Source organism: Lynx canadensis, chromosome A2 (assembly GCF_007474595.2).
Source record: "Lynx canadensis isolate LIC74 chromosome A2, mLynCan4.pri.v2, whole genome shotgun sequence".
Classification (NCBI taxonomy): Eukaryota; Metazoa; Chordata; class Mammalia; order Carnivora; family Felidae; genus Lynx; species Lynx canadensis.
Window position 1 is genome coordinate 147,449,606 of NC_044304.2, and position 72,089 is coordinate 147,521,694.

Genomic DNA, 72,089 nt, shown 5'->3' on the forward strand with positions numbered 1-72,089 from the left:
TCACTGGGAAAATATATAAAAAATATAAAGTACACTGTGTTCACTACTAGTTTTCAATGAATTTGGAGTTAATCCATTAAAACACACTTGAAAATGGTGCATATATGTTTGAAATATACTTTTTCTATAGTTTATGCATATAGTTTGTGGCTGCTGATGACAATAACATACCTAATACTTTCTGAGCATTACTATGTCCCGGGTACCATTCTAAGCATTAAAAAAAAAAATTTTTTTTTTAACATTTATTCATTTTTGAGAGTGAGAGAGACAGAGCATGAGTGGGGGAGGGGCAGAGAGAGAGGGAGACACAGAATCAGAAGCAGGCTCCAGGCTCTGAGCTGTCAGCCCAGAGCCCGATGCGGGGCTCAGACACACGGACTATGAGATCATGACCTGAGCCGAAGTCGGACGCCCAACCGACTGAGCTACCCAGGCGCCCCAGCATTTTATTTTTTTTTAAAATTCTTTTTTTTTTTTTTTATATATTTTTTTTTTTTCACCGTTTATTTATTTTTGGGACAGAGAGAGACAGAGCATGAACGGGGGAGGGGCAGAGAGAGAGGGAGACACAGAATCGGAAACAGGCTCCAGGCTCCGAGCCATCAGCCCAGAGCCTGACGCGGGGCTCGAACTCACGGACCGCGAGATCGTGACCTGGCTGAAGTCGGACGCTTAACCGACTGCGCCACCCAGGCGCCCCGGCGCCCCAGCATTTTAAAGACACTATCTTACTTACTCCTCATGACAACTCTGTGAGATCAGTAACAATCACTCTTCCCATTTTATAGGTGAGGAAACTGAAGATCACAGATGTTAAGTGACTGCTAATGATCATTCAGCTGGTAAGTGATGGAATGAATGCTTGTTCCTGAGTTGTTTAGCACTGTTATCCATTATTGTGCCTTGATCAGCTGTGATCTGTGAGACTCTCCCAGTGCAGAGCTTTCCAACCAGCTAATGTGGAGGTGGGGGTTGTGGGGAAGAGCTCACATGCTCTGTTTAGCTGCTTTCGAAGTCTGCCTCCCAGGTGGGAGCAGGCGCCAACCTCTGTTGACGGCACCTCCCGCTTTATTCTCTTCTCCCCTGCCTTCTCCCTTTGTCTCTTCTGTTTGGCTTTTACAAGTACAGGTTCAGGAGAGAGTGAGCTGACTGGTCATAGTCGTGTGGCGGGGTGCGGAGAGTTGAAGGAGTGTCAGGGATTTGGATGGACTGTTTGGATGGAGTCATGTTCTTCACCATGCTTCCCTTTCAAGGCTCCTGATGGAGGAAGGGTATTTGCAAGGCACGCAGAGTCAGTTGGGAAAGCATATCACTTTCTTAGTGGCTTGGTAAGCCACTGATTACTCCAAAGGCAGGCCTTCTTTAGAAAAACCTGGTTTTGGGGCGCCTGGGTGGCTCAGTCGGTTGGGTGTCCGACTTCGGCTCAGGTCATGATCTCGCGATCCGTGAGTTCAAGCCCCACGTTGGGCTCTGTGCTGACCGCTCAGAGCCTGGAGCCTGCTTCTGCTTCTGTGTCTCCCTCTCTCTCTGCCCCTAACCCACTCGCATTCTGTCTCTGTCTCTCTCAAAAATAAATAAACGTTAAAAAAAATTAAAAAAAAAAAAAGAAAGAAAAATCTGGTTTTGAAAGCATGAATTGGGCCAGGAGGCCCAAGTTTGGCTTCCTACCTCCTATTCCTTGAACCTAGAATATAAAACATTGGGTAGAAAATTCTGAATCTGGTGTGTGGTTTTTTTTGGTTTGTTTTTAACCAATTCATGAAGCGAGAATTGCTAGGTTGTCTTTGTGTGTGTACATCTATTGCATTTGTCTCTGTTGTTTTCTGGCAATGGCACTGCTATTTCTTTTGGGAAATGGGTCTCTTTCATTTCTGGTTATTCTGCTGGATTCCAGTATCTACATCCGTCTCCCACCATAGACGCATTGACTGGGCAAGGAGTGTGGACGTGGCTCAAACAAGGCTCATCTACGGACTGGGAGAGGGGAGTCTTCTTCCTTTTTGCACGTCACTCTGGAAGCTGTGTGAGTTAGAGCCACTAACCATTTCATGGGAGAAGACCATATACAGTAGGAAAGAGGTTGAAGACAGCACATAGAAGCAGAGCTGATAGATGGAAGGGCTGGAGCGAGAGAGAGGGAGAGAGAGAGGGAGGGAGGGAAGGAGGGAGGGAGAGAGGGAAGCTGGACTGGGTGTTAGAAAATCTGAATTCTTGCTACTGACCAGCGTGTGACTCTCTGTAAGGCACTTAAAATTTTCCCGAAGCGTCAGTTTTCCCATGTGGGGAGTGAGAAAGTGGGATTCAGTAACCATCCCCTTCCCTCTGGCTGGTCACCGCAGCACCTGTCACCACCCTCAGCATTGGCTGCTTCTCTTGGAGTCTTTGGTCCCTTCTTCTCAGACACTTCCAACCTCATTGCCTCTCCTCTCCCTTCCTCTGCCAGCTGCTTAGATGAAAGAGCACCTGTGTGTTTCTGAAACAGGGGAATGAAAAGAAAAAGGGGTTTCTCTGCACACTATTTTTGCTGTCAGAACAAACACCAGGCTTGAGGCACCGTGGGCCCGAGAGCATTTGTTAGCTTCCGTACCATGCTGTCCTCTGTGCCCACTGTGGGACCACCTTGCCCTCAATTTGCCCAGGGCCTTTCCAGGCTGCCCTTGAAGAGTTCTAATGACCCTCCATCTACTGAAATTCACTTTCTTGCAGTCAACATAGAGCAGGGTCCCAGGCTTTGATGGCCACTGTTCTGAAAAGTACCTTATAGTTTAAACACATAAGCCGGGAGCTGAGTGGTTTGGTCTCTTTGGCCCCTGACCTCTTCTGTGATCAGGAAGCAAGCCAGATTTCCCAGGAAAGATCTTGAGCCTCTGCAGAAGTTGCAAAGGAATGAAGGGGTTTTTCTGGCTGAGGTGATCAAGCATGAGTTTAGAGGGTCCATGTTGGTGGTGACCTTCTGTGGACATCTGGCGAAATGAACACATCCTTGGGAGCTGGGCCACAGTCACAGACCGCGTTTTCCCTCCTGAGTGACGTTGGGCCAACCGTTCATTTAAACTCTGTGAGAGGCTCCTGGGCGGCTCAGTCAGTAAAAAGCATCCGACTCTTGATTTCGGCTCATGATCTTGTGTGCGGTTTGTGAGTTTGAGCCCCGCATTGGGCTTTGTGTTGACAGCTCGGAGCCTACTTGGGATTCTCTCTCTCTCTCTCTCTCTCTCTCTCTCTCTCTCTCTCTCTCTCTCCCTCCCCCCCCGCCCCTCCCCTGCTTGCACACTCTTTCTCAAAATAAATACATAAACTTAAAAAAGAAAGTTAGACTCTGTGCATCTCTGCTTCCTTGTTTGTAAATTGGAGCAATAATTCCCATTTCACGGGGCGGGGGGGGGGGGTTGTCGTGACGATTAAATGAGATAATACGTGTTTGTGCTATGTTGCTGGCACTCGTAGCTGTCGTAGAGATGCTGTGAAGACTGCGTGAGCTACTGACATGAAAGCCATTTGATGATCAAGAAGGCTAGGGCAGGACGGGGCTGACCGAGCAAACTCATGCACCTGGTGATCTAAGGACAGGACCTGGCTCCCCCTTCTCAGCCCTTCTCAGGCTCTGGAGGTTGGGGGTGCTGACCTTGCTGATGTTGGATCGGGTGGGTTTTGATGGAGATGTGCAGACCCCTGGGGTGGGGAGTTGTCCTCTCACTGCCTCCATCTCTCCTCATGTCCCAGGCAGGGAGTAGCTCAGCCTCAGTACCTCCTTTCTCATCGCTCAAAGTCAAGTGGTGTTTCATGACAAAGGCAGATGAGCATGTCTAAATATTTAACTGGCAGATCAATCTGTGGCGACAAGGAGCGGCATTAGAAAAAAAAAAGATGAGACATTCCAACGACGTCTTTATGACTGGCAGCACGCCATGGGGAGGCGGCCGGGCTCCGTCTAGGATATTTTGTTCTGTTGCGGCTCAGAAGGGGAGACAGGGGTGAGGTAAACAAACACTGGCCTAGAAGTCCTGCCTCTGGCTGATAATTGGAGCCAGCATGCTCAGAGCACTGGAGAATGGGCAGGCAGGAGATTAACGCCATGTAGCTCTAGAGCCTAGCCAGCTCCGTAGCGCGCAGAGCTCCTGTCATTGTTCCTGCCCTGGTGGAGCGTGCGTGGAGGGGTGATGTCAGATGGGAGGAATGAGGAATGACAAAGAGTAAATCCAAATGACTAACCGTGTTTTACATGCTTGATGGGAGGCAGTGCTGGGTTTGCCTGCAAGATGGTGGCTGTCTTCGGTTCCAGGGGAGGCTTGGTCGTGGCCTCCCCAGGACAGGATATAGTGGATCTTGCTGTGAAAGAGGCAGGTGGCAGCCCCAGGCTGCAGCAGGACGTGATGCTACGGAGAAGTGATTGGGAAGCTTTATTTTTGTATAACTGCAGGTGAAGATGTGTCCTGCAGAAATGCAATAGTGGACGATGCAGCACGGAGGAGGCAGGCTCGCCATCAACTCAGATTGTCATAATGAAGGCAGCAAGAGTAATGACACAGAATACTTACTGAGAGCCCACTGCGTGCTAGATCCTTTGCTAGGGAATTTACATATTTAGCCCTTGAAGTAACCCTGGGATAAACAAAACATGGCAGTGGATATAGGAATGCATGCACATATACACACACACATATAAACACAAACACACATACGTATACATCATACACACGTATAAACACACATATACATATTTATTATTTTTTTAAAAGTTTTTAATTTATTTTGAGAGAGCAAGTGTGTGTGCACATGCAAGTTTGGGAAGGACAGAGAGAGAGAGAGAGAGAGAGAGAGAGAGAGAGAGAGAATCCCAAGCAGGCTCTGTACTATCAGTGCAGAGCCTGATGGAGGGCTTGAACTTACAAACCAAGATCATGACCTGAGCTAAAGGTGGACGCTTAACCGACTGAGCCACCCAGGCGCCCTTACACATTTAGATGAATACACACACACACACACACACACACACACACACACACATTTTTGTAATTGCAAATCACTTATCCTCTCTTTATCTCTCTTTTTTAAAATTTGGAAATGCCTGTTTCTACTCATTTATATACTTAATTTTTTGTAATGCCCTGTAAACCTTCCTTCCTTTCTAATGACACAAAATGTATCCAATACTCAACTATCTGGAGCAGGGAGAAGCTGTGAAGAACAGACTCTTTAAAAAATGTTTTTTAATGTTTATTTTTGAGAGAGAGAGAGCGAGCGAGTGAGCAGGTGGGGGAGGGGCAGAGAGAGAGACGGAGACACAGAATCTGAATCAGGCTCCAGGCTCTGAGCTGTCAGTGCAGAGCCGGATGTGGGGCTTGAACCCACGAACTGTGAGGTCATGACCTGAGGTCTGGTGGTTAACCGACTGAGCCACCTAGGCACCCCAAGAACAGACTCTTGACCTGGAAGAGCTGCCTATTCAACTAGGGGAAACCCTAAGCCAACCTCATGAGGCAGCCCCCATGGACTGGTGGTCACTGATGTTCCTGCCATGATGCCTGGCATCTCTTGTGTTAAAGTTGTAACAGCATCCGCTGTGGCTCAGATGTGTTCAGACCCATTTCTACTTCCTTGTTCACCACCGTCTTCAAGGCTTCAAGCAATGCCTGGCATGGAGTAGACAATAAATGTTGGTTGATTGAATGAATGAGGAGAAGTGGGTGTTTCTGTATTACAGGTGAGGGAAGGGAGTGCAGGTTCAACAAATTCTACAAGGTCACAGAGTAGGTGTGTGGCCAAGTGAACCTGCTGCATCGCGTCCCTGGTGAATACCATTCGCTACCAGGCCTGGATCCAAAGAGCAGACAGTTTTTATCTGAGGCTGGTTAGGACTGTTAGGATTACAGCCCTTGTTTTCCGTGAAATGAAATTCTCCTCATCTGTGAAATTCTTAGAAATGCTCCCGAGATACAGGGATTTCCTTCGTGTGGTTTTCCTCTCTCCTTCTGAGCAACGTGCACAGTCAGCTTTTAAGCCGCGTCGGAGGAGAGGTGGATGCCGTTGTCCGGTGGCATCGTGTGTGCGCATGCGTGTGCGTGCGTGTGCGTGCCCACACCCAAGTTGCTGAGCGCCTTGGTCTTGTTTGCCCCCAAGCTTGTCGGCCCCACGATTGTGTAATTAGGGAGGATGCTAATGTTCCCTGATTGGAAAATGTCACCCTGCGTGACTAATTTGCCAGCAGGGCCTAATTGAAGTTCAGCGTCATCTGCGGCTCCCGTCAGTCTTTCTTCTGAGGTGTGGGGGCAGAGGCAGTGGCGGTGGCAGTGGTCCAGGGCCGGGCACGTGGATGCCGATTTATTGCCCCTCATCTCTCAACAGTGCCGAGGGTCAGATGGGAGATCAGCTGTGGTTGAAATGGGGTTGGCCGTAAAGGAGAAATCCAGGGCTGGATTAACCCATGTGGCAGGTGGCACTCAATAAGTAGCTGGGCTTTCTCCAGGGAAGACTTTTCTTTCTTTTTCTTTTTTTTTTTTTTGAGTGAGGGGATTCTTTTGTGTGGATGCAGATGCCCTAGCAGCAGGGCCCAGAGCAGGCTTAGGCCAAGTGCAAGAAGTCCCCGGAGTTTGTTGCCATGGCACTCTTGCCTTTCGCAGTGGCCGTGTTTGGATGTTCTGGGGACCCTAGGCTATGTTTGACAGCCGCCCTGTCCTGAAGGGCTCTGGCAGGGAACAGCAAGAGGCACGTGAATAAATGGTAATGCTATGTGTTAGCTGCTTAAGTGCAGAGTGGGCAGAAGGTACCTGTTACCTGGTCCTGTGCTATCATTAATCTAAACCCTGCTCAGATATCCCCTATGCTCCTGTGTCATCCGCAAGTGTTCAATGTTTTGTTTTAAGGTTTTGTTCTGTGTGCATCGCTTCCACTAGGCTGGGGATTCCTGGAGGCCAAGGGATGTGTGTAGATGAATCCTGTGTTCTCAGCAGGCATCATCATGCTGGGCACAGAGTGGGTCTCCAGTCATTGTTTCCTGCATGCTAAGGGGGGGGGGGATGATAACCTCTGTTCATCGAAGTCAGGGATGATTTTGTACTGGATTCTTGACCTGGATCTTAGGGAATGAGTAGGAGTAGGAGGAGGATAGCAGATAAGGTATCTGAGAGCTTCACTGATCCAATAAATATTTACTAGGCATCTTCTGTGTGTAAGACACTAACTAGATACAGGGTATACAGGGATCAACAAACTGTCATGCTTTCTGTTCTTGTGGAGGTTATATTCTAGTGGGAGAGTCAGACAGCCAATAAATGGACAAAGAAATAAGCCAACCCCCTGTATTACAAATTCAAAACAGTGTTATGATGCAAGATGACAGTGGGTTGAAGGAGGACAGTGAGTGTGTGTGCCAGTACGATCATGACCTAGGGATTAGGGAAGGCCTCTTGGAGGAGGTGGCATAAACTCACTCTTGAGCAGTGAGAAGGAGCTGCCCTGTGAGGAAGGAGGGAAGGGCATTCCAGGCAGGGAACAGTATGTGAGAAGAGTTTGCATCAGGAAAGAGGTTGACCTGTGTGAAGACATGAGAGAAGACCTGTGGTTTGGGTATTGACAGGGAGGAGGGACGCATAAGACTGAGAGGCAGGTGATGAGGACTAGTAGGGTCTGGGGAGGAATTTGAATTTTATTCCAAGTATAATAGAGATCCATTAATGAGTGGTAAGCAGGGGACACAATGTGATATATGCTACTTGGTATATGGAGGGTACACAGTTTTTGTCCTAGCTCTAGGGAATGGCTCATGGGGTGGGCAGGTCAAGATGGGACCAGGGACTCCAGTTAGGAAGCTGCTGGAGTAATCGGAGATGGTGGGTTTATGGGGGGATGCTGAGGAGTCTTTTTTCATAGGCAGTGGGGTACCAGTGAAGGGTTTTGACCAGCAGGGAATAACTTGGTGGGGCATATGTATTTTTTAATGATTGCCGTGGCGGCAGTGTGGAGGGTGGATTGGAGAGGGAGGAAGAAACACCAAATTTCTCATTAAGTTATAGGAACCATACTTTAAAGGGAACACAAACTGTAGTTGACCAGGGTGGCCAGAAATCAGGAAAACATGGTATATGAGTCCAGTTGGCTAAATGTTTGTGTCCTCCCCAAATCCATAGGTTGAAATCCTAACTCCCAATGTGATGATTGTAAGAGGTGGGGCCTTTGGGAGGACATTAGGTCATGAGGGTGGAGCTTTCATGAATGGGATTAGTGACCTTATTAGTGACCCAGAGAGCTGTCACTCCCCTTTCCACCATGTCAGGACACAGCAAGAAGATGTCAGTTTGCAACTTAGAAGAAGGTGCTGACCGTGATTTGGGACTTACAGCTTCCGGAACTATTAGAAATAGATTTCTGTTGTTTGTAAGCCACTCAGTCTATGGTACTTTGTTATAGCAGCCTGAGCTAAGACAGTGGCAAAGAGTCAAGGTACCCAGCTTTATTTATATGTAGAAGCATATAGGGCAATACACCCACCTTCCAGTATGTATGGGAGCAGCTGTCGTCTAGAAGGTGGAGTGGACATCCAGTGGGTGGCAATTATGGGGATCCTGGCTGGAGCTCAACATTGAGAAGGAATCATTGTCTTACACTTAGAGTGATTTGACAATGGGACAGGTCTTACATACATACATAAATGACTTCTCCCCTAGTCCCTTACCACATCATGAGGAAACAGCAAGGTGAGTTCTCACTGAATTTGGAGGGCATGTTTGGGATGTTGTGCCTTCAGATAGATGCTACGGGATATACTCAAGTCTCACTTTGAGGGGTCTCCAGAACATCCCAAAGAGCCTGTACTGCCCCCAACAGGGAGGAACAAAGGACACCCGTGGAATTAACACATGTAAATTGAAACTTTGGGAAGAGACTGTTCTCATGCCCTCCTCGTTTCCTAGATGGAAACCCAACCAAAACAAAAACCCCAAAACCAAAGAACTTGGCTTTTGTTTAATCTTTTAGTTCGGGAAATGGGGCAGAACAGCCCTAATCCGATTCTCAACTTTCTCTCGAGCCACACATGAGAGATTCTTTTTTCCTTTTTCCCTTTTTCCCTCTGCTTTTCCCCCTTTAACTTTTCATGCTTTGCCAACAAGCCCAAACTCTAGTGCTAAACTAGGAGAAACTAAAATAAAAAAGGAACACTCCTGGAAAACCCCATGGTCACCAGCACCCCCCCACCTGCCCCGGTCACTCCCCAGGTTAATTCAGGAGAGGAAGCCATGAGCTAATGTCACATGTAGTCTGAGGCATGATTATTGTGTTTCTGCCAATCCTTTCTTGCCTAAGCCGGCCCAGCTGTCACCCCACCCCCTCTACACCAACTCCTGTGTTACTTCCCGGTCAGTCTTTCCCAATGTGATTTCTCTACCTCCTAATATTTAATTTTAATCCAAACCCCCCCCCCCCCCCACCCTTGCAAATCCTCTGACTCTGCAGACCAAGCAGATTCTCCTCTCCCTTTTTCATTATCAGTGGGTCAGATTAGCATCTGACGAGAGTAGGATTGACTATCCCACCTTGGTTTCAAAACCTAAGGCGGATTATTGCCCCTGTTATAAACATAAAGGACATTGTAATTTGCTGGGAGCCAAGAACAAGCAAATCACCCAGAGTCAGGATTGAACAGGGGCTCTTCCAGGCCCTGCCACCTGTTTTCCGCAGCTCTGGGAAAGAGCACAATGGTGGCTTTGGAAGAGCCTCCCCTCTCCTCTCCTGTCCTCCCCCAAACCCTTCACCCCTCTCCCCACATCCACAGGAAGAAGCACTCCCCTCTGGGCCTACAGACACCACTTGGCCCCGGGCAGGCCAGGCAGACCTCCACGTGGTAATTCTGGCAGCAATACCGACCTCTGAAGGGCTCAGAGGCCAGGCCAAAATGCAGGCCCGGGGTATGTTAAGTTCAAAGTGGGGGTCATACCCAGCCTGGAGACCCCCTCCTCACAACTCCGAAAGGCCCTCCCACCCTTCCTCCCTGGCTCAGGATCAAGCAAAAGCCAGCTCCGAGGAGTGTTGAGTTTCCTCAGGGGCACTAAGGGCTGGGTGGTGGGGCAGGCCTCCAGCCTTTGGACACACAGCCTTGAAACCTGCATTTCCAGGCCTTAGGCAGCTACTGGCCCGAAGAAATGTCCATCTGGTAGGATACTGGGAGTGTGTCTGCCACCCCCTGGAGAGTCGGCTTCTCTTCAGAACCTGAGGGGTGTCCCTGCTCTGGAGAATAGGGCTGCCCTGTCTTCCTCTGGATGGAGCTGCAGTTCAGGAGGTCCTTTGATTTGGGGGCATTGGCAGCCTGGCCCGCCTTTGAAGCCCCGATAGTCCTGTCTTAGCATGGCCTTCTTTATTTCAGTCTTACAGAGTCCTCTTGAGGGCAGGGACCGTGTCTTGTATTGCTTTATATCTCAGAAACCCCAGGTCTGGCCTCTTCCCTGCGCAAAATGTCCACGTGATGCTTTTTCTCTAGATGACCAAGGCAGTGCGGTATAGTGGGGAGCCCGGGGCTGGCCAGCTGCAGACCTGCCCTGTAGGCTCCGGGCCGCTCCATGGTTTGCAGCGTGTGAGCGTGAGAAGGTGCTGTAACGAAGTGCCATGCAGTGGGTGACTTAAAACCCCAGAGATTTCTTCTCTCACACTTCTGGAGGCTAGAAGTTGAGGGGTTGATAGGATTGGTTCCTTCCGGAGGCTCTGAAAGAGAACTTGTTCCCTCCTGCCCTCCCGGCTTCCGGTGGCTGGTGCCCTTGGCTTCTTGCTTGCAGCTGCATTGCCCTGTCTCTGCTTGCACTGTCACGTGGCCTTCTTATTGTGTGTGTCCGTGTGTCTGTGTCTCCACATAGCCTTCTTTACAGATACCGGTGGCGGGATTTAGGGCCTGCCCTACTCCAGGATGACCTCATCTTAACTTAATTACATCTGCTAAACCCCCATTTCCAAATAAGGTCACGTCCACAGGGAAGAGGAGGGAGGTCGGTTAAGAGGTGGATAAATTATTTGGGGGGACACAATTCACCTCACAACAGAAAGCCACTCACCTTATGAAATTATGCCATACCTAATGAGAAGGCGTTTGATACAGTGGAAAGGGGACCGAATTTGGAGAGAGAGAGGAGATTGGACACCAGCCTAAGTGCTAGAAACCGTGTTATCCTGACCGAGTCCCTTCACTTTTATGTGCCTCAGTTTGTTTGCAAAGCGATTTCTGAGGCACTTCCCCGTTCAAACATTCCTTGATTTTAAAATTTATTTTTGATTGAGCTGTTTTTCTGCCTCATAGAGAAAGACAAAAGAAGGAATAATAAGAAAACCAAGACAGGACAGAAATAGAAAATAAAAGGGAAAAGAAAATAAACAGGATAAAGCATAATGAGCAGGAGGAAAGAAAGGACAAGGAGAAAAAAATGGAAGCAAGAGAAATAGTCAAAACAAAGGCAAAGGAGGAAATTTGAGGCAGCAGGTCGTGGAGTAGAAAATTGAGGCCTATTTGCCTGTGTGTGTGTGTGTTTGTGTGTGCATTTAACCTTGTTTGCTCATAATCTGCCTCCAAACAAAATATAGCTGTATAATAAGGAGCAGAACATTTTCCTTGGTTGCATACAAACTCCTGCTTTATAAACCATTATCTCCCTGAAGCTATTAATTTAGAGCATATTGTGTGAGGGACTGCTGAGGCACGACCACAGGAAGGTGCTCTGTGTGTGTGTGTGTGTGTGTGTGTGTGTGTGTGTGTAAAGAGAGCGCCTTCTTTTTCTCCTCCTCTAAATACAGCAGTTTTCCGGCAGAGATGAGGTCAGGGAGAGAACGATTTTTCAGGGTCTGTGGCATCAGCCTGTCCTCAGCTGCTCCCTTCACGTCCCACCTGGACAGACTGCACAGGGAGACGCCGTCCCTCACCAGAGTTGTGTGGCTCTGTCCATCTCTTTGCTGGTGATCCCAGCGCATGCCCAGAGCCCTGTGCCCCAACGTGGCCTCTGTCAGAGCCACCTCAGTATCTCTGTATCTCTGTGTGGCTTTCTCGAGGGTGGGGATCTGGTTGGTAGGAGCTGCAGCCCTGCCTCCTTCCACTGGTGCCCTCAGTTTCCTGCACACCAAGTCTGTGCCCCTCAATCCGTCTTTGCCCTCCAAACGGTACGGCTGCTGCCCTTCTCTTAATAGCTGCTCTGCAATGACTGCAGCACGCACGGTCGCCAGCCTGAGCAAATTCGAATCCACGATGCGCGTTCAATCAGAATTGCAGAGTGACAATGTGTTCGGTGCAAATGTGTCCCAAATATCTCATGGGACACACTTTTTTATACTGAACTAATTATTTGTTGTTTACTGGAAATTCAGATTTAACTGGGCATCTTGTTTCTTATCTGGTGATCCTAGAGGCAGAGGAACTGATCATGAAAAGCCCCCTTCCTCTTCTGGTTTTTATTCTCCTTGGGTCTTGAGCAGCTAAGTCACTCCACTATTGGCAACCTCCTCTTCCCCACCCCCTCTGACATTTTCATATGATATATTAGTTCTTCTTGTTCTAGGTCAGTCCCCTTTGGAAGAAGGGGTCAGGTAAATGCCAGGAATAAATAAATAGTCTTGCCTGTCACCCAGATTAGCCCATGGGAAGTGTCTCCTCTCTGCTCAGATCTGTAAGTCAGTGTTCACTTAGAGCTCCTTTTTTCCCCCACACGCGTCCTTTCATGGGCATTTATCTTTTGCCACTAGGACACCAGGCAGGGGGGAATAGTGCAACACAAAATCCATCAAAATGGCAAACATCCCAGCAATCACACTTCTAGGAATCTGCCCCAAGGAAATAATCAGAGATGTGCACAGAGATTTATGTGCAAGGATGTGCATTACAGTGCTATTTATAATAGTGAAATATTGGCAACTCCCTAAGTGTCCAACAAAAGGAGAATGGTAAATTATGGCACATTCTTAGAGTGGAATATTATGTGACAACTAAAAATCGTGTTTATAGAAAAATGTTTTATGACACAGCAGTGTGAACAATACAGAGAGCCGGGGGGGGGGGGGGCGGGGGAGATACATGGCAGTGTGGTCCTAATGCCCACAGGGAAAAGTCTAGAAGGAAAGCCACCCAAATGTTAGGTGCTTGGAAGAGTGTGGGACCCCACCTACAGGGCTGCATGGAATTTGCTTAAGAATTTCTCCCTCTCTGGGGTACCTGGGTGGCTCAGTCGGTTAAGTGTCTGACTTCGCTCAAGTCACGATCTCGTGCTTCACGGGTTCGAGCCCTGCGTTGGGCTCTGAGCTGACAGCTCAGAGCCTGGAGCCTGCTTTGCATTCTCTGTCTCCCTCTCTCTTCCCCTCCCCTGCCGGTGCTCTGTCTCTCTCTGTCTCTCAAAAATAAATAAACATTAAAAAGAATTAAAAAAATAATTTCTCCCTCTGATGGTCAGGACTCGGTGATTGAAAATCAGCATGGAAGTGAAGTTTGGACCACCTTTACCCATGGGGCATGACTTACTTGTTTTGCAGAGCTGGGGTAGGATGTGCAGACAGCAGGGGCTGAGATCAGTGTCTCTGTTCATAAGATCGCATCTCCCATGACCGAGGACACCTCTGTCCCTGTACCGTGGACACCCATACACGACTTGGCCTTCTTGCTGATCCCTTTCAGTCCACCTTTGTCCAGTCTGCACGTTAGCTGGTGGTGAACTCCCTAACACCCAAATCCCGTCAAAATCAGCCGCTGCTCACCCCGCTTCTGTGGCTTCTTACTACCTTTGGTGCCATCCGCAGAGGACGCCGGGGAGAGCTGGGTCTCTGTAACCCCCAGGTGGTCCCTCCACTGTCCATACAGCCAGCAGACAGCATGTCATTTTTTAACACAGGTTTACGCTCTTATCATCAGTGCAGCACAAAACAGATTCTTCTAAAGAGCATTGTGTATGTGATAAAGTTACACTTCTCTCATGTTTTCTAATTAACCAACTTAAAAAGTATACTTACCAAATCCTGGCCAGTGGGACACAGAGAAGTGATTTGTTTCTCAAATTGTGGTTGCTGATCTTTCTCTGTTTCATGTTTCTGGAGTAAAAATATGGATTTCACATTTTTTTTTTTTTTGGACTTCGTTTTATGCATTCTGTGTGAATATTTGATCTTCACGCAGCTTGTTTATGAGGAGTCTTTAAGATGGGGAGAGATTGTTGCCACTTGAATAGCTCGGGAACTGTCGGCCTGTAGAACAAAATGAAGCTTCCAAGCATGACCTGGCCTCACGCAGCTGTTCCAGTCACATCACCCCACCCTTCTACTTGTTGAGCTCTTTCCTGAAAATGCCATCTGCCTGCAAACTATTCCTTGTCTGATGGTCTTTCCCCACTTCTCCACCCTCTAGTTTTACTTCCATCTTTATTTCAAGATCAGATCCAGACTTGACATCCTCTCCAAAGACTTCCTGCTTTGTACGTCTAAAACATCTTGCCTGTACCTTGTTGTGTGTTATCACAGTAATTTGTTTGTGCTTCTGTCTCCCTTGAATCTGTGGGCAGTTTTGGGGGAAGGTGCATGCTTTATGCCTTTTAAAAATTTTCCCAGACTTTTGCACGTGACTGGAAATGTTTGTTGATTGAAACAGTTACCTTGTCCCCAGCCCAAACAGAGGTCCCAGCTCCAGGATTCTCAAACATTCATTCGTGTGTCCATTCATGTAATAGCTCGTTACTAAGCACCTGCTATGGGTCAGATGCTATTTATTCTAGGCACTAAGGACATGGTGGGAACAAGACAGACGAATGTCTGCTTTCAGGGAATTCTCACTGTCATGGGGGAGATAGGTAGTAAACCGATAAATGAGAGAATCTTTGAACAAAACAGGGTAATGTTACCCATTCCTCCAACAAATACTTACTGCGTACCTATGGCATGTTAGACCTTTGCTCTGTTGCTGGGGATACAAAACAAAGATTCTATCTTCAAGGACATTCTGATGACAGGAAAGGACCTGGTGGGTAGGATGCAGCATTAGATGGGAAGGGCATCCATAAATGGGTTGCTTGGGACCTCATGAGGAGGATACTTGAATAAACAATTATTTTGTAAATAAAGAAGAGGAACCAGCCGTGAATAGATCAGGAAAAGAATTGCTTCAGGCAGAGGGAGGAATAAGTGCAAAGGCCCTGAGGCAGGAATGAATTTTGCAGGAGGGATTAGTGTGTCTGCAGTGGGGGTCAGAGGAGTGATAAGAAGTGAGCCGGGGGAGCTCCTGTAGGGCCCTCAAGGTGGTGCGAAGTCATTTGGATTTTATTTCATTTCATTTACTTTAAGCACATGGGAAGCGACTTGTTTTATTTTATTTACTTAAAGTACATGGGAAGCTGTTGGTTTAGGACGAATAAATCTACATAATTTTTTGGGCCTCCCTCTTGAAGATGTTTCTGTTAGTGAATCTGGTATAAAGCCTTGGAATCTGCGAAACACTCCCCAGGTGGTTCTGGAGTAGGACGTCTGTGAACAGTTCTTGGTGGTGGATCTTAGAAAAACTACTAAAACTTTTAGCCACATGCCTGCCGTTTAGAGTAGAAATCAGCATGGAGGAGGGGGTTTGGGTCTAGTACGTGGCTGAACTCTAGGCCGGAGAACTGTGGCTCTCAGCAGCACCTTGGATCCCAGCTCTCCACTGGCTTCGCGCTGAGACTTCTTTTGTTCTGTGACAAAGTCTTGCAGAGTTCTGTAGGTCTCCCGCTTTCTGTGCAGCCCCCATACCTGGGGCGTGCACCACAGGGGCCCCCCTGGCTTAGGGAGCAGAGTTCTGAAGTTTATAGCGCTTATCTTCTCTGAGTTCTGCTTTTCTAAAGTGGTCCTAACATAAAGGAGTGGGATGAAATTTACTCTGAGAGTCTCCTCTCTAGAAAGAAAGTAAAATGCAACTTTGGGTTCTGTTATTTCACCAAATCTTCATGATCGTCTTAGAAAGCAGGGGCGCCTGGGTGGCGCAGTCGGTTAAGCGTCCTTCTTCAGCCAGGTCACGATCTCGCGGTCCGTGAGTTCGAGCCCCGCGTCAGGCTCTGGGCTGATGGCTCGGAGCCTGGAGCCCGTTTCCGATTCTGTGTCTCCCTCTCTCTCTGCCCCTCCCCCGTTCATGCTCTGTCTCTCTCTGTCCCCCAAAAAATAAATAAACGTTGAAAAAAAAAATTAAAAAAAAAAAAAAAAAAGAGAAAGCAGGTAGGCCAGGCTTGTGGTCCACAAAGGGCATTAATGATGGAGTCGTCTAGAATCTGGAGTCCCCTGGCCCACAGCTCCAGGCTCATCTAAGACATACAGAATCAGCCCCTTACTCCATGTTCAGTGCATACCGAAACTCCTGATTCCTAAAATCTTGTGGGTGAAGTTCACCGACCCCCAATGTTTCTTGTTCTGTCCCTCTGTTGATGGACAAGATTGCACATAGGCAAAAAAGGTGGAGAGCTACATTTCTTGTACAAGGACTGAGCTCTGGAGACCTGAGCCCCAGCCTACCTTTGCCACTTACTAGCTGTGTGATTTTAGGCAAATCCTTTCCCTCTCTGGGCCTGGGTTTGCCCCTGTGCAAAGTGAACTGGCGAGGTGAAACTCATTTCTGACTTTCCATGATTATTTAGTCACTGGCTTTACAGAGCCGGGTAAATTGAGGTTCAGTGTCAGACAGAGGCTTCTTACGACCTCTGAGAAAATTGCCGTTGGAATACAGAACGGAACTACAATCGCTCTCCGGTTTCCCACTCAACCCACTGGCTGCTGCCTGACCACGCTTCGTCCCCAGCAAGCTTTTGTTCCCAGCAGCATGCAGAGAGGCTGGAATAAGCCCATGGCCCCTCCATCCTGCTCCTCCTTTCCCACTCCAGTGTCATTTAGACGGAAGCTTTTATGATCTCTTTTTCCCTTCGGATTCCTTTCTGTCCTACTCTGATGTTGCTGCAAACACAGCTAGAAAAAAAAAAAATACTAATTTCATCGAGACCTGGAGACCAAATTTTTAAAAAATGGGGTAGGGTCCACGGAGGGAGGACATTTTTTTTTTTCTTTTTGCAGCATCAGTGAACCAGAAGAAGGAGGAGGGGATGCAGTGATTCTGGGAGCTGTGCCCCCTGCGCTTGGCGTGGAAGAGAAGTAGACTTGACTGTCCCCGCCTGAAGTGACATTACATTTGTACAGGCGGCAGGATCCATTGACTGGAAAACGTGGGGACGTGCCAGGGAATAGCTCACCGTCTCAAAGCGGTTTTAACACAGGCGCTGATTGTGGCCGCGGACACCTAGAGAGCGTTGCCATAGCTCCATTGCTCTTTCTTTGGAGTTCTGCAATTTGCACAGGGCTAGCTGCGGACGACGTGGCAAGTTTGTCCAGTGGAGGGCGCCAGCGGCCTCCACCCACAGAGCAGCCTCCATGTGAACGCTGCTGGCTTTCCCGGTGAGGGTTTACCGGCAGGGGCGGGGCTGGGCTGCCTTCGTCTGTTGAGCGGCTTGGGCATGGCTTCCATCCATTCACGGCACAGAGCCGTGGCCCAGCCTTGGGTTTTAGCCTTGGCTCTGAGACCCCAGGAAAGCCATACATCTTGGCCTTAGTTTTCTTATCTTCAAAATTTGTAATAATGATCTCAGAGGTGCCTTTCAGCTTGAACACCCTGCAGTTCTATGACTCATAAGTATGACTGAAGCTCTGAACGGAGATTAACTTGAAATGTTCTTGAAGGTTGGGCTTCAAGTAGGGATGATTTGTGGAGAATTTTACTTAGGGGAACAAGGAAATGGCATTATCTCCCCCCCACCCCCTCCAATCCCCAGCCTTCATCCACTTGAATCAGAACCTTATTGCTTTTAACCATAGGTCATTTGAATTTTTTCAGCCAGGCCTATTAAAAGGAAACAAGATAGTTTGGGCTTGCATTAGGGTAAGTCAATACGTAGCATAACACATAACCCCAAAATGTCAGGGGCCTAAATACAATAGAATTATATTTTTTATTCCTATCACAGTCCCATGCAGTCTGAAGGAGATGGAGTGCCTTCAGCGCCACTGTCTTTCAGGGACTCAAGACTCCTTCCAATTCACGATTCCATCCTTCCCTCACCGTCAGAGTGTCCTTTGCAGGCGGTGGGTGGGGAGAGTCGAGAACTGCACAGAGTTTACATTGGACATACACGATGCTTGCCCTCATTCCTTCAGCAGGAGCGGTCCCATGCCCCACCTATATGCGTGGGCACCGGGAGATACAGTCCGGTGCTGTGGCCCAGAAAGAGAGGCACAACAAGGATCATGGTGAGATTAGCAGTCTCTCCTATCTCAGGGCTGTCTCTAAGAATGAAGTAGAAGGGTTTCTAGCCTTGCCCTTCCAATAGCTTATGCTCTACTCACACGAAGACACTGCCCCTGTCCCTGCAAGATTGTGTCTTCCCAGGGGGCCTTACTCTGTTTTCCACAAAAGCACTGTATAGGCTAACAGTGGCTTGATACATGACCTGAAGTCAGATATATCTTGTATCTAATTTCACTTCCACTAATTAACCATGAGAACTGAAATAAGAAACCTGTTCCCAGATTACAGATGAGGCGACTGAGGGTTATAGGGACTGATTGAACTGATTTCATAGGCTTGTGGGGATTAAATGAAATAAGATATTTAAGGTGACTGGGACAGAGAAGGCACCTAATAAGTAATATTGGAGTTCTCTTTTCAATTCCCTCTTGGGATCATTCTAACACTGTAAGAACTCTGACTAGGAATATTGGTCTGTGGTTCAGCTCCTTAATAATTTGGGCCACTTCTAGCACCCTAAAACATAGTAAGATACTTTCCATCCCTGCTGAAATGGAGGGTAAATGTTAGCTCTGAGCCTGGCGCGTGTTCAATAAGACATAAGATAGAAGCTCAAAACCACCTAGTGGGAGCAGAGATAATTGTACTAGAAGTTAAGGCTACCTAAGTGACTCTAATGGAATATCAAACTTAGTTTTGAGATGTCTGGCAGCCACAGCAAAAAAGGGCAATAGAACGGATGACACACATCTCATTATCTAATTTAAGATGGCAGGCCTATGGTAAGGGCGTCCTAACTGTTTATGGGAATAAGTGTAAAAAAATCACCAGGAGCTTATTAGACAAGAATTGCTGAGGGGCATAGTGGTCCTGCCCCTTCTCTCTATGTAATTGCCTCTGAAAACTGCCTTTGGGGTTTTGAAAGCTTATCTGGGGCAGGATGAAGAGAGACACCTGCTCTCAGGACTACGTAGCAGGAGGCTGGTGCCTTTCATAAGTAAATAGATGCCTCCCCATTGGGTGAGATTTGAGGAGGTCCCCAGAAGGACACATGAAAGGATCCCACCTCTTCCAGGATTCTAAGAGCCAGGAATCCCCCCCACTCAGCATCACAGGGACTGTGAATGCCCTGAGGACAAGCCAGAAGCTCTCCCGCCATATTCTCCCTCCCACTCCTCCCTTTCCCATCGCTCTGCTGGATGATGTACAGGGTTGCAGCTGACCTGTCCAAGGCCTGCTTTGCCCTGTTTATCTTATGCTGAATGTAAATCCTCCTGAAATGATTTTACATTTGCTTTAGAAGCCAATTTGCCTAATGGTAACGCTAGAACAACATTTATGCAGATGTCTCCCTATTTTTAAAAACCCAGTGTGCTTTTAATGAATGCTTGACATGGCATTTAGTGGTGGCAAGCACAGGGGTGTTGGGGCCAGGAGACGGAGCTATTGAAATGGGAGAACCACGAGGCAAAATTGTTATTTTATTTTTTTTTTAATCAAATTTTTAAGGGAGAGGATCAAGTTAAAATCTACAGGAAGTGTTCCCATCCAGGGATCTTTTAAAGCTCATGCCAACCTCAACAATGAGGAGCACATTTGGAAAGCGCTTTGCAAACCTCCCAGTTCACAGAGTGCTCCACATCGCTAACGTGGTGATATTGGCTGGTATTTATAGAACATCCATCGAGAAAGAGCTGTTATTACTGGGTATTTATTTTTCAGTGTTACTCGTTGACACAGTTGTACTGGGACCTTGAGGTGACGGGAATCCTTCTCCTTTTTAATAAACAGGGAAACTGAGTCACAGTAACCAGTCAGACTGACTTCATTAAAGCTTGGATTCTGTCTCATGGTATTGGTGTGGGTTTTAGAGGTCGACCTCCATGCAAGTTTATGGGTTGACCACTTGACCTGGGATCGTAGACACAGCTTCCATGAAGACACATCCAGACCTGGGATCATAGACACAGCTTCCATGAAGACCACATCCAGCTAGTGGTGGAACTGGGCATAGAAATAAAGCAGCCAGGATGACTTCTTGTAAACCTTTCCTGCCTACAGAATTTGGCCTAAGTGGCTACCAAGCTTCTTCCAATTTCACACATCTGGCCCTGCTTCCCTTCCTTTTCTTTGAAAAGCTTTTGATATTAGGTAACTTCAGGGCCAGCTCTGAACACTTCACCCACATTGGGTTCAGTCCCCAGGGGACCATGAGACAGCAAGGAACTGGTGCAGGATTTGGAATCAGCAGACTTAGGTTTGAATCTCAGCACAGGTGTTTTAAAATTGTGTCGCTGTGGGTAGATGACCCTTGGTAGATGACTTCATTTGAATGGAATCTCTTCTGAACACCTCACTTAGGAGCTGTCTGTGTGTGTTTTTTTCAGTGGCAGCTGGTAAATTGTTAGAAATACAAATTCTTGAGGCCTACTGTAGACTGAATTATAAACTCAGGGGGTGGGGCCCTGCAATCTGGGTTTCAAAAGCCCTGCAGGTGCTTCTGGAACATGCTTAAGTGTGAGAAGTAATGCTCTAACTAGTAGTACTGTCAGCCTTCTAAGGGTGTTGTAGAGCTTATCATTTGAACAGGTCAAGTTTATAGCACATGTGAGCTATTCAGTAAGCAATGGTCATTAGAGTCGCTCATCACCAGGACCCTCATCGTGTCTTCTCTTGAGCTCCTTTGAGCTTGAGAGACATATGGCTCACAACTCTGAAGAGTATAGGGCTTGAATGACCACCTGGACCATGCTTTCTCTGCGAGTGCTCATGGCCTGGGGAGACAGATTTGGTTTTATACATTCTTATTTTCTTGGCTGTTTATCTGAATTCTAGACCTGTGGGCAGAGTTCCATGACAAGAAGGAGGGTCAAATCCTACAGGGATTGTCTGGGCAGCATGTTGATCCTGACATACCTTTACCTCCCCTTTGATGAAGGTAATATTTGAGAGAGGAACCATCCAGAGGATGTGGGAACATTCTAGGTTCCTAGATTCTGGAGGGGTTTTTTGTTTGTTTTGTTTTGTCCCCCCCCCAAGTCTTACTACTACTGCTACTACTATTTTTCCCTAACTTTTAGTAGGACAGCGGGACCCCTAAAGAGATCTTCTCCTCACTTCAAAGTGATCATACCCAAAGTAATAAAAGAGAAAGGAGTTAAAAAATCTTTGCAAATAGCATACATTTAAATAACACTTTTTCACCAGAGGTACCTTCGTTTTGCTTCTCACAATGTCCCTTGGAATTAAGCAAGACAGAGATTATTGTCCATATTTCACAGATGCAGAAACTGAAGCAGAGAGGGAACTGATTTACCCCAGATCTGGGTGGCCCCAGAGTTGGGAATCCAGGCTCCCGACACTCCCTGCTTTCTGGAGGGGAAACTCAGATGGCCCTTGGCTCCCAGAGGCCGCAGTGGACACAGGGAACCAAGAGTGCTTGTTCATCAGGCAAGGGAACAGAGCCAGGTGAGTAGGAGAGCCCCCTTGCCTTGGTCTCCATGGGAAGCCTGGGGAGACAGAGCCTAGGAGAGCAGGAGATTCAGCACATGCAGGCTTAGGATGGGAGGTCTGGAAGGGAAAGAGATACCAGTGAGTTGCTTGACCTGCTTCATGGAGGAGATCTGAAGTTCCATGTGAGGTGCCCCCTAGGAGTGATGGGCAGACGGATGGCCCTGGGGGAGGCCTCTGTGTTCAAATCCTGCAATGAATGTGGCAGATTAGCCCTGGCGCTACTGCCTTGAAATAAGTTTGTAGGTCCTGATGGCCTCATCTTGAGGTTTGGGATTGGCTCTCTAAACCATCTTTGTACTATGTGTATGTTATCTCAATTTTGAGCACCCCGTGGGAGGGCCTGAACAACCAGTGTAAAGCCTATCCAGGGAACTGAGGCCCAAGGAGGCTGGTTGAATGACAGTGAGCCGGAGTTTAGGCTCACTTTGAACAGTCTCCTGTTTCCACCTTCTTCAGTGAGCATCTCACCGTTGGACTTCCTTCTGCACTGGGGAGACAAGGCCAAACATGGGCTTCCCAGGTCAGGGGCCCTTGTGCCTCCCACCCTCTGCCTCCATTCCAGCTCAGCCTGGGTGTCAGCCTGAATTTGACCTAAATGTTTGGGGTAGAGAAAGCTGAGCAAGACAACTGGAGTAGATCTACTTTCTCTCTCTTCTTCTTCTTCCTGCCAGAAATCCAGCTGTTTTCCATTTCCAGACAATTTGTGGGAGGGTTAACAGCATCTTTCACCAGCTGGTGCAGACATTGCCCCCAGAGGAGGCTTAAATCATCCTGTCCTGTGCATTGGAGTCATCAGGCTCCAAGAGGAGGCACGTGTGTGTGTGTGTGTGTGTGTGTGTGTGTGTGTGTGTGTGTGTGGACAATGGGGCACTCTCCCATCATTCCAGTGCCTCCCATCCCATGCAAGTTGGGGCGGCCTCATGCAGGAGGGAAGAATGTGAACTAGAGGAAGATTGGCTGGGCAGGATTACGACGGTCTGTTCCAAGCAGAGTTTCCTCCTCTCCCAAGGAAGTGCAGATGATGCGGATCTTCCCTGTGTCTTCCTCCCCCAGCACATGGACACCGTGTCAGAGCTGGAAGGGACTTCTGAGAGTGTGTAGTCTAACCCACATCATGGAGAAGGAAGTGGGCTGGGCCCAGGCAGACACAGTCATGGAGGCAGCTCTCATCAAGTGGTATCACAGGAGGCTTAGGTGCAAGAGCCAATTTTATAGCATTCATTTCGGTGCCACTCCGCTGACCTGTGACAACATGGATGTCATCATAACAGTGAACATGCACAATCCTAACCAATTAGCCCAGTTGTTTTCAGGTGTTTTTAAATTGTGACAAAAATCTAATAACCATAACTTCTGTTGAGTGGCTTCTGTGTCAGTTGCTTTACAGTGATTGGTGCGTTTAACGTCCCTACACTTCTTTATGGTAGATACCATCATTGCCCCATTTTGTGGATGAGGAAATTGAGGCTTGGGTTAGATGCTTGCTCCAGGTTCACAGCTTTCATTGAGATCTGGCTGCTCTCTGATGCATAAAATATCTGAAGATCTGGGATGAAGTCAGTTGGCTTAAGATGCTTTTAGACTCTTCAGACCCAAACAGGAGGTGGTGGAAGCAGGGTTTGGGTCCCAGCTCATGGGTTTTAGTCACAACACTGTATTGTTCCCCACACCCCCACTCATTAGTCCACCCCCTTGGACTTCATTGTGATGGAATTTGTACAAGGCTTTGTATGACTTTCTAAGTGGTTCTTTTATGAGTCTAGAGTCTAGTGGCCCAAGCAATTGTTGTGACACATGGGTTTTCCTGAGCTGTGGAAGAAGGCAAGCAACGTGCCCTATGAGCTGATGAGTGTTGAATCAGTCAAAAAGGAGATCAGGGGAAAAAATATTGGATATTGGAAATGGATTGTTCTTTGCTGATGGTAAATAATCTCTGGAGTCAGTACCTCTGATGGTAAGGTGAAAAAAACTAAAATTATGTATCCCTCTGAAGTGCTTGCTCTCAGTAACTCGCTTTCACGCCAAGAGCAATGAAACAATAAAGAAGCTGATGTCTTGTGTTATTAGAAGTGCTTTTGTTGCTGTTTTCCCCAAATTTATGTAACTAGCTTTCATTAAGATCTAGCTGTTATTTAATGCATAAAATATCTGAAGAGCTAAGATGAAGTCAAGTGGTTTAAGATGCTTTTTCACTGTTGAGACGCAGCTCCAGCTGAGAATTGGAGTTCTTAGCTCTATGTCATCGCCTGTTTAAACTCTCACAGTTTCCTCCGTGGGAGGCTTTGCCTGCTCCAGATCTGGCTCTCAGGGTTTCTCTGTATGACTGAAGAATTTGGATAGTGAGCCCTGGATAAGTGGGGAGCCCATGGGGACAGGAATGTCCACTGGTCTTCTCACTAAAGGGATTGGAGCCCAGGCTGGTGGGGATGTAGTGCGTCAGGGTCTGGTGGCATGTTTTGGGCCCCAATTGATTAAAAACCCCAACCTGTGTCTGCTTACTCTGCTCACCCTGGTTCTTCGGCCTCCTCTGCCCTTGGCTGTCCCTCCTTCTTTCATCCTGCCTTTCCTCCCACTAGCTCCATATCAATGGGTAAAAAGGTGCCTTCAGCACTAAAGACCAGCATGAGGGTGGAGATTGTCTTCAGGACATGTCCCCAAAGCTTTTCTACAGCCACAGAGATTTAGCTCCATGGAAACCCATGGCCAGGAGAAAAAGGGGCTGGTGAAGCAGAATAGGGTGGCTCAGCCCTGTCCCTGTGAGTGTTGGTGCTACCCTAGGCTGGTGGTCTCTAAGAAATGGCCACTGAGATTGTGTCCAATGACATGGGAAGTTGAGTCCAAGAGACTTGGGGGCACATTTCCTTACTAGATATGACCCTGGACAAATTATTCAACTTCTCTGAGCTTAGGTCTGCTTACATAAAAAATGAACAGGATCGGGATGCCTGGGTGGCTCAGTCGGTTGAGCCTCCGACTTTGGCTCAGGTCCTGACCTCACGGTTCATGGGTTTGAGCCCCACATCAGGCTCTGTGCTGACAGTGCAGAGCCCGCTTCAGATTCTCTGTCTCCCTGTCTCTCTGTTCCTCTCCCACTCCCACTCTGCCTCAGTAATGAGTAATTAAAAAAAATAAAATGAGCAGGATTGTCAAGAAGGTAAAATGAGGTCGTAGATGCCTTTAGCAGAGGGTCTGGTACATAGTAGGTACTCAATAAGTGAAAGATGTCATCATCATATCATCATCATATCATTATCATCACTGCCTTCAAAACTGGGAAATGTGCTTCTGTGTCCCCACTGTGCCGTTTCATGAAGACACATCAGTCTCTTCCTCCCTTCCTCTCTTCCTCCTTCTCTTCCTTCCTTCTTTCCTTCCCAGTTGAACAAATATTCATTGAGAGGCTAGTCTCCATAAAGAGCAGTCCCAGGCTTTTAGACTTTTAGGGTCCCTGTTCTCCCAGGAGTCTAACCTGTCCACCAACCACCAACCACCATGCACCCCTCTCCGCTCACCCACTCCCAGGGATGCGGCTCCTGGCTGCCCAGTGGCAGCCCTCCCCTCTGCTCTGGTGTTGCTCTGGCCTGGGATGGATCTGGCTTCCCTGGAGAGGATTAGACAGTGTGGCCGTAATGAGTCTGTGGTGTAATTTCTCCCTTGGACCGTCTTGCAGGCATCAGAATGAAGCTGTCATTGCTCTGTGGCCAGAATGGCCCCTAGAAAAATCTGTGAATAACCTTCCCCTGAGCAGCAGCATTTGGGGCTTAATTGTATTTTGTTAATCAGGAAAACAATTAATTTGGCCGCTGCCTCTTTGGTGGTTTTTTTTTTTTTCCTTTCTCTTTTTTTAATATCGGAGATGCTGCTAAGATGATCCATGTGATGTCTCTAGATTCAATTTCTCTCTCTCCCCAAGGCTAGGAATGACTCCTCTCTGTATCCATGACATCCGGAGACAGCAGGGTGAGGCGTTGCATTTTCCAGAGAAGACTGGTTTCTAAAACTTAAGTGTCTGCTTCCTGGCAATAAAAGGGCTTCTTTCCCCAGGCTCTCACACAGTCTGGGGAGGGGGAGGGAAACAGAGGCACCAGAGTGATGGTCGCAGACCCGTTTCAGAGTAGAGACCCAGAAGGCTCTGGTGTCTTCCCCCCCATGTGGCAGAGATGGTAAAACTGGGTCTCTGTGGCTCAGAATCCACATTGTAGGGCTTGCTGGGGGTTGGTGAGATAGGGTGTGGTGCTGTGTTCCTTGGGTAAGTTCTTTCACTCCAGGTGTTCATGACGGGTAAGGGCATAACTCGAGGCCGTGCAGTGGGATGGATGTTCTCCTAGAGCAGGAGAACGACTCCAGGGTGGAAGATGTGGAGGGTGGTTATCCAGCCCCCTGGAATGTTCCATAGGCTCAGAAAAGACCTGGGGATAGGTGAACACGACCCTGGAGAATAATCAGTAGTTAAGCAGACCCAGTTTGCTGTTGGGTTAGAATGCACACTTTGCAGGAGGGCAAATCTGCCTTTGTCTTGCTCACTGATGAGTCCAGCAGTTTGGGACAGCACATGGTGGGTGCTCCACGGGTTGAAGGGAACTTGTGGAGCCAGGTTCAGTGCAGAGAATAGCAAGCCCCTTGCTAGGTGCGCCAGTCGCCCGAGCGCCTGGAGATACCAGTTGCCTCTTACTAAGCCGCTGGCTTGGGGGATGATTTCTGACAGGGCAGGGAGATTCTTTCCTGTTGAGGCGTTAGTGATGAGGATTTTGACAGGACGTGGGGAAAAGGGAAGAGAATCAACATGCCTGGCGCCATGCTAGGCATTTTATCACAAATGTGTTCTCATTTTTCCCTTAAAATATGTCGTGTGAGGTGTGTTCACACTTCCACAGTAGAAGAAACAAAGGATTAGGGGAGTAAGTGACTTACCTATGATCATATAGCGTGTTGGCAGAAGGAGCCAGGATTCGCAGCTAAGTACAACTGAGGTCAGCGCTCACGCTTTTTCCATGACTCCGTAGCGCTCCTGATCTTGGGAACACTCGCGTAGCGGGAGTGGGCACGTCTGTGGGCTCAGCCGTGTATGGCAGGAGGAGGGCAGCAATTTCAATGAGCTGGACTCAGTTCTCCTCAAGACCTCACGCGCTTTGGCTTTGACTCCTGGTCTGGACCCTCACTAGATGTGACCCTTGGACAACTTGTGTGACCTCTCTGTGCCTCAGTGTCCTCACCTGCAATGAGATAGCAATGGTACCGATTGCATAGGTTGTTGTGAGGAGGATGTGGGTGCAGCACGTACGGCCGTGCCTGGTCCCCAGCATGACCACCCTAGGTTAGCGGTATTACTAGGACATGCTTTATATTTTGTAGGTCTGTGTCAGTCGAGGGTCACTGTATGGTATATGGCTCTTAACTTATCAAGAAAAGTCTGGTCCCCATGTGCCGTCTCCAGAAAATTAAATTTCTGACCAGGTTCTACTGAAATGCTGATTATTAAGCACTGGGAAAGCACACCTTCATCTAGATTGCTTTTTATCACCGTAGCACAGGCAGGTAGGGTATTATTACCTTAGCTGAAAACCTGTGTTTAGCTAAGTGTTTGTGCTGGAGGTTCAGCCCTGCGTGCTGTTGTTAAGCTGCCCTGAATGGGCTTTGGGGAGGAGAGAGAGAGTGAACGCACTGGCCACAGAGGATTACCTACCCCCCCCCCCCCGACCTGCTTGTGAGGGGCTGTGTCGTTTCCTCCTGCTACCCAGTCCTCTGCCCAGGGAAGAGTAGGGGGAACTGAAGTCCAGTGGAGCAGTGGTGGAGATGGTCAATGCCAAAAGCAGGCTCTGGAATCGTTGCACTTGTGGTGGCAGAATCAAGGAAGAAGCCTGTGTTGGTTTGCTACGGCTGCCGTAACAAAATGCCACAGAGCTGCTGGCTTAAACAACAGAAAGGTACTGTCTCACGGTGATGGAGGCTAGAAGCCCACGACGGAGGTGCCAGTGGGGTTGGTTTCTTCTGAGGCCTCCCGTTGGCTCACAGATGGCCGCCTTTTCGTTGGGATCTCATGTGGTCCTTCCCCTGTGCACACGCACAAAGTGTCTCTTTGTCCCCTTGTTCTCTTCTTAGGAGGACACCATCAGATTGGATTAGGGCCAACCTACTGGCCTCATTTTAACTTAATTACCTCTTGAAAGGCCCTATCTCCACAAAAGTCACCTTCTGAGGTACTGGGACAGGGGGTTCAGGCTTCAACATATGAATTTTTAGCTGGGGGCGGGGAGACACAGTTCGGTCTACAACCAGGCCTTTATGGTGTTTATCATTGGATTAATCCTAGCTGCTTTGACCCATGGCTAATTCCCTCCACCTTCCAATGGCTTTTACTAAGTAAACCGGAACCCTTATATTCTGGCTCATAATCTATCTTCACATCATTGCTGTGAGACATACATCATCCCTGCTTCGTGGATAGAATGACTAAGGCTCCAGGAAGCTGTAAGTATGGCCTCAGTGTGCATAGTGGGTCAGCAGCAGAGCTGGCCCGAGGCCAGCGGGGCCTCCTGCATCCAGGCTTCCACCCTTTCCACTAGACCAGTGGTTCTCCACTGGGGAGACTTTGTCCCCCAGGGCCTCTGGCAATGTCTGGAGACATTTTTGGTTGCTATAGCTGGGTTGGGGGTGCTCCTGGCATTGAGCGGTTAGAAGCCAGGGATGCTGCTAAACATCTTGCCGTGCACGGGACAGCCCCCACGGCAAAGAATTATCTGCCCTCAAAGGTCAATAATGCCAAGGGTGAGAAATCCTGCTCTAAGATGGAACTTCTTGTCACCTGGAGAGGCTCAAGGATAGCTTTAAAGGAGGAAGTGCTGAGGTGGAGTCCGGTCATGCCTGAGTAACCACCCTGCCCTGTGGAGAACCACTGCCTTGAGCAATTTCCCCGGAACTTCTGTGATGATGAGAATCATGGAGGCACTGGTTGAAGCTGTTGTTTCTCCATCCCCTCTCCTGGAGATTCTGATTCAGGTTTTTTTCTTTTTCTTAAAAAATTTTATAATGAATTTGTGGGGACGCCTGGGTGGCTCAGTCGGTTAAGTGTCTGACTCTTGATTTTGATTCAGGTCATGATCCCACGGTCGTGAGATTGATCCCCACGTCTGCTTGGGATTCTTTTTCTCTTCCTCTCTCTGCCCATGCCTCCCCCCCCCCCCAACTCTCTTTCAAAGGAAACATTTAAAAACAATAAAAAGAGTTTGCAGTTTGGGTAAGTGTCCCAGATGATTTTTATCATCAGAAGTTTGGAAATGTCCTGATACAGCTTCAGTGATCATGTACCTCTCTTGGGCAGGGCTGGTCTTCCACTGACACTGCTCGTGGTTTGGAAAGATAACCTTCGTTTCATTGATTGCCTTCTCTCCCACAGTGATGTAGAAGCTTGACATGACTGAACACTGTAAGAGTGTGTTAAGTTATGTAAGGTGTGAATGACTCAAAGTCTCCACCCTCCTAGGAGGTACATTTTGGTACTTCCCAGTGTCCTCCTCATACTCCTTCTGATGGGAAGTGTGGGCAGTGTGTCGGCATGGGGGAGTGTGAACCAGTCGACTGTAGACCTGGATTTTGCTCTTAGGTCTAGGCTAAGCTACATGTGCTGCCCTAGATAAGCCATGTAGGTGTCCTGAGCCTCAGTTTTCTCATCTACAAACTGGGGATAACAGTACGTGTCCTCTATCTTTCAGGGAAGTCTTTCTTTCTTCAAGGAAGTAATGAGACGGTGCTCTCAATTCTGTCTCCGTTCTTTAGAATCATGTGTGGACCTTCTTAAAACGACGAAAAGCCCAGGTCACACCCCAGAGCTACTCATTCAGAGTCTTGAGGATGGGATCCACATTTAAAAGTAGTGCTTCTTGTAAAAGTTCCACAGCCAGGTCTCTTGGAAACTGTAAAGCTCCCCAGAAAGTGCCTTGCAAACTGGAAAGTGCTGTTTTGCCAGAAGTTGCTGCTCCCAGCAGTAAATGGTGCGATCGCAGTTTCCTATTTGGCCTTGTCAGATCATCAGACACATTTGACTACCTAAGCAGATGGTGGCATTTCTCGTGGATATTTTGAAAAAATAGGACAGTTTCCCATCTGCCCGCAGTGACTCAGGAGCTGCCTGTCCTTCCCAGAGGCAGGAGCAGTTGTTGAATGTCCTCCGAGGATCCCTTTAGCCTCAGGGAGCTTTGACTGTGCCTCCTTCCAGGGCAGGGGCTGTCACGGGAGCACACGGCACACCAGCACGTGGGAAGGGCACAGCCAACCAAGGGCCACAGTGCAAGCGTGGAGATAGGGGCCCGACCCTGTGTGGCCCATCTTCCTCTGTCAGTGGAGATGCCTGGGTCTGGGCAGATGAGGGATGAGTCAGAGGGACTTTCCTCTGTTACCCGGCCCACCACCCGGGAACGTGGGGTTGACAGTAGAAATGAAAGGGTCTTGCTAGCTAAAAGGCTCTGCTCAGGTAGGAAGAATCATTGTGATTCCTTTTGTTATTATAGTTAATATGACTGTGAGTTTTCAGCTTTCCCAGCAGCAACCGGACTCAAGGTGACACTGGCCCCATCTGACTGTGCCCCAGGCTCATCCCTTCTCTAGCCCTCAGCCTAGAAGCAGGAGGAGGCCTGCGTGCTGGTGAGAGGCTGGCTAGTGGGGTTTTTCCCCTGCAGAAGGGAAAGTGATAACACCTTCGACTTTGCAAGCTGGAGCCTACCCAATGCTCCTCTTCATCTGGGGACAGAGTGGGGTTGCCTAGAAGTAACCTTAGCATCCCTCTGAGGGGTCTGCAGTTGGCAAGAGTTCATCATGCCTTGCAGTAGGTTCCTTCTAGCCTTGGAACCAAACACCTTGGATCCTGTTCTTTGCCTAAAAATACTGAAAACTCATGGACCCCTGAGCTTATAACTACTGCTTGGTTGCTTGTCTGCAGTTCATTCCTCCAGTGCGAGCCTGTTCTTTTCCAGCCTCCTGTGAGGACATCCCACTCACCCTGAGTTTATAAAGGTGTGCAAGATCTTCTATCTGCTTGGGACTTTCTTTCCTATTTTCCCTGTACCCCAGTGCTATTTGCTGGTCTGTTCTATGGGAAATGGTTCAGTCCACACCAGTTATGCTATAGGCTTTGAGGCCCATGTGTGTAGGTCTTTGAGGAAGCACTGAAACAGAAAGCTTTCCTTTCAGCTCCTTGTGGGGCCTGGACTACTGGGCACTGTGCCCCACCCAGTCATGTCTGCCATTTTCTCCCTGTTGGATGGAGAAGTATGAAACGATGAGATACTAAGACATTGGGTTAGAGGATTATGGGAGTGAGTTTTACAGACTCTAACAAGCAGCTGAGTTATTCTGGGTAGGAATCTAAGGGTAAGAGAAAATATTAAAGGAAGAGAGAAAGTTAGACCTGTAGATCAAGATAGTCCAGTGCTTTGGACTTCAAGATAGAGAGGAAATGCTCATGTTAGTTGAGAATGTTTAGTAGTCCCAAGTATCCTTTATTATCCTCTCTTTCTCTCTTACCTGGCCGCATACTCAAGCATGTGCATATCTGCATGTGTGTGCACACACACCTTCAAACACACACACACACACACACACACACACATCCATGTTGTGGGGCACTCTGCTCACTGATAGGTGCCCCCATATGTCACCCGCAGGTTTCCACCAGTCCCTGTGTGCATGAATCCCTTTTCTTATTATCTGTGTTGCAACTGATGAGTACACAGGGGCTGGGTTTCCTCATGTCCAAACCCTATGATGTGGGTCTCAGTTGCTCTCTACAGTGAGTACCTCCCCTGAGTAGGGACCCTCAAGGGCAGGGACTCTGTCTTACTTGTCTCTGAATCTCTAATTCCTAGTACGGTGCCTGGCACATGGTAGGTGCTCAATAATTGCTTGTGAACCTGAAGTTTGGAATCTGACTCTAGGTAATAAATGCAGTGGAGACTGCTATCTGTCCGTCTTCTTCCTGGGCATGCAGCTAGAATAAATTCCCTCTCCTGCTGTTAGGTTTGGACATGGGACTGAGATCTAGTAACAGAACGTGAGCAGAAATCATGAGTGCCCCTTCTGGACCTGGCCCATCAAAACCTCCCACAGTGCTTGCTCTGTGCCCTTTCTCCCTTCTGGCTGACTAGAATGACAATGGCCCAAGGAAACCTTGAAAGTCAGGCACTGAAGACAGTAGGACAGCTGCTGGCCAGGGTCCTGAATGGTGATGTGGCATAGAGCTGGAATTCAACCTGAAAACTCACCCTGGACTATTACATGAGGGAGAAATAGACTGCTTATTCTTCAAGTCACTGAATGCTTTGGGTCTGTTACCATAACTAACACCATGGGACTGTGGGCCTTGTTTATCAGCACGTTGGTCCCAGCACCCAAGGAAAAGTTGTGTGCTTATGGAGCCCATGGTGCTAGATTAGGCAGGAGAGTCCGTTTGCTCTTAGATATACATTCCTCCCGCCCTTTAGACCTCTGCTTTCAAGACCTGTACAGCAGGCTCTAGGTTCTGGTTCCCAAAGGAATAAGGGAAAGACGGAGAGAGGAATAAGGTCAGGGAGTTTTCTCATGGAAAGCAGATCTCCCAGATTTACAGCTGCAACATGACCCCTGGTGTCTCTCTCCCTGGGTCCTTACACTGCTCTGCCTGTTTTCCCATTTGAAAAACTAAAATAATCAGGGTGATGGGTGTCCCTGTGGTATAAGAAGGAAGGGCTTATTAAAGACAGCATCTTAGGGACTTAAAATAAACTATTTAAAGGGGGAGAGAATGAAACAATGTGGTGCAGAAAGAAAGAGCCCTGGGGAGAATCCAGAGGACATGACAGGAATGCTAATATAATGGGCCTGTCAGTCAGGGATGCAGAAAGACACTGTTCCCTCTGTAAAGCCACACACTTATTTTAGTTACAGTGTTTGGCCCCATCCCAGGGCCCAGGGTCACTTTTTGTCTTGTCACTGGTACCCCTTAAGTGGTAGAGTACCACAGTCAGTGGTGGGGATGGACGACTCACATGGTCCAGGGTGCTCAGAACATTTTTTGTTTTGGAGATGGCAGTGGCCTGGGCAGAGACATTTCACAGCTGTTGCCTGACCTCAAATAGCCTTTCTCAAAGGGCTAAGGACCAACCCCTGAAGAGGGACCCAGGCAGGACCTCCAGCTGCCATTTTGTTTTTAGGGAATGTAATAAATGAGTAGACATATTTTCGGCAAATGGGAGAGTGCATTTAAAGATTAAAATAACTTTAATATTATAAAAGAATGCATGGTTACTGAAGAGGATGGGAAAATTCACATACTTACAAAGAAAAAAATTTAAATGCCTGCAATTCCATCCTTCAGAGATAACCACTATTAACACTTTGATATATGCTTTTTTCTTTGTCCTCTTCTTACCTCCCTCTCTCCTTTCCTTTCCACCTCCCCCCTTCCTTCCCTCCTTCCTCTCATCCCCTTCCTTCCTTCCTTCCTTCCTTCCTTCCTTCCTTCCTTCCTCCCTTTTCCCCTCCCTCCCTCCTTTCCTTCCTTTCTTCCTTCTCTCCCTCACCTATCTGATAAGTTCTCTCATTCTATCTAGTTATATTTAAACATATGGGATTCTATTTTCCTTCCTTCCTTCCTTCCTTCCTTCCTTCCTTCCTTCCTTCCTTCTCTCCCTCATCTATCTGATAAGATCTGTCATTCTATCTAGTTATATTTAAACAATATGAGATTCTATTCTACATCTTTTCTATACCTGTTCACTTAGCATACGTCCATATCATTAAATAGAATATCATTTAAAATAGCTGAAATATGTTGTTACATGATTGAACAATGGACACAGTTCTTTTCTTTATTTATTCCTTGCCTGTGGAATCTCTGTGTCTTCACAGCTGAAAGTGTGGTCAACACGATGCATGGTTAATGCATCAACATCACCTGGGAGCTTGATAGAAATGCAGAATGTACACTGAGCCAGAATGTGCATTTTAATACAATTCCGAGGTAATTCATCTGCATTATAAGGCTTGAAAAGCTTGGGTCCAGTCTTGTGGTCTTAGTCTGATGAACATTCATTCATTCATTCGTTCGTTCATTCATCGTGTAGTCATTATACCCCAGGCCCATGCAGAAGAAGAGGAAAACAGAAATGACCAAGAAACCATAGTCCCAGGCATTGAGAAGCTCAGAGCTCCCCATCTAAAGGGAAGACAGACTTTGGGAACAAAATAAACATAATCTGTACTAGAGGTCTGTGGGAGCACAGAGGAGAGAAGCATACAATTATACCTGCATCCAAAAGTATTTCACAGAGGAGGGGATATTAGAGCTGGTTATTGAAGGATGCATAGGAGTTTGTTGGGAAGGGAAGAACATCTATGCAAGGGGGACTGCTTGTGGAAACACACAGGCATGTGGAGCGGTTGCTGAGAAGTGCAATGTGCTGGAGTGTGGGTCCGTGCAGGCTGACCTGTGTGAGGTGACGTTGGAGAGAAAACTGTGGCCAGCTCCTTAGAGGCCTTGCTTGCCACATGGAGGAGTGATGGCATTGTCCTTTAGGTTAAATGGAACCTCAGTTTAGCAGGTGAGTGATAGATACCACATGGTTTGAGTTTTAGTCTGGTTCCTCTGGCAAGTGAGGGAGGATGGACTGATTCGGGGTGATCACAAAGGTGGACTCCTGAGTGGGGAATGGCCAGGGCCCCGTGAGGCAGTGAGGGTGTGGATGAGGGGGCATTCAAGGGCATTTCTGGGGTAGGACCAACAGGGCTTGGTGACCAATCTGATGTGGAGGTGAGGGAAAAGGAGGCATCCGGGAGGCATTGGAGATGATCCCTGCCAGATTTCTCTCTGCAAGGTGTGAGTAGATGGTAGTTGTCTTCTTGAGATGGGAACCCAGGACAAAGAACCAGGTTTAAGTGGCGGTGGGCGGGGGGGAGGGTGGTGGTGATGAGTCCTATGGTGCTGTCTGGCTCCCCCCATAATCATGGCATCTTCTCTCAGCTCCATTTGCCTGGAATGCATGCCTCACATTAATTGTCTGCCAAATACCCAGCCTTTCTTCCTGGAACAGCCTCTAGAAATCATGTAGGTGACCTGAGCTAAGTGCAAGTGACTGATAGCTGTTTCCCCTCGCACGACCCTGGAACTGCCCAATGTGAATGTGCTGGGGCCCTGTTTTACCTTGACTTGCTGCGATAGAAGGAAAGCCTGAGTAGGGCCCAGGCAGGCACTTCGCAAAAACCAGAAGGATCTTATTACAGGGAAGTTTTGACCTGTGAGATGGCCCCACGGCAGGGTTCCCCAAAACAGAGGCCTGGCAAGGTTTCAATTTATCCTACACCCCAACGTCTGTGCACACTGGGGTTTAATTGTTATCTTCTTCTTTTTCACAGCATCAAATCCCTGCAGGACTTAAGTGGAAAATGACAGGGTTCCAGGCTCTCTGTTCTGCAAGCCTGCTGAGTACATTTCCCCAGCCCTGTGCCCACTCTTCCTGCTTGTTGAGCTGGCCTGGAAGTGCAGGCATTTCTTTCCCTATGTTTTTCTTGTGTCATGTCACTGACGCCTGGAAGTTTTAACAGGAAAAGGGCACTGAGTGGAGACTTTAGATACCCTTGGGAAGCTGTCCATTTTGATCAAAAGGGACTTTGAATTCCCTTGATAAGCTGTCTTCCCTTGGTGTTTTCCTCTTGGGGTGGGGGTAGCACGTTATTCCCCTATTACTTGGTGCCCACTGGTACTGGCTGTGGGAGGGCTTACGTTTTCCTGCCTTGTCCCGTAGGCCATTGGGCACATGCGGCTGTTTAAATTTAAATTTTGACTTATTAAGATTAAATAAAGCTAAAAATTCAGTTCTTTAGTTGTTCTAGCTCCCTAGGTGGCTGGTGGCTATGTATTGAACAGCACGCAGGCGGAACATTTCCATCATCACAAAAAGTTTTATTGGACAGCACAGTTTTATTCCAATGTGCCCAGGTGTTTCTTGAAAGCTATAGGACCAGAGGTGTGTGAGCTAGGATCTTTTCACTTCCTTCCTTCCTTCCTTTTGCTTTCTTTCTTTCTTTCTTTCTTTCTTTCTTTCTTTCTTTCTCTTTCTTTCTTTCTTTCTCTTTCTTTCTTTCTTTCTTTCTTTCTTTCTTTCACGCTTATTTATTTGAGAGAGAGAGAGAGAGCGAGAGAGCGAGCACACAGGGGAGGGGCAGAGAGAGGGAGACACAGAATCCAAAGCAGGCTCCAGGCTCTGAGCTGTCAGCACAGGGCCCAGCGTGGGGCTCGAACTCACGACCCGTGAGATTATGACCTGAGCCAAAGTTGGACACTTAACTGACCGAGCTACCCAGGTACCCTAGATCTTTCCACTTTAAAATGATGCTTCTTAGACACTGGGAAATACCAGGCACCTTAAGTTAGGGGAGGACAGGTAGCCCACAGCTCTTCAGAGCCCTCATGGATATGAGAGGGAGCGTTCCAGGAGCCAAATGGATTCAGTCTAGTGGAACCAAAATAGGGAACGTGACTCCCTGAGCTAGCCATGCAAAGGGTTGGTTGCATTCTGGCAGCTTTACCTCCAGGGCAAGAGGTGCCACTGCATTTGGGGAGCATGCGGGCGGGTTTGGTCATGGCCTGGCCCTCTGGCTCACTGCAGAAAAATCAGTCCACCTGCCTTCACCTTCCTGTGCCTTTTCCGTAGGGTCATCAGACCTGTGGCCTGCACTTGGAACAGGGTCGGTTCTTATGCTGTCTTTCTCTCATCTATGTGTGGACAAGGTGGCTGCTGATGTTGTCTGGTCTTCTAGCATCAGGCACCTGCTCACCGAGCCCTTCCCATCTGCCCCATGCTCTCTAAAAGCCACCTTTTAGAGCCATCAGGGCGGTCTGCCAGCCCAACGGGAATCCCAGCTCCTCTCTGAAGCTCTGACTTGCTCCAGGAGAAGCACTGCCTGAAGTTGTCGTTGCCCTTTCTTTAAAGATACTTCATAAGCTGAACTGAGTCTAGATGTGGGATGAAGAGCAGAGCACCGCTTTGGGGAAGGGCCGCCGAGATGAACTGGGTAGACACTTACAGGAGAAGCCTCCACACTGGGACTCGTGCTTAGAAGGTGATGACCTTCCCCTCTTGCCTGAGCTTTTTCCCCTCCCTTCTGCTGTGAAAGCTTAATAGTAGGCAGAGGAGCCCGTGTCTCTTCCTCACCATTATCTTGTCTCCCTGGCAACAGTTATGCGTCTTCAGCGAACCCCTCTCCTGGGTCTTTTTGAGGCTGGACTTTCACAGCAGGGCCGCAAGGGAGATGTGGAAATGCAGGACACACAGGACCTGCGGCCAACGGCCTCCTCCTTTCCCTGAAGCCAGGGGGATGCTGAAGGAGGGCTGTTACGCTTGTGAGCTTCCTGACTCTGCTGAGGGCAGGCCAGAGTGTTGTGGCCACTCCACTGCATTAGCTGAAGTGACTAGTTCTTGTTTCTTCCTGCTTCCTGGAGGGGATGAGGGCATGGGTCACTGCCAGACCCAGACCCATGCCTGCAGGCTTCTTTCCCCCCTTCCTTTCCCCTTCACTAGCTAAGACCTTTTTAATTGGGGCAAACACAAACGTTCACTGACCAGTGGGGTCAGCTAAAATCTGCCTAAGGGCAGAGTTGTAGGCAAAGAGTCCTGACAGCTAGCATAAGCCTAGCTGTCACAGCAGAGTAAGGCAGCAGTGAGGCCTGCTTTCACGCGGGAGAAATTGGTTGAATATGGTGGGATTTTAGCAACATCACTCTGTCTAAAAGTGCACCATCTAGAATTTGATAAGGTCTGAAATTCTACCATTACAAATTCACTCTTTTGGCTATATATATTGTCTTTAAAAATAATTAAAATGCAAGTATCCCTACTCATGGGTAGGCCCCTTTCTTGAGCATGAAATAGGTTATAGAAAATGGGGCAGAGAACAATTTACCTGGGATGAACTTGTCATCGAAGAGTTGAGCAAATTTATATACAGAATAATTGTGGTTCACCAAAGACAAACTTTTCTTATGTCTTGATTTTATTTGGTATTTGTTCCAGCTGGGTGGTCTAGATTGAGTTTCTTTCATTCATAATGCAACAGAGATCGAGATTTTCCTCCTTAATGCCTTAGTTTCTCATATTCCATCCTGTCAGTCACAGTCAGGGACAGAATGAGAACGGGACCTCAGAAATATCTGGACACCTCTATTATTTTCTGTTGGGCCACTCATATTCCTTACAAACAGTCCAGTTAGCTCAGTTCCAGCAGTATCTATTGCTCGCCTGCCCAGTGCCCAACATTTATTCAGAGAAAACTTATAAAGCAAATCTGATAGGCACAACCCTGTTAATCATTTAGGATGTTTTTGGCTACAAAGAAACAGAAAACTTAAGTAAATGATGTATTAAGTGATAAATTTGTTCAGTTACATACCAAGAATCCTGTAAGTAGGTAGGGTGGTTCCAGGTTGGTTAATGTCTATTTAACCATGTGATCAGGGACCATTTGTTCACAGGAGTCTCTTTTTTTATCAATTGAAAAAAAAAATTTTTTTTTGTGGCAACTACCCCATCATTCCTGTCACATCTCATTGGCCAAGACTAGGTCACATGACCCTTTTAACCCTATGGTGGAAGAAGAATGGGCTTACCACAGACCAAGATCCATGTCTTCCCCTCCTGAGTAAGGAGGATAGACGTAAGGTTACCTTTCTCAAGGACATGGACCCAGAGAACAGTGTGAATATGGAAGCAAAATTAGGATCTGCTGGCCCGGAAGAAGAGGGTGATGGGTTTGTGTGGTCGGCAAACTATACCTGCTGCATCCAGCACAGTGACGAGGGTGCAAGAGAAAACAGACCCCAGGTCTCTGTGTGAACTTCCTATCAAGCCAAGAAACCTATAATCCTTGGAATAACTGAAGAACACAAATAGTCACAGAAACACCTGAGTCCCCAGGTGGATGTGGCATGGAGGCAGCTCAGTGGGGCGGCACAGAGGAGTGATCCATATGGAGTTAGATCGGAAAGGACTCCTGGTAGAAATCTATTTTGAGCTTGATTCTGGAGAACAAGTTAACTAGGCATGGGCCGGCAGAAAAGAGGAGTAGACATTCGAGATGGGATAGCAACAGTTTCAAAGGCAGGAATGTGGGAATTTGACCTCTCCTCATGATTGTGCATGTGAATGTAGGTGGCATTTGGGTCTCACTTGTGATGAGACCATAAGATCCATGAACGTATAGACTGATCTCTTCCCACTGGGTCCCCATTGCCCAGCACAGCCTGGAGTAATCTATTAATGCTTGTTGTTGAAATGGATTAATGATGATTATCTGGAAGAGTGGAGAAGTAGGGAGGAAGCAGGAATGAGCAGCAGACTAGTGCAGTCCCATGCTCCTTTAATGGGTACATTAGAGGTCTAGGACCAGGGAAATAAATCACTCTCAACTCAGGGCTTCTGCACAAAGGAAGTGACTTCAACTATTAAGAGCCCCATCCAGACAAAAATCTTTGTGCTTCTGTTTGTTCCATCACTTTGTGAATGGGCCAGGCTAGGTTGTCTACTGAGGTCAGGAAGGTTGGCATCAGGTTGTGTCCTGACTAACAGGATTTGCCCCTCTTCTATGAGTCAGGGCCATGGAGAGTGCTGGGGACCTGTGTGAATACCAGAGGAGGCAGAGATGGTGTGATGGATTAACTACTGGGTGGATTTGTCTCGCTGTGTCTCCTTTGCCACCGAGTCAGTTGACATCCTGGCCAAACCTGACTCAGGGAAACAGATAAAATTTGCAGGGCCAAGTGCTAAAGTGAAAATGGGGCCCCTTGTTAAAAAACTATTGAGAAGTTCTAGAGAGTGACTACGGAGACTTAAAGCAAGTGGAGGGCCTTTCTGACCATGGGAACCTTCTCAGCATGGGACAGCTGTGAAGCCAGGACGGGGGGGTGGGGAGGAAGCCCCCACAACCCATTTCATAAAGGGGCAGAAGGAGAGGTTACCGGTGCTGTCTCGATCAAGAGCTTTGTCTCCTTTCGTAAATTTATTTATGAATTTGTCTCCAAATTCATAAATGTATAACCGCATCGTGTTGGTGAAAGTCCGTATTTTACAGACTGCGAGGGCTCCTTCTTTTCAGAGGAATGAGGAGGGAAATAACAGGGTGCTTAAAAGCAATTAGTTGCAGCAACAAAAGAACAAAGGGAACAAGAAAGCTATTATGCAAATGTGCGTCCATTCACTGCCATTCAGCCTTGGGGAGCCTCACGGTATATTCAGAAGTTTCTGCCTGTCTGAAGTATTAGTCCCTCTATACTTAATATCATGCCTCTGTACAATTATTTATGTTTTTCCTCCCCTCAGCACACTAGCAATTGGCAATTGGCCTCTTCCATGTCCTGGTCTTATGTGGGCTTAACTGCTATCTTGACTAAAAGCAGCAAAGAATGGCAAAGGTAGCTTCGATCCTGCAGGAGGCTCCCCCAGACAGAGGCACCCACGATTCAAATCTGACTCCGTTTTGTTCTGTAAGGGCTTTGGGAAAGAGGAAGCTGAGAAGTACCTTCCAGAGGGTCCTGGGCAGCAGGATTCAGGGTAGTGCGTGCTAGTGGGTTATGCTGCTGTCTGTGGTCCTGAATCATGATGTGTGCCTGCTCCTTTCAGACGTGACCTAGCCAGAGATTATGGAACTGGGTGACCTTGGCCCTTACTGCTAAAGACCCAACCAACACATTTCAGACCGCATTTATGCCTACGTTAAAAAACACTGCATTATATTCAAAATACATCTGCCTGCTTTTTAACATAAGAAACACGGGGTTCAACTAAATGACCAAAGGAGAAAAGTTGTGTTTCTGGCCTCTTAAGAGAGTTCAAACCACAGAATGTGTTGGTCTGGGGCCCTCATCCACTAGACTTCACTTGAGTAACTCCTTGCTCATGTGTCTCCATGGTCTGGCTTAAATCAGGGCTCAGCCAACTGGCTGTCCCACCACTGGGTGAATGCCACCACTGAGGGTGTGGCATGTTGATGTCAAGAAGGTGGGATCCATTTCTTATCAGCTTTGAAATATTTTACGAATGAATATGAATGAATGAGTGAAGGGCTCAGACTCAGAGGGAGGGACTGGATTATGAATGTTTAGATGATTTGCTGGGGTTCAGATGCTGGAACAGGTCTTACGATTAAAGAAGCATTCCAGACTCTGCTACTTACTGACTTTGTGACTTTGGGCATGTCACATGTCACATGACTTTGGGCATCTCTTAACCTGTCTGCTGGAGGCAGGATGGAAATGAATGTTCTGCCACCACCACAAGGAGGGAGCCGGTCATGGATAGCAGGGCACTGCACCTCAGTTTAGGAATCATTGTTCGCTTCTCCATACACCTGCATCTGGGCTGTGGCTACGCACATGCCCCTTTTCACCGCCCCAGGGGGAGGGGCTGCCGGGACAAGACAATCAGAGTCTATTGTAGAGGCTTCTGAGGGCTTCTGGTAGTCGGTACTGCCTAAAGATTGGGAGCTGTGGAAGATCAGTCATGACCCTGTGCATAGAGGGCACGTGAGCGTATGCAGGACACTGGTCCTCTCCAGGGTTGTCCCAATATCTGGGACGAGTGCTTCTGCTCTTCCTCCGACTGACACAGGCCTGGCTTTAGGAGAAAGGAGAACATGGACCCTGGTCTTCCTCCAGGTGGTGCTTCTTACACTTTAGCCCTTTGTCTGCATTCCACCCCATCGCCGTCCACCCACGTGCCCACCACCAAATTTTCTGATCTGATAAAAAAAATCGAGTCTGGCTATTGAGCATTGCCATTTTCTCAGGGAGGCAGCCAGTCTGACAAATTAATCAGGAAGAAGGTGCTTGAGGAGACTGCTGAGAGGTTAATTTGTAACCCTTCTCAAGGAGCACATTCGCTTTCTGGCAGGCGCCTTCTGCAGACAGCGCCACGAGAGCGCAGGCACCACGGAGCTGTCCCCTCCGCTGCTGCAGAGGCTGGCCCTGGACAGGGCCACGTGGGAGGTGCCGAAAGTAGCTTCAGTGGCAGCATGTGGATTCTCATGCTGAGGTCTTGACTTAGGAACAAGCCCCTAAGTTGCATCTTGTTGGGGGGGGGGTCATGTTTCTCCTCCTCTGCTCCCTGCCTTCTCCCTTCTCTGCTGGAATGTGACCTGTGGTTCCTCACCTCAAATCTGGGTCTCTGTCCTCAAGATGCTTATTTACCCTGCTGCTGCCTCAGCCTCCCCAGGAATGGGGAGGGGGGCGGGAACAGCAGGTAGAAAGCAGGCTCAGTGTGGCTGATGGGCTTCATTTAGAAGATGAGACTGGGGAATGAATGGTCCCCCACCCCTGCAGCTCAGCCTCAATCCTTAATGGATCCTAATTACCCCTGTCCTGTTTGTGGCTTCTCTCTAGGGCTTACCTGTCTGGATGATGGATGAGGTGAATGAGAGAGGTGGCCAGCTGGGGCTGAGGAATCCTCCCTTGCTCTCCAAGGGGTTGGTGGGAGTGTGTGTGTGGGAACTTTAAATCAAGCTCAAAGATTCAGAGGATGGGAAGGGACCATTGCAGAATGAGCTCTTCTCCCCTCTTGTCCCCTAATACTTGGCCCAGTTGATTTTAGCTTAGAAGGAGGGTGGTAGGTGGGGAGAATTGGCCCTTTTGGTGTGAAGCTGCGGCAATACATGGCGAGGGAAGAGGGAAAGACTGGCAGCCCCATGGAGGACTGACTCCAAGGCATGACAGAGAGCTGTGCTTCCTGACGTCTGTGCCAGGTCATTAACACGCCCACATCCACCTGGAGAAGGCCAGCCTCCACCAGAGCTGAGTAGCTCTTTCTAAGTCAGGCTTGTGCTGGGACTAATCTCGAGCTTACTGTACATTTCTACAGACACATACCCAGCGAGGACTCTGTAAATGAATTACATATCATCCCGGCTCCCAGACACGGATCTTTGACCTCCATGCCAGTAGGTTACCTAGCAGATGTTAGATGGCAGTGATTCTGTCTCTCTGCAGATTAACCAGATAAGAGAGAAAGAATAGCATGATTCTGCTTTTAAGTCACATCCATTCAGGACGAAGGAATAGAGCCCCCTCCTTCCGGCCACGATAAAGGTCAGTGTGCTCTGGGAGTGAACAGTCCGGATCTAACTGGTGAGCTGTTGTTATTTCGTCACTTGTTCTATGCCGTGGCTACGTTATGGCTCCTCGAAGACATTGTGTATCTCATTTATCTGCGTCCACTTGGCAATGTCCACTCTGCCTGAGCCTTGGCCGATGCTGCTCGTGGCAGACACACAGAAGAGCAGATGGGGGAGCCAGGGGCCAGAACTGAGCCTCTCTTCACAGTGGGGACGTTAGCCTCAGGTTGCCATTGAGGGAATGGAAGTTTTATTCCCCAGGAGGTAATAGCATGAGAGGCACTTCCAGCCCTTTCTCCTTGCTCCCTCTCTGGACCCACCTTGTCTGCCGGTGAGGGTGAGAGAAGCCTGGGCAGTGGGACTTGGTGCCCCTGGGTTCCCTCTTCCTGAGGAGGTTGTTCTTCTCATGCACGGGATCCCCTCCTCTGCGTGTGATAATGTGGGACAAGGCCTTTATTTGTGCAGCTGTGGTGGCTGGCCTCTAGGCGGGTGCCCACGCATCCTGGCCTCCTGGAATTCATGTCTTTACACGGCATCTTTCACACTGAATAGGGCCGACCTGTGTCAGCGGCAGGAGGGTCCAGAAGTGATGTGGTGTGGCTTCTGAGCCTAGGTCATAGAAGACATTGCAGCTTCAGCTGGTCTCTGGGATCACCCCTTCTGGGGGAAGCCAGCCACCATTCCCACAGACACCTGTTATGGGCTGAATTGTGTCCCCTCCCGCCCCCCATTCATATGTTGAAGTCCTAACTTGCAATACCCCAGAATGTGGCTGCATTTGGTCATAGGGCCTTTACCAAGGTAATTAAGGTGGAAGGGGGTCTTTGGAGTGGGCCTTAATCTGATACGAGTACTGTCCTTTTAAGAGGAGGAGATGAGGACACATAAGCAGAGGAAAGATCATGTGCAGCCACAGAGAGCACATTTACAGCCAAGGACAGAGGCCTCAGAAGAAAGTAATCATGCTGGTACCTTGATGCTGGATTTCTAGCTTCCAGAATTGTGAAGAAAATTCATTTCTATTGTTTAAGGTCCCCATCTGAGGTATTTTGCTGTGGAAGCTCAAGAAAACTAACATACCACTCAGCCAGCCCTGCAAAGCTCTCCATGTGGAGAGGAACCTCGTTGGTAGTCATGTGCATGAACCACCTTGAACATGGATCTTCTTGCTCCAATAAAGCCATCAGATGATTCCAGCCTCTTAGCCTTCGAGTTCTCCAATTGAGGCTCCTGGTGTCATGGGGCAGAGTGAAGATTTCCCTTCTGTGTATCTGAATCCCTAACTGACCTAAACCATGAGATAATACATGATTACTGTTTTATTAAGGCTTTACATTTGGGACGATTTGTTGTGTGGCATTAGATAGCCTATATAAGGTCTGCTGAGACAGTTAAGTCAAGGTAAAGGAGGAATGCCATTTTGAGGAGCTCATTTGGCCACTGAGCTAACCTGTGCACCAGCAGAGAAGTGTGTCCCCAGTTACATGGCCAAGCCTTCCTTGGGAGGGGCACAGGCCCTGCCCGCACTGGAGAGTGGTCTCACATGTGTACACAGGCTGATGTGGTCTGTGGCCAGGGTGGTTGGTGGGATATCAGGGCCAGGGGAGGAGAGCGGTTTAAGCCCCTGCTGTTGAAGAGAGCCAGGATATTGGGAAAGGATCAGCAAGAGGAACCTGGGAACAGAGACCACAGAAGAGAGAGAGGCTGGGATGCCAAGCCAGGGAGGTGATACCAGATCCCAGAATGTGGCCTGGGCTTTCCTGCCCCAGATCAGAAGGCCTCCCTTTGCAGTGAGGATTAAGGGACACTACTAGTCCCTCAATATGGAAACTAATACCTATTGAACATCCACACTGTACTTTATTTCATTTTATTTTTGCAACAACTCTGAGATAGTATTATCTCTACTTTTCACATAAGGAAAGAGGAGACTCAGAGAAATGGGTTGAGAACCTTGGCCATCACATCACTGGTGAGTAGCAGCTAGATTCAGTCAAGAACACCTACTTCCAGAGGTTCTGTTTTTTTCCCAGGTGGTGAAATACCTTGGAAGGTGGCTTGATATGGTGGTGTAGACCACAGATTTTAGAACTAGACTACCTGCATTCAACCTCTGGCTCCCCTGCTTACTAGCCTTGTGACCCTGGGCAAGTCCCTTAACCTCTCTTCAGTGCTTCAGTTTCCTCATCTCTGAGGTAGAGACCATAGCATGTCCCTGGGTTATTGTGAGGATTCAGAGTTGTAAGAGTGCTTGGAGCAGAGCCTAGCACAAAGGAAGCACTTTGTGAGTGTTGGCTGTTGCTGTTCCTTCAACTCTGCAACCTGACCTTTCAAGAACAAAAGGATGTGATTCTCAGAACCAGCCTGGACCTGATAGTGCCTAGACTAGACACGGAGCACAACCAAGGCTGTTGAATCAACCACCTGTGTGTAAACACCTCCCCTTTCCCACTTCTTCCTGATTCCAAACTAAGAAGCTCAAGGTTATGGGACAGTTAATGGCTCCCAACGGATCCAGAACAGTCTCCCCTTAGCCATTGTGGGCTGCCCAAGTCTGAGCTCCCAGGACAAGAGCCCTTTCGTGGAGATGGAGCTTAACAGTCACATTCTAGTGGGAGATGGGGGGCTTGGGCTGCAGACAGAGGGGCGGTCAGTCCTTTGTAGATACACTGTTTCACTCCTGCACCCACACTCCATGGCGGGTTGGGGACCAGCAAGAATCTGTGAGGGTGGGCTTGGGGGCTATCAGAACAGCATCTCCCTGAGGGGAAGGGCCCAGGCTGGGTTTCCAGCTGCTTGCCTTCTAAGTTGAAAAGGAGCAGCTAAGTGTTATTGATCCAAGCTCCAGCAGGAAGATTTGCTAGGAGTTCGCTGGCACCAGCCCATCACTTAGCTGGTATTCATTATTCAGTGATGGGGATGGAGAACAGAGAAGGGCTGGCACTCTGCCGATGAACCTGGCCTCCCAGGGGAGGAGATGACGTGGGGACTGGCAGAGACAGGCAGCCGGCAAAGGGTCAAGGGCGACTTGTTCACATCCTGGGAGAAAGGATGCTTGGTGATGGTACTAGGGGGAGTCCTACCTCCCTGGCAGCCCCGGGACCTCTAGTCTGTGGCTAGAGAAGGGGAATAGGAACTTTGGAGATGGCACCAGGCCTGGCCTCTCTCTGATGAGCTTTGTGGATGGATTCCTGTTTCCTCAAATGCCCACTGACATAAAATGTCCCACCAATTTTGAATGATATATTGAGATGAAACTAGCTTTTACAGTGGCAGAAATGATAATTAAATCCTGAGGCCCTGAAGTGGGTCTGAGTAATGCATTCAATGAGATCCGGAAACCATGGATTTGGCTACTTCCCAACCCTGTGATAGGTTGGCCTGTGCCTAGAGTTGTCGAATTGGATCAGGTTGATGAAAGTGCTTTGTCACAGGTAACACGTTAGACAAATGTCTGCTGTCACCATCACATTGTTATTATTATTATTATAATCATTATCACATTCCCAGAAATACATGTCCAGAAACAACACAGTCTTAATGATAGCTGTGAGAAGTGATGGGTGTTAGGACATGAATAAGAATGCTTACAGAAGCACTGTTTGGAAACAACCCAGAAGCCCGCAGAATAAAAAATGGGTAAATAAATTATGATATCTTTACAGAGTGGAATATTTTATAGCAGTGGAAATGACTCACAAGTAACTGCATGGGTGAATCTTAGTAACATAACGAGTGGGAAAAAAGCAAGTCCTAGAAATCCGTATACGGTACGGCATCCTTTTCTAAACTTCAAAATTAAAACAAAACAATGTAATACAAAGCCTACACATATAGGTGATACAACTGGAAAATAAAGCAAAGGAATGAGAAACACAAGCATCGCTATAATGATTACCTGTGGCACAGGTGGAGAGCAGTGGGGGCAGGGGCCAGGCTAGGTGAGGAATACACAGACGTGTTATTCATATTGTTCTAGATTTGGAATTGGATGGTGAGCAAAGATGAATGAATATGTAATGAATGAATGAATGAGCAAACATGCAGGCCATGCACGAAATAATGCTGGTAGAGGGTCATAAGCAAGGATGACGACTAGTCCAAGTTGAGTACCTAGAATCCAAAGTGCAGTGTTTTTTTTTTTCATTTAAAGAAAAGTGTGATGTTGAATGGGTATTTGGCACTAGTTCCCCATGTTGATATTCTAGAAAGTCAGTAAGTTTTTTCTAAGGGTGTTGGGGATGCCTCTGTAGCATACTAGGCCCAGAGGATAGTAGCATCTTACATCCTTTTGGGGAGAGGCATGTTCCGGTCTCTCCTACATCCTGGTGTAGGTGTGTGAAGGATGCATAAAGTATATATACTATTGGACAGAACTTCCCTCTATAACTAGTACTGAACTATGACAAATGGTGCTTCTGTAAACATTCTTCCGTATGTCTTTTGGTGTACATATGCATACATTTCCTGTGGCTGTATGTCTGTGGTGAAATTGCTGGGCCATACACTACATGTATGTTCAACTTTGGTAGATATTGCTAGTATTCTGAAGTGATTGTACCAATCTGCACTCTCACCAACACGTTTCAGATTCTACTTGCCCCACATCCTTGCCAACACTTGGTATTGTCAGCCATTGAAGTGTTCATCATTGTGTTGGGTGTGAGATCATATCTCACTATGGTTTGATTTTGTGTTCCTTTGGACATTAATGAGGTTGAGCATCTTTTCATATATTTATTGGTCACTTGGATATTTCTTCTTATGAAGTATTTGAGTCTTTTGCTCACTTTTCTTGTGTCATTTATGTTCCTTCTGAATTTTGATACTCTTTATATATTCTGAATATGACACCTTTGGAGGATTTGTATATTCAAGATATGTGTATTTGGGAGAATATATATATATTCAAGATTGTCCTGGCTATTCTTGGATCTTTGCATTTCCATTTAAATTTTAAAATAGACTTAGATTTTATTTATTAATGAAAAAACCCTAATGTCCATGAACAGGAGAGCAGCAGATGCATAAACTATGATATAATCACACAAAGGAATATTACACAGCAGCCTAGATGAATGAATCTCTTTCTGTAACATGAAGCAATATGGGTAAATCTTAGCAAAGTAATTAATATTAAGTTGGGGAAGAAAAAGTTCAGAAGAGTACATACAGCATAATGCTCTTTTTCACAATGCAAAAAACAACTAAAATAAAAATCTTTGCTTTAAGAAATCTATAGAGAGCACCATATTAAAAAGAAGTAAGAAACATCAGACTTGTGATTCAGGATGATGGCTACCTTAGGTGGGGATAGCAGGAGGATGAGATGGGGAATGGCTGCACAGCTAGGTGGTAGTTACTGTGGAGGTCTAGATTTCTCATTGGGTGGTGGATTTATGAGTGCTTATTGATTGTTAAAAAATATGTATTTATTTTTGAAAGAGAGCGAGCATACATGAGTGGGGGAGGGGCAGAGAGAGAGAGAGAGAGAGAGAGAAAGAGAGAGAGAGAGGATGATACCAAGCAGGCTCCATGATATCAGTGTAGAGCCCAACACAGGTCTCAATCCGATGAACCCGGAGATCATGACCTGAGCAGAAATCAAGAGTCAGATGCTCAATTCACTCAGCCACCCTGGTGCCCCGCATTGTTAAAACACATATAAATACTCAAATGAATAAATGACTAATGATGAAATGTTATGTGGATTGAGGATTATGATTAATCTGGACTTAATGCAGTTTAGGTCAATTATACAAAAAAGGGCTGAAAACAAAGGATTACATGAAGATACCACTGTCAGTCCCTTTGTTGTGAGGCCCCCCGGTCTACCAAGACATTTCATGGACTGAGGAGAGGTACCAATGTCAAGATGCCTATTACTTATTAGTAGAGCTTTATTGCTTCTAAGTTTGTTTTTAGAAAAATAAAGTGAAATAGAAGTTTTATTTTTTTCTTCCTGCACCCCAATGTATCTTGTGTATTCCTTGGGGTATATACATGCCTCTGCCCTAAGCAATTGGAATTTTAAGCCAACTTTCATTTTAGATGGATCACCCAGTTGGCATGGGGAAGATGAATTGGCATTTTAGATGAATCACTCAGTTGGCATGGGAAAATCAAATTCTCTGAAGAGCATTTAGGAGGCTATCAATACACTCACTCCCAGTCAGAAAGGACAAGAGCCTACAGAGTGCTCTTGGGAAAGGGAAGGAAGCAAGGAATATGAGAAGTCTGTAAGAGAAGGAATTCTCGGGGCTTAGTTTCCTTCAGAGTAGAACACCCAGGAGCTAAAAGAACTGTATATGTATTATTCTCCACTAACGACTACCATTCTCTTAGAGCCAGAATCTCTATTTGCTCCAAACTATTGGGCCTGTTACCTTCTTACAGAATCCCTATAGAATGTTGACACTTTTATGTGGGTCCCAGGGCAATTACGGCCTTAAATCTGGTTCTCACTCACTGAAGGACTAATTGGTAGTGCTGACCACCTTCAGATGTTGAAGGGAAATCCAGCAGCCCATGATGGAAACTGAAATCTGGAGGATAGTATGGCTTGAGGGTGAGGGTTTTTTGTTTGTTTGTTTTGTTTTTAGATTTTATTTTTAAGTAATCTCTACACCCAATGTGGGGTGTGAACCTGCAACCCTGAGATCAAAAGTCACATGCTCTACTGACTGAGCCAGCCTGGCGCTCCTGAGGGTGAGGTTTGACTTTCAGGAAAGTGTGATAGAGCTGCCTCTCAGATCCCTGAGCTTGGACTTTTCTGTTTCCTCTGACAGCAGCCCGTCAGTCAATGGCCTTGGATGCTTCCACAGCTGATTTTTAATTGAGAGCTTCAGATGGATTATAGAGAGGGCTTAGAGGAACCACAGTCCGTGAGGGTAATTTGGCAACAGGCAAGTTCTCAATCCTTGGATTTTGGGAAAGAAGACCATGTATTAGGCCACAGAGACAAAGGCTTAAAGTATTTTGGGCTAGAAGGAGGTCACATGCCACCTCAGGGAAAACAAAGGCTTGCCTTGTCGGGGCACCAAGTCAACTGCCTGCCTATGTGCTCCCCCTTCCTGGGCCTTCACTTACTGACCTATAACATGGTGGTATACAACTAAATGAGTCTTAAGGTGGGGGCGAACCTGCTGCTGTGAAGAAACCAAGTGACACTGCTGTTGAGCAGCCCATCCCCCCACTGGGGAGTTACGTGACCCCAGCTGAGTTATGCGGGGAGCCCTCGTCTCCTGGTCTCTAATGGCCTCATAGATGGGGGATTATGTAAATGAGCATGTGTGACAATGCCTAGCCCATGGAGGCCTCTCCCAGAACATCATTTTTTTTCCCTCTTGGCTTTTGGTTTCCAAATAGTAGAAGTGGTGGTCCGGGCTGGGTATGGATATATGCAGGATTACCATTCTAACATGGCTCCTGCATGCCTATGTGGCCCACTGGCACTGTTTCTCTCCAGCTGGACTGCTTTCCCTTCGCCCTGGCCAGAGCTGGGAAAGAGGTGGATTAACAAGGAGCTTGCGTGACATAAAGGAGCAGTCTGGGTTTCTGGAGTCAGAAACTGTGGGCAAGTTACTTACCTCTCAAGCTTCAGTTTTCTCTCACATAAAAGCAATGTGTCCTAGCCCTTGGGCTCATTGTGGAGGGTAAAATGAAAAACAGGGTACATAAGGCTTCTGGAACACAGTAGCTGATCTCTAAATGTGAGGTGAATCCCCACCCACCTTCCCAGCCTTCCCCCTTAGAACACACTTGTGGGACTTCCTGCGAACTTTATTGTGTAGAATGGTGGCTCTCTATGTGTGCTTCTGGGCACAAGGGGCCTGAGAGAATTCATCAAAAATCAAGTCATGGAAAGTCAATTCATCACTTTTATTTTGCCAACTGGCGATTTGGCTTCCCATCCATTGAGTGTTGGGAAAATTAGTTTTGGCAAGTGAGCCTGCCTCCTGGAGGAATTCTCTGGGTGGACTGGGCTGATCCAAATGCAAGTTTAGTAAATGCTCTGCTCAGGAGTAGGAAGCAGTGTGCGATATGTTGAAAGCTGAGCCCTGCAGTTTGTGGCCGATGTCAGAGCTGCCTCTCCCGATTTCTGCTTCTGCATCAGCCGCCACTGTGGTCATCACCATGAAGAAGTTCTTGTCGGAGAGGAGGGAGGCTGCTGAATGGGAAGCTGAGCCTCCAGGAAGGGAAGACTGATGTTATTGGTGTTTCTCCCCAGGCCCTTGGAGACTCTCTCATCTCCTCCTCTAACCGTTCTTTTCGCTGCCAGACAAAAGAGAAGGGGCCAGGTGGCACATGGAGTCAGAAGGCAAAGGTAATGGCTGCAGGAGGTGACAGATTAGAAGTTCGTGTCATGAAGAGGCATCTGAACCCTGAATTCCTCTTGTAGGGGGTCATGATTCTTTGCTTGTAAGCAAAGGAAACAAACTAGTTAATTCACCTAAGGGGTGCCCCCAGCATGGAAAGGAGGCTGGAGAAGGGGCTCAAGGATGGACGAGCACCAAGGCAGTGCTCCGAGGCCTGCCTGAAAGCAGCCACCATATGGTCACAACGCAACTACAACCGGTTGTTTTCAGTCTCTTTGTTCTGTTGCTCAAGATACAAATTCCAGAGAGGGAACTATCTGATGGCATAGTTTCCATCATATGCTCTTTTGTTGCCTGGAAAGAGTGGAGCTTCTAATTACCTAGCCCCCAGGTTGTACCTAGTGGACAGGAAGCAATTCCGATTCAGGAACTGAGCTGAAGAGAAAATAGTTAGTAGGAAGCCAGATAATACAAATCATGGCAATAGCATATAGGCATATACCATTTAGAATAAGCTAGCCACTGTTCTAAGTGCATTACGTATGTTAACTCCTTTAATCTTCCTCTGTGGGCAATGAGGATATTGTTATCATGCCCATTGGACAGATAAGAAACTGAGATCCCAGGAAGTGAAATCATGTAGTAAACAAGTGCTAGGGCTGGGATTTGGGTCAGAGTTTGGTTCTTAATGCCTTTGGACTACTGTCCACATTACTACTGTTCACTTGAAAAGCAACTTGGGGAAAATCAGGGAATTGAGTAGTACAAAAGAAAGCTGGTTTGCTCAGGGTTTCCAAGAGTAGAAGGAAACTAGAGACGTTCAGGGATTCCACCATTTTGGTCTCCCAATTCTCAAAAGACTCTTCTATCAATTCCCCTCTGGAGCGTCTCATTCCTTTGCTCAAATGCAGATGGTCCTGCTGAGGGGGTGGGGAAGAGGTGGGGGTGGAGGCAGGTAAACATAAGCTTGATTTAACAAGCCAGGGAAAGGAGAGGTATTGCACAGATTTAAGATTTAACAAAAGAAGATCTAAATTGACATTTTATTGACTTGCAGTGGGAGTTGTTAAAGACAGATTACTGCACCAAGGGTAGAGTTTGATTGAGAGGTCAGGAGAGGACTCAGCCATCAAAGGCATCCAACTTGAAGACTAGAGATACCCCCAGGGGCAAGGTAAGCACATAAATTTGAGCTTACACATGGATACTTGCCAACACACACACACACACACACACACACACACACACGCACCCCAAATAAAACCTGAGCTGCTCTCTTAGTCCCAGAGGCCAGGCCCAGAGACACAGGGTGAGATGGGAGAGAACTAAAGCACAATGTGCCAAATTTGATTCTTAATAATACCCTCTTCCCACCCCAACCCGATTGATCCCCAGACCCACTGGGAGCTGTAGAGATGGAGTTCCTCAGACTTTAAGGTAGAAATAGGATCTTGAGAAAACGCCCCACTGCTTCCGATAAGAAAGCCCTTCCATTTCAAAGCCCTTTCCTCAGGGACTTAGCACGGGCTGGATGGCTGTATTCAGAGATGCAGAGCTTGCTAGGGGTGCACAGAGGCAGCAACAAAGGTCTGCTCCCAAGAGCCCAGCACTCTGGGATCTGCCTTGGTGGAGTGGTACGTGGGGACAGGACAGACACATGGTAGGGAGAGACTGACAGAGACACAGCTGGATAATGAGGAGCTGTCCTGCTTAGACTACAGTTCAGGGATCCTTCACAGCAGTGCTGGCATGAGGGTCTGGATTCCAGGTTGAGTGATGATGAATCTTATCCCAAGGGGCCTTTTCTCTGTACATTACCTCATGGGTTGCACCCACTGTTTCTCCCTCCTAAAGCTGAGGGGTGCCTGGATCAGTGTTTGAACGGCCTCTTTCTCCTCTGTTCCTGCAACTAATATCACATCTTTGGGAATCTTCTGTTGGCTCTGTTTCTCTCCTTAGCTCCTGCCTCTGAGGCAGTGACTGTGTCCAGTGGAAGATCTATGACTTCCATGTGTAACTCTTCCCTCCCCTTAGGCCACTGTCTCCCTGGGGGGATCCAGTGCAGGCAGGGTATTATTATTAAAAGCAACTTCTCACACCCTCACAGATCTCTGTTATAGCTACTGGAGGAAAGGGCACTGAAAATCCTCCTCACCCTATTTCAAACCTCTCCCCCCAACTGGGTTCTTCTTTTAGCTCTCAGGACATCTTTTGCACACACACATCCCACCTGCTCTTAACCCCATATGGTTCCAGGTTCCACTTGGACTGAGCACCATGAGAAAAGGAGCATCTGGTGTAGCAACAGATTTGAAGGTGACCTTCATTGAGCCCTAAGAGAGATAACAGTCTCTCTGCAGTCAACAAGCCTGGCTCCTCTGGATACTAAAATAGCAACTGTGGAGTAAATCTGCCCCCATCCCCACCTCCTTCCTTCTCTTTTTCTTCAGGACAACACAAAGAAACTCTACGGGTGAATTGGGAAATCACAGTGCCTTTTAACAGCCTGAAAGCCTGAAAAGAAAGTTCTCGTGCATGTGTGTGTGCATGTCTTTGCAGCTCATCAGCTCAGGAAAGCTAGTTTCTCAGCATTGTCACCACCACTTTTCATTCAGCAAACTCTGCCCTTTTAGTTATCATCTTATTTGTTCTATCAAAAGCCCTGAGTTATGAGGGTCCAGAAAAGGTGTACCGCATTTTAGATGGGAGGGAACCAAGGTTCCAGGAAAGAAGGTGCCTGCTCAAGGTCACCCAGATGGAGTGGCCAGAGCCAGAAGATGGCTGTTTGCTTCCTTAGGCTTCCTACTCTAGATTTCCACTGGGAATGTAATGTGTTCTCAGGGCTTGATTGCTGAACCTCGGGAGCATTTGATACTGGGGTTATTAATGTAAGTGATTTTAGCAGCGTCCTGCTGGTTCCCACTCTTTGCCTCTGTTCCCTGTGCTGGGCCTAGAGCTGTTGTTCAGTGGTGGTTGGAGCACCCAGTGGGTGGTTTTCAAGGTAGGGACAGATGGAGTGAGGAAGGAAAGATCCTTCACCCTGTGTCTGTTGCAGAGGGGAGTAGAAATTGGATTTGTCAGGGTTGGAGTTAGCAGAGATATGGAATTTGTGTTTATATGGCAAATTGTTGAAGGGAAAGGAGAAGCTGGCAAATGAAATGATGGAGATGTCTTTCTGAGTAAACAAAATAAAGGGTGGGCCCAGTAAGAGGAGGACTCTGTGTTCAGCTCATATTAGAGCATGGAGACAGGATAGTCCCACTGAGGTTCCTCCAACCCAGAAGATCCTCTTCAGCCTTCTAGAAAACTGATGGGCAGTAGTGGCTCACAACCAGGGCAAAGCTGGTTCTTGCATAACTTGCCCATGTGGAAAAGGGGACAGAAAGGGACCACAGTCAGGATTACTTTGCAGATAGATTCTAAGATAATTAATTAAAATTAGGTTATCTAGTTCCACCCCTTCAGTGTTCAGATGAGAAAACTGAGCTCGGTGAAATGCCCAAATGAACACGGCTACTAAGCTACAGAATGGAACTAGAACCCAGGTTTGCTCAACTTCCAGTCCAGGGTGACTTTCAGCACTTTCACTGATGAGGGTCAGGTCATTTGACCAAGTGCCCTTTGTCTCTAATAAGAGATCATGGGATCATTTATACTAAGTTATTTTTGTTTTCCTGCAGTCTGGAGAGTACATACTTGAGGTTTGTAGAGCCCAACCAGTATCCTGGGCACTTTACTTATGTTGAATCCTTTCCAGTAGATCTAAAATATAGCAGTTCAGAAGAGAGTCCAGAGAAAATAGGTTAAGTGGGGAAACAGGATGGATCAGTGCAGAAAATATGGGAATCTAATATTCAGAATTCTTCAAAGATAGGTGCTGAGTTCCATGGTCAGCCATAACAGAATAACTGGGACCAGATTTATGCTCTGACTTTAAACAACTGAAAAACAAAGCAAAATGTATGAAACAATGGTTTTCAGAGATTGGACCACAGGTAGCACAGGAGTGTGATCTCTGAGAGAAGGGAAACAAAAGAGGTGAACCCTGGGGTTGCCCCAGCTTACTCCTGAAGGTGGTTTCTAGGCTAATGTGAAGTGAGGGTGATGGGAACAAAATGGCTTGGTGACCTTAGTGACTTGAGAAGACAGGCATCAGAGTTTGGGGAGGCCTAGGTAGCCAGAATTTTCAGGGTAGAATAGGACAGAGAATGGGGTAGAATTTCACAGAGAGGGAACTCTGGAAGTCTGCAGAGAAATCTCCTTGTATCTTTGGCTGATTACAGATCTGCCCGTGCATGAGAGGAAACTCACCATGGCTGGAAGAACCCACTAGAAAGCAGTAGACTGTAACACTTCTAGAGTGCACAGAGGAGTAAGAATAATTCGTGCTCCCACCAGTAAGAGTGGAAAGATCTAATAAATGGGGCATTGGGTAGAATCCTCAGAAGAATATTTTCTCAGTAATAGAACTCAAATACCTCTAGACTAATAGTTGGTGTGGACCTGCCCTAACAAAGACTAAAAGCAAATTTCAAAAGAATCCAACTGATGCCAAGTAACTTAACTATGTATGAGAGCAAAATCACACACACACACACACACACACACACACACACACACACACACTTATAAGACATTAAAAGAAGGTAATAAAATGAATAACAGGAGAAAAATCAGTTAATAGAAATAGGCCCAGGCATTATAGAGATGATGCAATTAGTAGAGAAGGATTTTAAAGCCACTATTATAAAAATATCCATCTATTCAAAAAAGTATAGGAAAATGTAAATGTGAGGAGGAAGATATAAAGAAAGACCAAATGGAACTCTTAGGGATGAAAGACACAGTATCTGAAATGGAAAGTATACTAGATGGAATTACAATAGACATGATGCTACAGAACTAAAATCAGTGAACTTGAGGAAGCATAAAAGTGATCCAAAATTAAGTGTAGAAGAAAATGACTAAAAAACATAAACATAACATCAGTGACCTATGCAACAAAATGAAGTGGCCTATTGTATTACAGACTTTTGTCTAACTCTTCCATAAGTTTTTGAGAAAGGACTATTGAAGTCTCCAACTGTAACTGTGAGATTTTCTATTTTTCCTTCTACTTCTAGAAGTAGGAAAAGAGGAAAGGGTAGGACAGGAAAAATGTTTCAAGAAATAATAGTCACTTTCTAAATGATGATAAAAAGTAGGAACCCATGGATCCAACAATTTCAACCAAATCAAAGAAGAAGAAACATAAAATCACACCACGGCACATCATAACAATGACTAAAAGCCAGAGACAATCAGGAAATAACAAAAACAGCCAAAAAAATGACACGTTATGTATAAAAGGGCAAAGATAAGAATGGTAACAGAATTCTTACTATGAACAAAGCAAACTAGAGGGTTTTGAAGAACAACATTTTAAAGTTATGATAAAAGACCTTCTCAACCTAGAATTCTATACCTAACAAATATATGTTAGCAATGAAGGGGAAATGAAGACTTTTCCAGAAAAAAGGTGAGAGAATATACCACAGCAGGCTTGAACTATAAAAGATTAAATTCTTCAGGCAGAAGAAACATGAAAACAGAAAAATATTCCATGCTCCTGGATTGGAGGAACAAATACTGTTAAAATGTTGATACTACCCAAAGCAATCTACATATTCCATACAATCCCTATCAAAATAACACCAGCATTCTTCACACAGCTAGAACAAACAATCCTAAAATTTGTATGGAAACAGAAAAGACCCCAAATAGCCAAAACAATCTTGAAAAAGAAAACCGAAGCTGGAGGCATCACAATCCCGGACTTCAAGATGTATTACAAAGCTGTAGTCATCAAGACGGTATGGTACTGGCACAAAAACACTCAGATCAATGGAACAGAATAGAGAACCCAGAAATGGACCCACAAACGTATGGCCAACTAATCTTTGACAAAACAGGAAAGAATATCCACTGGAATAAAGACAGTCTCTTCAGCAAATGGTGTTGGGAAAACTGGACAGCGACATGCAGAAAAATGAACCTGGACCACTTCCTTACACCATACACAAAAATAAACTCAAAATGGATGAAAGACCTAAACGTAAGACAGGAAGCCATCAAAATCCTCGAGGAGAAAGCAGACAAAAACCACTTTGACCTTGGCCGCAGCAACTTCTTACTCAACACGTCTCCGGAGGCAAGGGAAACAAAAGCAAAAATGAACTATGGGGACCCCATCAAAATAAAAAGCTTCTGCACAGCGAAGGAAACAATCAGCAAAACTAAAAGGCAACTGACAGAATGGGAGAAGATATTTGCAAATGACATATCAGATCAAGGGTTAGTATCCAAAATCTATAAGAACTTACCAAACTCAACACCCAAAAAACAAATAATCCAGTGAAGAAATGGGCAAAGACATGAATAGACACTTTCCCAAGGAAGACATCCAGATGGCTAATAGACACATGAAAAAATGCTCAGCATCACTCATAATCAGGGAAATACAAGTCAAAACCACAATGAAATACCACCCCACACCTGTCAGAATGGCTAAAATTAACAACTCGGGAAACAACAGATGTTGGAGAGGATGCAGAGGAAGAGGACCCCTTTTGCACTGCTGGTGGGAGTGCAAACTGGTGCAGAAACTCTGGAAAACAGTATGGAGATTCCTCAAAAAATTAGAACTAGAACTACCCTGTGACCCAGTAATTGCACTACTAGGTATTTATCCAAGGGATACAGGCGTGCTCTTTCAAAGGGGCACATGCACCCCAGTGTTTATAGCAGCACTGTCAACAATAGCCAAAGTATGGAAAGAGCCCAAATGCCCATCAGCGGATGAATGGATAAGGAAGATGTGGGGTGTGTGTGTGTGTGTGTGTGTGTGTGTGTGTGTATTATGCAATGGAATACTACTCAGTGATTCAGTGATCAAAAAGAATGAAATGTTGCCATTTGCAACAACGTGAACAAATATATGATTTCACTCATATGTGGAATTTAAGATAAAAAACAGATGAACATAAGGGAAGGGAAGCAAAAATAATATAAAAACAGAGAGGGAGACAAACTAAGAGACTTAAATACAGAGAACAAACTGAGGGTTGCTGGAGTGGTGGGGTGGGGGGATGGGCTAAATGGGTGATGGGTATTAAGGAGGACACTTGTTGGGATGAGCACTGGGTGTAATACACAAGTAATGAATCGCTAAACTCTATTCCTGAAATCATTATTACACTATATGTTAACCTGGATGAAATTTTAAAAAATAATTTAAAAAACTGCTATGAACATCTGAGTGTTAAGTCTTTGTGTGAATACATGCTTTCATTTCTCTTGGGTAAATACCTAGGAGTGGGATTTCTGGAAGGAAGAGTAAAAGAATGTTTAACTTTGTAAGAAACTACTAAACTGCCTCTTGAAGTGGCCGTGCCCTTTGGCATTCTCAGCAGCAAGATGTGAGAGTTCATGTTGCTCTACATCTTAGTCAACACCCAATAATATTGTCAGCCCTTTAAATTTCAGTGATACTAGTAGCTCGCTATGGTATTAATTTGCATTTCCCCAATAACTAATAATGCTGATCATCTCTTCATATGCTTATCTGCTACTCAGTACATCTATTTGGTGAAGTGTCTGTTTAAATATTTTACCCATTTTCCACCAAGGTGTTTGTCCTCTTAAGTTTTAGGAATTCTGATTCATGAAGATGGTATATATCTCCATTTATTTAAGTATTTAATTTCTTTCAGCAATATTTTGTAATTTTAAGTGTGAAGGTCATGCACAGATTTTGTTAAGCTTTCCATAACTATTTCATATTTTTCTGCATTAATTGTGATGATCCTACAGTTTTTCCTTTTTAGACCAATTAACTTTCAAATGTTAAACCAACCTGGTATTCCTGGGATAACTTCACTTGGTCAGGATATAGTTTTTATATGTTGAAGTTTCTTAATTTTTCAAGGTTTTGCTAAGGAGATGGTGCCTGTGTTCCTGTGGAATATAGTTTCTTTTTCTTGTAATGTCTTTGGTTTGGTATCTAGGTAATACTGGCCACATAAAAATGTGTTTGGAAGTATTTCCACCTCTTCTATTTTCTGGAAGAGTTTGTGTAGACTTGATACTATTTTTCTTTAAATATTTGATAGAATTAATCAGTAAGACAGTCCAGGCCAGGAGTTTTCTCTGTGGAAAGAGATTTTTGTTTCATTTTGAAAGATTTTTGGCTATGAATAAATTTCCTTAATAAATATTGGGCTACTCAGGTTACTGCTTCATTTTCAGGTGACCTTTGGTAGTTTGCGTCTTTCCAAGAATTGGTCTGTTTTGTCTAAGTTGTCAAATTGGTATAAAGTTGGGTTTTTTCTCACTATTCTTTTAATGTTTGCAAGACTTGCAGGAATGTCCCATTTTTCATTCCTGTTACTGGTAATTACATCTTATTTAAGATATTTTCTGATGTTCCTTGTGATTTTCCACATAATCTGAACAATGGAGTATTTAAAGCTATATTATTGACTTCCAAATATTTGGGGATTTTACAAATATATTTCTTTTGTGAATTTCTACTTTAATTCTATTGACCAGAAAATATATTTTCCAGAAATTTGATCTTCTAAAATTTATTGACACTTGTTTTATGTTCCAGAATACAATCTGGTGAACATTGGTGAATGTTCTGCATGCATCTGAAAGCAATATGTAGTCTGCTCTTGCTGGGCAGAATGTTTTATATATATCAATTAGGTCAAGTTTGTTCATAGTGCTCAGAACCCCTTGACCTTACAGACTTTTTGTCTAACAGTTCCATAACTTTTAGAGAAAGGACTACTGAAGTCTCCAACTGTAACTGTGGGATTTTCTATTTTTCCTTCCAGTTCTATCAGTTTTGCTTCACATATTTTCAAGCAATATTTTTAGATGCCTGAGCACTGAGGATTTTTGTGTTTTCTTGGTAAATTGACTTTTTTATCATTATGTAATGCCCCTCTTTATCACTGGCAGTTTTCCATAACCTCAAGTCTTATGTGTCTCCAGCTTCCTTTCAGTTAGTGTTAGCATAGTACATTTCCTTCCACCCTTTTACTTTTAACCTCCTGCTCTTTATATTTAATGTGGGTTTCTTGTAGGTGCATATAGTTGGGTTTTGCTTTTTTATCCACCATGACAATCCTTTTAATTGGAATATTTAGACTATTTACATTTAATATAATTACTTATATGATTGAATTTCAATGTACCATCCTATTATTTGCTTTCTATTTGTGCCATTTGTTCTCTTTTTCTTGCGTTTGTCTTTTTTATTAATTGTACTTTTTATGAAACCATTTTATTGCCAATATTAGCTATAGCTCTTTGTTTTATATTTTTAGCAGTTGCCCTGGAGTCAGTTAGTTGCAGCCTGCTTCCCATAACATTATGCCTCTTCACAGAGACAGTAGTAACTTCACAAGAGTATACTTCCATTTCTCCCCACCTTCTCTTTGGCTATTGTCATACATTTATTTTAAGTGATGCTACTACCCCAAAATTACACTGTTTTGCTTAAAACAGTCAATTATTATGTAATGCATATAAAAATGAGAAACACTTTATAACTATTCATATATTTACCACTTACAGAACTCCTTGTTCCTCTGTGTAGATCTAAATTGTCAACTGTTTTCATACTTCTTTTTTATATTTTTTCTAATTTACATCCAAGTTCGTTAGCATATAGTGCAACAATGATTTCAGGAGTAGATTCCTTAATGTCCCTTACCCATTTAGCCCATCCCCCCTCTCACAACTCCTTCAGCAACCCTCTATTTGTTCTCTATATTTAAGAGTCTCTTATGTTTTGTTCCCCTCCCTGTTTTTATATTACTTTTGCTTCCCTCCCCTTATGTTCATCTGTTTTGTATCTTAAATTCCTCATATAAGTGAAATCATATGATATTTGTCTTTCTCTGATTGACTTATTTCGCTTAGCATAGTACCCTCTAGTTCTATCCATGTGGTAGCAAATAGCAAGATTTCATTCTTTTTGATTGCTGAGTAATACTCCAATGTGTGTGTGTGTGCGCGCGTGCGCGCACGCATGCATGCGCACGCACACCACATCTTTGTCCATTCATCCGCTGATGGGCATTTGGGCTCTTTCCATACTTTGGCTATTGTTGACAGTGCTGCTATAAACACTGGGGTGCATGTGCCCCTTTGAAAGAGCACGCCTGTATCCCTTGGATAAATACCTAGTAGTGCAATTACTGGGTCACAGGGTAGTTCTAGTTCTAATTTTTTGAGGAATCTCCATACTGTTTTCCAGAGTTTCTGCACCAGTTTGCACTCCCACCAGCAGTGCAAAAGGGGTCCTCTTCCTCTGCATCCTCTCCAACATCTGTTGTTTCCCGAGTTGTTAATTTTAGCCATTCTGACAGGTGTGGGGTGGTATTTCATTGTGGTTTTGACTTGTATTTCCCTGATTATGAGTGATGCTGAGCATTTTTTCATGTGTCTATTAGCCATCTGGATGTCTTCCTTGGGAAAGTGTCTATTCATGTCTTTGCCCATTTCTTCACTGGATTATTTGTTTTTTGGGTGTTGAGTTTGGTAAGTTCTTATAGATTTTGGATACTAACCCTTGATCTGATATGTCATTTGCAAATATCTTCTCCCATTCTGTCAGTTGCCTTTTAGTTTTGCTGATTGTTTCCTTCGCTGTGCAGAAGCTTTTTATTTTGATGGGGTCCCCATAGTTCATTTTTGCTTTTGTTTCCCTTGCCTCCGGAGACGTGTTGAGTAAGAAGTTGCTGCGGCCAAGGTCAAAGTGGTTTTTGTCTGCTTTCTCCTCGAGGATTTTGATGGCTTCCTGTCTTACGTTTAGGTCTTTCATCCATTTTGAGTTTATTTTTGTGTATGGTGTAAGGAAGTGGTCCAGGTTCATTTTTCTGCATGTCGCTGTCCAGTTTTCCCAACACCATTTGCTGAAGAGACTGTCTTTATTCCAGTGGATATTCTTTCCTGTTTTGTCAAAGATTAGTTGGCCATACGTTTGTGGGTCCATTTCTGGGTTCTCTATTCTGTTCCATTGATCTGAGTGTTTTTGTGCCAGTACCATACCGTCTTGATGACTACAGCTTTGTAATACATCTTGAAGTCCGGGATTGTGATGCCTCCAGCTTCGGTTTTCTTTTTCAAGATTGTTTTGGCTATTTGGGGTCTTTTCTGTTTCCATACAAATTTTAGGATTGTTTGTTCTAGCTGTGTGAAGAATGCTGGTGTTATTTTGATAGGGATTGTATGGAATATGTAGATTGCTTTGGGTAGTATCAACATTTTAACAATGTTTGTTCTTCTAATCTGTGAGCATGGAATGTTTTTCCATTATTTTTGTGTTTTCTTCAATTTCTTTCATAAGCCTTTTATAGTTTTCAGTGTATAGATTTTTCATGTCTTTTGTTAGGTTTATTCCTTGCTATTTTTACAGTTTTTGGTGCAATTGTAAATGGGATCAATTCCTTGATTTCTCTTTCTGCTGCTTCATTATTGGTGTAGAGAAATGCAACCGATTTCTGTGCATTGATTTTATATCCTGTGACTTTGCTGAATTCTTGGATCAGTTCTAGCCATTTTTTAGCGGTCTTTTGCGGTTTCTACATAGAGTATCATGTCGTCTGTGAAGAGTGAAAGATTGACTTCCTTCTTGCCAATTTGGATGCCTTTTATTTCTTTGTGTTGTCGCATTGCTGAGGCTAGGAATTCCAACACTATGTTGAGTAACAGTGTGAGAGTGGACATCCTTGTCATGTTCCTGACCTTAGGAGGAAAGCTCTCAGTTTTTCCCCATTGAGGATGATATTAGCAGTAGGTTTTTCATATATGGCTTTTATGATCTCGAGTTATAATCCTTTTATCCCTACCTTTTTGAGGGTTTTTATGAAGAAAGGATGCTGTATTTTGTCACATGCTTTCTCTGCATCTATTGAGAGGATCATATGGTTCTTTAAAAAAATTTTTTTTAATGTTTATTTATTTTAGAGACAGAGAGACCACAAGTGGGGGAGGGGCAGAGAGAGCTGGAGACAGAATTTGAAGCAGGCTTCAGGCTATGAGCTATCAGCACAAAGCCCAATGCGGGGCTCGAACTCACGAACCATGAGATCATGACCTGAGCCGAAGTCGGACACTCAACTGACTGAGCCACCCAGGTGCCCCTCTTATCATTTCTTTTATTCTCCATGATTTTGTCTTCTGTATCGCTGATTTACTACTCTGCTTCATTTATCCTTGCTGCTGTGGCGTCCATTCGCTATTGCATCTCTGTTATAGCATTTTTAATTTCGTCCTGACTAGATTTTACTTCTTTTATCTCCACAGAAAGGGATTCTATGCATTTTTCAACCCCAGTTAGTATTCTTATTGTCGTGGCTCTAAATTCTAGTTCAGACATCTTGCTTGTATCTCTGTTGATTAAGCCTCTGGCTGTCATTTCTTCCTGCTGTTCCTTTTGGGGTGAATTCTTTCATTTTGTCATTTTTGAGGAAGACAAAAATTAAAACAAAAAGCAAAAATTAAAAAATTAAAAATAAAACAAAAAATAAAATAAAGGAAGCTATATCCTAGGTGTGTTTTGTTCTGCTTATTGAAAGAAGCTTGATAGAATAGAGAAAAAAGGGAAAGAAAAGAGAGAAAATTTAAAAAAGAAGATAAGAAAAAAATTAAAACATATATAGAATAAAGTAGAATAAAATGAAATAAAGTTAAATAGAATAAAAATTTACAAAAGAATAAAAAACAAAAAATATTTAAAAATTTTTTTTAATTTAAGAAAAGAGAAAATAAAACTATAATTTTCTCTTTCTGTATCCCAGAAAAAGAAAAGAAAGGAGAAAACAAAACAAAACAAATTCATAAAAAACAATTTGAATAAGAATAGAAGAGAAAAACCTGAAATAAATGAACTAGCAAACAGAATGAAACCCAAGTGAAGTTGCATCCAGTTTCCTGTAGAACTCAAACTGTGTAGCACTCTGTAGTCCATACACCAAGCAGATGAAGAGACTTGTGCTGTTCTTCTATGAGATGTGGTTGGAGGGTGCAGTTGAGTGGGACTTGGTGTAATGGCTCTTTTCTCAATTAGGTGGTGCTGCGTAGCTTACTGGGGTGGATCAGTGTGGTCTGAATGCATGTGGGTGCATATGTGCACGTATGGAAGGTGTGGAAATAGTTTCACCCAGCTTCCTAGTCTTTGGCACAGGAACTTTGCACTTTCACCTGAAATCAAGCACCCCTCCTTTGTCTCAGGCCTTCCTCCATACCCAGTCTATATCCTGTCTGTGCCCAAGCCATCTTCCTGCCAGGTGGCACCTCCATCCAGACTTTTATCACAGATGGGGCTGTGTTTCAAATCCCCTCACTTTAGAGACCTGTGTCTTGGGCCCGCTGTACTCTCTGGGTGAGTGAGGTTTCACTGAGGAATGGCTGGTACCCTCAGAAAATGTTCCCGCGATTGTGCAGTGGCAGAGGTTCAGAGACTGTGACAATTCACAACACACAGCCCATGCCACATTACACCGTACTCTGAAGTCTTTGTCCCAATACCAACAAACATGGCCATAGTGGTTTTAATTCTTACTGGATCCAAGTTGGACACAACCCAGATATCCATTGACAAGTAAGCAGATTCACAAATTGTAGTAAATGCACATGATGGAATCCTATTCAGCAATGAAAAGGAATGAATTACTGGTCTGAGCAACAATATGAAGAATGTCAAAAACATTGTGATATGTGAAGAAATCCAGGCGCAAAGACTACATAGTTTATCATCTCATTTATGTCACTTTCTGCAAAAGGCAAAGCTGTGGAGACTGAAAGCAGATCAATGGTTGCCAGAGAGGTAGGGGAAGGAGAGGTGGCCAACAGGCACAATATTTCTATTGTGACAGAAGTATTCTATATCATGATTGTGGTAGTAGTTGCACATATATGTATGTTTGCTACAACTCACTGAATTAGATATTAAAATTTGGTCAGTTTTATTGTGTGTAAATTATACTTGATTCAAGCTGATTTAAAAGTAAAATACCTACTTGGCCTGATTTAGATTCGGAGAGTTGAGGAAAGTACTAGATGACCTTCCAGAAGTGGTTCAACCAGATGTCACTTGTTATGGTATAGATTACTGGTATCTGGCGGGGTAGAGGGATTTGCAGGGAGGGGATGGGGTGGAGCATGTAGAGATCTAGGAGGGGTGGTATTACTGCATGAGGATGACCACAAACTCATCCTCGGTGCACCTTCACCCTGGGAGGACATCCAGCGTGTTTAAGGAAAGGAGAAACTCTGCTTTTCTTAAAACCGAGTATGAAAGGGACAGAGGGTTGGGATCGCAGTTTGGATGCACGATGTAACTCTGCCAGCTGCATTTAATGTGTTGCTGTTCTGAGTCACCCAGTTTATTAACAGCAGCCATCGAAAACCATTGTAGTTTGGTACTGGCTGGAGCTTCCCTTTCCACTGTGACCACCCACCCTTCCCCTGTAGGAATTCTTTGCCCGAAACCCTGGTGTCCAGGAAGTTATTTGTGGAATAACTTTTGCGTGACTGTTTACTAGTCAGGCTTCTCTGATTGTGAGGCAAAGAGACACACAGAGAATTACAAGGAAACACAAGGAATTACAAGGGGACAAGGGGGAGCTAGAAAACCAACCATTTAGCTGCTCAGTCACCTGGATCCTAGTTTGTCCTATACTAGGGTGTGCAGAGGCTCACATAAGACGCAGAGTATGGCCCCCTCAGGGAGCACCCTGAGCTTAAGTGATTATTCTCCATGATAGTTTCCAGAAGTGGGGTGTGGTATGTTGGTGACTTTCAGGGTGACACCCATCGCCAGGTTCTGTAGATGACTTAATATTCATAGAGCCCCTAGAACCAGGCTGGCACGGAGAGAGTGCTATGTAAGTGTTACCTCCTGACCTATCTAAGTAAAGGATGGCTTCCCTTGCATTCCAGCACTTAGATGATTTCTTTCTTTTTACACACTGAGTCCTGGTCCACTTCTCAAGTTTGGTGTTTCCTCTTTTAACAAGCATCCTTTGGAAATGCTAAGAAAAGAGAAAACAGGAAAACCCACTTGGGTTCCTTTTCTTAATCAGAAACTGTGTATGTGACCAGCAGTAAAGTCTTGATGGATTCCTCAAAACACCACTAAAAATGAGTTAAGATATGAAAGAAAACTGGATGGGTGGGTGGGTGTGTGGATGGATGGATGGGTGGATGGGTGGATGGATGGATGGATGGGTGTATGGGTGAGTGGATGGATGGGTGGATAGATGGAAGAGTTTGCCATTACTCAGGTAAGAAGGCAAAGGGAAGGGTGAATTGTGTGACAGGCGTGTACATGGCTGAAGAGAGGAAATTTTGGAGGGTTTAAGTATATGCTTATGGGTCCTTTGGCCCTCTTCAAGTAAGGACTGCATGATAGATTGAGATTTTATAGGTTTAATATTCCCACCCAACACCCTGTGCTTTTACATCTGGATAAAAGGAGCTATAAATCTCTCCAGGCAGAATGACTGGGCCCTGCCTTTCTACCCTTCTCACTGAGATCTTACTTGGAAATACAGCTGAACAGTCAATGATGAATCATAGCATCTGTGGAACAGGCTAGATAAGGAACAATTTGCATTTTCATGTGATAATTCGCCACTCTTGGCATTTTCAAATTACCTATAGAGCCACATTAATTCTGTTGCCATAAACTACCACTCTGTACCCAAGTCACTGGGAAATGGGGACTCAAGTGGCAGGTTTGTTTGGCTTTACAGAGGTGGGAAGAACTTCATTTCTGTGATGCAGGGCATGTGAACCGGGCTGGCCCCTGGAAAGTGCCTTTTGTAGCAGCTTCGTGGAGCAAGGTTGTAGCTTCAGATCTACCTGAAATTGTCATCTTCCATGTCTGTATGTTACTTAGTTAAAAATAAACTAAACACAAATCACGCCCCCTACTCCCTTGCCTCACAGTGCAAAAGAGATGCCCCTTCAGCTCTTTCTCCTTTTCTCTTTCAGGAAGTATATGCTTTGATGGTGGTAAACCCTGAGTGGCTCCTACAACAAGATTGAGAAGGGTAATTTTGCAGGAGCTGTCCTGAGGGCTGGATGAACTCCCTGGCCCTGCAGAAGAAACCACTGTCTGATGCCTGTCTGCCTGCTTCCCAGTGGTCGCAGCTACTTGAAGAGGTGCCATGTGGACTAGTCTTTCACCAGCCACCGTGGACTCTGGCAGAAGGTGGGTGGTGTCAGATGAAGACAGAATCAACTCTTGATCTCCCAAAGTAGGGCTTCTCTTCTATGATACCTCCAGACAAAGACACTTCATGGTCTGCTGCCACCCGACCCCCACTCATTTTCTCCTAATTTTCACAATCCACGAAGTTCCCAATACACATCAGAAACCCTTATTGCTGCAGTGCAAATCCATTTCCTTGCCCCAAGCAGAGATGAGTCGTTCTCAAACTCTTGAGTTTACACATCCCTGCATTTCTTATACAAATTCTGAGAATGCTATCAAATACATTAATGAGGAGCCTTGTAAAAATGAGAATAATTTCTGTCTCTCTATCCTAATTTACATTTGTCCATTTCCTGAGGTTCCATTCTATTAAACTTTAATTTGCTCCCCTCTTATCCCAAGCCTTTCAGAGTCTTATATTGGAGATTTTGTTCATGCAGACAGAGTCGAGTCTCTGGGCTTTAATGGGTTACACTTATGGGCAGGCAAGATGCATTTTGTCTCTGAAGTGATTTTTAGATTGCCCACCCATCTGCTCAGGGCACGCTGGCATAAAGGAGAGGGTGTGCATTGGCATGATAGCAAAGCAGAAGTGATCATTTGTTTTAAGTTCTGTTTATTTTTGTTTTAGTATTCTTTGTGTCCCACTTTGCAGTGGTTGTTTTGAATGACATTTTGCTGCAAGATCTTCCGGTTTCTGTACTTACGAACTGAAGGGCAGGGGTCGGGGCCTGAGGCAGTCAATCCTGTTCTCCTACTTTATCTTTAAAATATATGAAGAAAGCTTAGAAATGTAGAGTGCTTTTTGTTCCCTGGAAAGGAGCACCAGGGAAGAAATATATTAGATTGCGCCATATAAAGTTGCCATTTTTATAGGTCAAAAATGGTTAAATATCGCTGATTTCATATGGTTCAGTCTAGTAAAATCAAACCTCATTAGTTCAGACTAATTTGAGGAAGCTTTGTCAGAATTTGCTGGAGTGTGGCAAAAAGTCTGAATTATGAGACCATTTTAGACAGATGCAGCTTTATTGCACTGAACAGGAAATAGGTCAACAAAATAAGGTCCTCTACAAGTCCATGGAGGGATTTCTTTGGTTAATAAAGGCAATTTGTAATGAATCCACAAGTAGGTTTTGTAAAGGGTGCTTTAATCTAAGGTGTACTTGAGAATTCTTGAGAAGTTTGTTTTTTAAAGTAGCTTTAAGTAGTTTCCTCCAGATTTACAATATATGATTAGTTTGCTTACCAAATCCTTCCTTCAAGACCAGCAAGTGTATGGGCTGAAGTTTACCGGCTGAATTATTTCTTATTCTAAAATAGTGTGTTCCAAATTAATGATGCTTGACTGCTCTATTCCTGACCTTGAGGTTGGACATTAGGTTAATGAAAATCAATGGAGACCGGCCCTCAAGTATTGGGGAGGAGAAAATATATTTGACAACAACATATGTGACTTAAAAAAAAATGAGGCTGGTTTTCTTGTGTGGGCTCATATATTGACTGTGGAGGCAGTTTCTGAGGCAAAGTTCCAACTGTGTTCGGGATAATAGCAGCAAACTTGGAAGGAGTCAACAGCATCCCACAGAACTGCTTTGAGGAGCAACATAATGTGAACGTCCAAGTTCCAACCTTTTGTGGCTTAAAAAAAAATGCTCACATATGCTTATTCTCCTAGGGAAATATTTATTCCCATAAGAAATGATTTTTAAAGGTTCCCTGTAAATAATAGCAATTTCTCCACCACATTCAAGTTTATTTGCAAGCAATTTTATCAATTTTCTGCTTACCTGAAACCCTGAGGAGTGCATGGCGAGAGGGGGTGGGAGGACGAGGGAAATGGGGCTGAGGATTGGTGACCAGCAGAAACACAGACTGGTAGATAGTTTGATAAAATTGGAATCAGGTGTAACTTTTCAGGAGCTCACCAGTGGTGTAGGGCAAAGTTCATCCTCTTGGGATTCCTGCTCTGGCTCCAACGATTCTAGAGGAAAAGTCCTTTCTCAGGGTAAGTGGGTACACCCCACCTTGCTTCTTTTTCCTGCATTGTCCTCTTTTGCTTTGAAATGTCAAATAGGACTCAGAGTTAGGGGCAGATCTGATTAGGCTACTGGACAGAACTGACTCAGTTTGCAGTTACAGGTCTCTAAGAGCAGATAGGACACAAAAATGGGACCAGATAAACGGGAGTTACTTAACAGAGCAAAATAAAATAGACCCGTGATGGACCGGTTCTGAATCTCCCGTAGTTAACTCCAAATCTATGCATGAACCCGTACAACCAAAAAGAGTGGTTGCACTGTATGTAAATTGAAACAACTAGATGAATGTGAAATGAGACCAATCCTTCCCTTGGTAACCTGCAAAATGGACGCCCCAGTGGTGAGGTCTCTGGGTTTCTCTCCTAGCGAGTGCTGTGAAAGAGCACATCATGCTTGCCTCTGCGGCTGTGTCCCTGTCACAAGGGAGGGAGGGTTGCAGTCTGTGTGTTCCTCTAGCTCGGCGTGTGCCCCGCGACGGTTGGCTGCATTACAGCTCTGTGCCCCAATGTAACAGGAGCCCCACGGAAGCTGCTTGAACTGAGCCTTGATCTTGCGTGCTGCTGTTTTAAATCCAGACTACTCTGATCTTGCCCTTGGCAGAGGTTCAGTAAGTCAGGCAACACCCACTGTGCCCCTGCTATGTGCCGGGGACACGTAGTAGTGCTGGGAATCAGGGACAGAAACGCAAGATGGAGCCCCTGGGCTGGAGCTGCTCCAGTGGGGGAGCCAGATGTCTAAACAAATAATTAGAGCACTGTGTAATTAGTGCTAATGGGAGGCGTGTGCAGAGTGCTCTGGGGCACAAACAAGTGACCAGCTAAGCCTCAAGTCACCACCCTCCAGCTGCTCCAAGAGGGTTAATATCACTGTTGTGCCCCCGAAAAAGAAGCTTTGTCCAAGGAGGCGTTGCCGCTGTGTCATCACACACACATATCACACACCTATCACAGGCACACCCCTGAAGGCCTCCCACCTCCTACAGAATGTCTCACGTCACTGTGCCCGCTCCTGGGCCATGGTGGAGACTGCCCAGGTGCTGCTTGCTTTAGGTAACTGCTCATGGCGGGGTGGGTGGTGGTTGTGGGTGAATTCCTGCATCTCACTGTGATCCTTCCCAGTGCCTTTTCCTCACAGGCTGCAGGCAGTCTAGGTTGCCCGATGGTCTCCATGGCAACGGGTCTCTCCTTCCATCTTCTACAAGTGCAGGGTGTCTCTTTGGAGGAGGGCGGGCCCCTGACCAGCGCCCAGCCAAGCTGAAGACTCTGTATCTGCCTCTCTGGGTTGTTTCAAGGCCTTAATTTTTTGCCAGGTATCAGCAGTGGACTAGGAACTCGTGAGGCTCTACTTGTCCATGCCTGACCCCCCGGCTTACTGCTGAATTTAAAGAGCCGCTGACGGTAGCTGCTCAGACTGAAGGTGACCGAACAGGTCCTGAATGTCCTGTCAACTGCCAAGGACAAGGTGGCCACGGCAAACATGAGCCTGGAGTCAGTTCTGGACAAATTAGAGCATGTTGATTGCAGGGTAACCGGGATGACAGAGGGACTCACGTGAGGGGTGAACAAAGAACGTAGGGATACCCAGACGGGAGGAGTGTGACAGAGAACAACTAGCCGACCGAGTACCGCACGGAAGAGGGAGCAGATGCAGTCTGCGGGGCACTGTTAACTATCACTGGGACCAGTGGTTGGAAGAAAAAAGGCCACACAAATTCCTTCCCCTTGCTCGTGTTTCTGAAAAGGCGCCTAAACCTTTCAAAGGTGGAAGGTGTTACCTTTGAGGAAGTGAGATCCCTGTCAAATCAGATAATCAAGCAGAAGCTCGATGGTCAATGGGTGGACATTCAGGTGTAACGTGAGCCTTCAGTGTTTCATGCAAACCTGACTGGCCCCACCTGACACCCCTTGGTACCCACATTCTTGCCTGTAAAATGAGGAGTGAGGTCAGAGCGTGGCTCAGATACATTTGTTTTATAGCCCGGTGTTCAAACCCCATTTTCTAAACCTGATCCTACCTACATGATACCTAACCTGATGGATTTCAGGCACTGCCTGTTTTTCTGAGCACTTTCATATCCACGATCTCATTACCTCTTCCCCATTCCTCTAGGAAGTGAATAGAACAGGTATGATCACAGAGGCAGGGAAGGTCAAGGGAATTTTCTAGAGGTTATGAGCAAGTTAGAGGTAGAGCCAAGGCGGAGGCCAGGGCTCGGGTCTGCCAGTTCAGCCCATTGTCCTCTCTTGCCAGGGGCATGTTCGCTGGTGTTTCCACCTTGGGCACATGATGCCACAGAGAGGGGTTATCAGTTAGCAGTCTCATGCAACACACAGTGTGGCGGAAATAGTATATAAGTAAATTAAGCATCGTTTCCAGAAAAAAAAAATGTCTGGCTGTCAGTTGTTCTCAACTTTGGGCTTTGCCGCTAGATAAACTCCGAGACACAAATCTGCTAACTATATGTGACGTGAATCCATGAGTTATGTAAAAGTGATTTGTGCCGGTGGATCGGGGTGGGGTATAAGTTGAATAATAACAATGTCTAATAAGTTTGAACTGGCCCTTCC